We start from the raw sequence: 72089 nt of genomic DNA on the forward strand, positions 1-72089 counted from the left end.
AGGAAAGAACCCCCCAGAGAGAGGATTGGAGGCTACTTTCAATATTTATCAATGAGAATTTTTTTTATTGTTTTATAGTGTTTCTCATTGGTGATAGTATTAAAATCTCATTTTATATCCCCCAAATAGATTATGATATGTTTGTAAGTGTTTCCAATTGTTTTCTTAGCAAACTAACACAAAACTCACTAACAATAGAAAAAATAGAATTACTTTCTTGCTTTTATCTATTTGTAACCATTGATGGGTTAAATCTATAGATAAATCATCCTACTTCTCAACATCAAGATTCCCAAATTTGCAAGGAGATTCCTAAGTTTTGCTTCACTTCTCCACTTTAGTTTTATTTAATTTAATTTGTTAGGTTGTTAGGTTGTTTGTTGTGTTAATGAACCATCCCATTGTCGAGGCCTAATTTATCACACTATCCACAAATTGTTCACCAATACTTATGTTGATGATGTGGAATCACCTAGTGCCACACTTGCCTTGTTCAAATTGGTCTACCATCCCAAAAACATTAAGGAAATGGAAGGAGAAAGGTTGATAGGAGTGATTGACTAGATCAATGAGCTAGATTGGTTGAAGCAAAAATAATGGAAATAGATTAATAAGGCTTCAATATGGTTTTGATGCTTAATGGATGCTGGCATACTCAACCTATGCAAATATTTATACATATTTCAAGGAAATTCACTAGGAAACATGTGTGTAGGGTTGCATTTAGAGCTAATTGAAAACAACTACAATAAATAATGCACTATGATTATGGGGAAATAATGTATATATGTAAAACTCAATATTATATCTAGTGCATTAGTAGAATAGTATTTTGTGACGATTATACAAAGATAGAGCAATTTATTCTCCAATTGAGTGAGGGTGAGGGAACTAAACTACACACAATTAAAGAGAGAGCAAGGGTGATGAATTCAATCAAATTGCTCATGTGACCAAAGGGAGGGTGAGGGAACCAAATTGAGTCGCTTGCCTAACCAAAGAGAGAGGGGGATTAAGGAACCAAAATGAACTGCTCACTCAATCGGAGAAAGGACGAGGGTGATGGAACCAAATTGAAACACTTGCTCAACTAGAGAGAGGGTGAGGGATCTATTGTGAAAAAAGCTTGACCAAAAGAGAGCAAGGAAAAGGGAGGAAAAACCAAGTGATTGATTTCTTTCTAGACCAACAATTAAAACATGAAATAGATAACACTGGCACTATGGAAAGGTCCTTATTCCATTGCTTTCCTTGTAAAAATAGTGAATCAACCACCCTTGTAGTGAAGAGATATATGTAAAATGTAGTATGAAAAAAGAAAAATGAGATTTCTTTCATTAATATCTTCGATGATAGATCCTACCATGTAGTATTTTTACTCACAAGATTGAAGAGATAAAAAAGAATTTATTGCTTATTCGTTAAGGGAAAGGTATATTTATTACTCAACCAAAGGGATGGAAAGGAACTCTATAAAATCAACTTGTCTAATGATTAGAAGGGATGTCTAATGGTAGTGTGTTGGGGGAATGTCACATTTCCCTACCTATCCCTTCTTTTCAATGAAAAAGGAGAGAATAAAATTGTTTTTCATCGAGAAATCCAATTTCTTAAGTTCTCTTTCATGCAAAATTTGTTCATGGTGTCGATGGTTTAGAAGATCATCTATATGGCCAATACAAAATTTGTAGATAAAAAATAAGAAAATATAATTATGTAGACCTAAACCAATGTACGCCAATGACTCTAATGTTGCCACCACCAAATAAATATGGGTTGTAATGCACATTTGGCTTACTTTAAAATGCAAAGCTCTCAACCAAGACTACATGATTCTAAAATTTGTGGTTAAGTACATCAATATTACTCAAACGAGGAAAAAGAAAGAATGACATCCCTAAATCTTGGATGAAATAGTCGATTAAACGCCCGCGGGGTGTAGAGTAGACAGTGATAGAGTGTTATGTTAAGTCACTTCGTGGTGTAAAGGTCATCAGTTTGAAACTTTGTGAGAAAAATCCAACCATGCTAAGGGTTGGTGTGGCCCAAGCTAGGTGTGATCCCTAGGTGATTTTGACGGATTAGATGCCCTTGGATCACAACTACTCAAGCCACAGGTTAGGCATGCCAATCATCTCAAGACTCGTATTACCTAGAAAAGTAAAATAAAAATAAAAATAAATTAACTACTTAAAAATTAGATTGCCCCATGGCTAGTTGATAAAACCATTGTTCACGTAATAAAAATGATCAAAATTTAAATTTATGGAGTTCTTTCCATGATAAAATAGATTATTGTATTGTGTTAATATAATACTGAAGTTCTTAACTCTTTAGATAAAAAATGTGTGTATATATAAAAAGTGTGTGTAGAGAGAGAGATGGGTTAACTCAATAATTTTAAATAGAATGTTTCAAGGTAAACTTTGTCTAAGATTTCCATCTCTAATTAAGTTAATGTTAAACTCTCGCTGAGCCTTCCTGAATTACTAGTTATTATTATGATTAGCAGTTGAGAATCCCTCCATTCACATTCTCTAAAGAATATATATAATCAAATTATACATTATTAAAATACCCAATAAAAACACATACTAACTCAATGCATGTGGATTGCACTTGTTTTCATGCTCATGAAAATATATATATATATATGTAATACTTAGTCAAAGTTAGATATAGATAAAGTTCAATAGTAATTGGTCAATATTTTTACTAATATAGAATTTCTATATAGCTTTTATATATATATATTCTACACTTAATCAAAGTTAAATGTGCACAAAGTTAAATAGTAACTAGAAGATATTTTATTTTAATAGTAACTGAAATATATTTTTATTAATAAAAAATCCACAACAAATGCATGCAATGAAAGTATATTAAAGAGATTGTTTGTGGGATTCAATGAAAGTATATTAAAGAGATTGTTTTTGAGAAATCCTACATCCTAAAAAAACAAAGAGATTTGGGTTATATTTGGCCAGTTTAAACAATTTTATATATAAATTTTCAAAAAAATCCTTAATATTATATTGCTTATAGAAAATGCTTAGATTCCTACAATTCTTAAAAACCATTAGATTTAACAAGGTGCATATTTTGGGCTAATTTCTTTAGTTGTTTCATATTCAGTTGCAAGGTCCTTTAGATTTAAATATGGAATTTGTTGCATTAATTGATCCATGTTCTATATAGAGGTAGAATTTGTTGAGGGAACCTAATTCCAAAGTCCAATCTAATACCCATGAGAAGACCTGTCTAATAAATTTCAAAGAGACACAGGATCACCTTCTACCACCTTTAGTAACTGCCTCTATTGAACTAGAATCCCAATTACTACCTCCAACTAAGCTAAAAAGTTGGCTTCCTTCACTTGAATTCATTGAGACTGCTTTGACAATTTTCTTCTATTAACCTTCCATGCCACTTTAACACCATGTGTATCTCCTAGAAATATGAAAATCCATAAAGGGGATGTTGAAAAGCAAATAGATAGGGACTTAGATGAGCCAAGGGTGAGGAAAACCCAGCGAAGAAAGGAAGAATACAAGACAATGAACAAAATCTATATAATGAAATTCACAACTTGGAGTAACATAAAACTCCCCATATGCATTCGAACTTGTAAAGAGGAGAGAATGAAGGATGGTTGCATACACAAGAGAACCTCCTAGAAATAAACAACTCCCCATTATCTCAAACACTTATTTGTAACCCACAATCTAGTTCCACCAATGGAATTTATTAAACAAGTGCACTAATGAATCCATCACATGGAGAATAAACCCACTTAGAGGTTGCAAGATTCGAAGCATTGTTTCATAATTGGAAATGAAATGTCACTGAGACATGAAGCATAGAAGCAGTTATGTCACATAATTGAGACCGAGGAGCCCATCACCCTCAATGCGAGCCAAGATTTCATTCATTAAATGCATGAATTTTATAATGAACATTAAGGGATGGATTGGTAACAAACTTTGGTGTTAATGATTACAACACATACTTTTTCTAGGATTTCCATGTTTGCATATGCATCAACCTTAGCATTGTTCTCTTTGAGCACATGATAAAAATGACAGTGGGAAAAGAATGAATGACTTATCTAATTATGTTGAAGATCGAAGCAATATTGCAATCCAATGGTTTGGTGCTCGGGATCATATGCCTTAGTGTTCTTAGAGTCCCCCTAGTACAATTAACTTTTGAATATGAAGATTGTGTGCTACATTCAATCATTACAAGAGGGCGTAGGCTTCACCCTAATTATTGGAAGAGATACTCCATGTATATGAATAAACTAGTGTTCCTCTAGGACTAGTGATAACCCCTCCCTCACCTACCATCCGAAAACATGTATCAAATTTGAATTGAATGTTTTAAATTTAATGGATAAGCATATTCAACATACTATGGATATATAGTATTATAAATATGTGTTAATTTTAGGTATGTTCTATGCTTAGAGAAAATTTACTTCAATTTTCCATATTAGCTCAATATCAATTCCAAATTAGCAATCACATTTAGCATGATAGTAAAATTGCGGATAGAACAGAAACATAAACATTAGAAAACAAGCCAAGACAAGAGGACACAAGATGTGGCGCCAGCCAGGGACAAACCCCAATGTGGGGAAACCCTTGACCAATTCTTCTTATGTTCTTCAATAGTTCAACAGAGAGAGAGATAGTACATATACATCAGAAGTCAACATTTTGACTTGACAAAATGTTGAGCAGAGATCTTCACTATGATGATAACACATGAGGTAGTTGATCTAAACTGCGATGAAGACATACTGCTTCAACTGATCCTACAAGGTGATTCCATCACCATGCTGCACCCATCACTGTGTTTCACCTCATCATCATGCTGCACCCATCACTGTGTTGCACCCAATCATTGTGTTGCTCCCATCACAGAGCTGCACCCAATCATTACTATGTTGCATCTATCATTATGTTGCATCCTTCATGTTGCACTATGTATACTGCAATACATCATGCTACTACTATACATCCATGCTCATCATCACTGTGTTGCACCATGTTGCACCCATCCTTACTATCACTGTGCACTATGTTGCACCATTCATCTTGCTACACTATGCATCACTATGTTGCACCATACTGCACCATGTTTCCCACATCATGTTGTCACCTATCACACCATGTCCATCATCATTGTGTTGTACACTGCAATACTGTCATGGGAAAACCTTAGTTGCTTGTTATGGCTTGCAGCCTAGAAAAGCAGCTAGTTGTAGCAAGTTAGCAACCCTACAAATCAAGCTCATCACCAATATGACCAGACAGTCCTTAATTAGGCCACAATTTCATCTACAGCAATGTGACATCATGACAACAATACAAGACTACTAATTGGCCTCTCTTAATAGCAGGCAAGGGTTGTGTAATAAGTCTTCCTTCATGACAGCTTCTAAACAATGATAGTCCTTTTCTTCCACGCTAGAAGTTCCACTACCAAGGGCTCCTTCTGCTTGTTGCGTATAAGAGTTTTTTGTGCCAGCATATAGGAGACTTTGACTGTGTATAAGGGTCAACAATTTGGGCTCTTTAGAACAACGGATTAGGGCACATAAAACCCTCTTTAAACTACGACTTAGAACAGTTTGTAGGTCAGCGTCAAGGCTTTATTGGGGTAGCATTAGAATCCTATCTTTATGACTGTGATAGGCTTCGTCCATAATTGTGTTAGAGTCTAAGGCATACTCTAGGGCAGTGTATTATATTCTTCCATGACTGCGTTTAGGAGGCTTCAACATTAGGGTTTTATTTCCATGCCAGCGTAGGTGTTTCTCCATGATAACAATAAGGTTTCTTCCATGGCTGCATTAGACTTCTCCATTAGGGCAACGTAGAGCCTTGTCCATGACATCGTAGAGCCTTCTCGATCACAACTTCTAGGGCATCTCCTATTAGAGCAGCGTATCACCTAGGGCACTCTCTCTAGATCTCATCTTCATCAAACCCAAAACAGAATGAAGAGAGATCACAAGAGTGTGTGTGACAAATGACTTAAAGTCCTCTTCTATTTATACTAAAACGTGGAGGATAAGTGGGGGCAATTTGGTTGTTGGCCGACCTTGACAAATTGTCCCATAACACAAATAAATTCATATCTTTGTGAATACATGTCAGAATCGGATGATCTTTAGATCAATCCTACACCTCTCGACAAGAGGAATCAAAGAAAAATATAAACTGCCATGAATAAGAATATCCACATGGAGTTTGGCCCTAGTTTCCAATTTTAACACTCCCTCTAAACTAAGGAGAACTCTATCTGCTAGTCTGTACTATTAGTGCCATGCACTGCTCTGCTATGTTCTTCTCTGTTGAACTAATAAGAAGAGGAAGTGATCGAGAATGTATCATACCCTCCTTTACTGGCCTGAAGTCAGTCCCATCTCAAAGAGAGTGTCTCATACCACTCTTACTGATCCAAAATCAGTTCCAAATAAAGAGAGTGTGTCGTACCACTCTTACTGATATGAAATCAGTTCCAAAAGAGTGTGATTTATATCACTCTTACTGACCCGAAGTCAGTTCCAATTGATCCCAGATCAATATCATCCTAGCATAGGGAGTACGGTAGTAGCACAATGCGTCCATCGGTACTACTATGGTCCCTATCCTCATTTCCCTACTCATTGGCCAGATGAGAGGTACTTCCCATGAGTCCCAGACTGCGTGGGTAGGATGTCTCAGCAAGAGAAGGATGAACCACTCATCATGCCTACATGTCACCAGGGGTATCCCAAGGGAAGGCAGAACCACTCACCCTATGACTGTGTCTCAGCAAGAGAAGGATGAACCACTCATCCTGCGTACATAGCAGACCACTAGGGCAAGGCTGAAACACTCAGCCTATGGTTGCTCATTGCTCCAAGATGTACCCCCAAGCCCCCAAGCTCCCAGAGCTCAATGTCCATATCATACAGGACCCTTAGGAGAGAGTCTCTCCATGACTCCTAGTCGTTCTCGGAAAGTCAAGAATTTGACCTTTCTTAGGGGCTTCGACAGAATATCGGTGACCTGCACATCAATCCCAAAGTGATTGAGCCTTCTTGCTCCCCGTTGTACCATATCCCAGATAATGTCGTACCTAATGTATATATGCTTGGAGCGATCATAAAACACAGAATTCCTCAACAATCGAATCCCCCTTTGGTTGTGACAGAAGATCACGATGGTATCCAGCACGTGTCCAAACAACTACTGAAGAGCTTCCTCAACCAGGCAGCTTCATATGAGGTCATATTCGTAACTATGAATTCAGCCTCAGCGATGCTGAAAGCAACCAACTTTTGCTTCGTGCTCATCTAGGATATCAAAGCAAAACCTAAAGAGAACCAACACCTAGAAGTGCTTTTGAGATCCTCCACACTGCCTGCCTAATCAGCATCAGCATAATCATGCAGTGTCACATTTTGGGCAGTGTATCTCAATCCATGAGAGATTGTGCCCTAAAGATATCTCAAATGATTCTTGGCACCAATCTAGTGAGGCTCAACCAGATATGAGCTCAACATGCTAACTACAAAACGTATATCCAGACGGGAGTTCACCAAGAACATCAATGCGAGTATGAGTTTATGAAACTCAGAGGCATTTCCCAATTCAGGTCTGACATCACTACTACATAACTTCTTAAAGTTAGGCTTCATTGAGGTAGTCATGAGCTTCCAGTTCATCATACCAAATCCGGAATCCAACTCCCTCTTACTTTTGCAAATGAGAGGGTTTGTACCTGCCAGAAAGAGATCGTCCACATAAGGTACCAGTATGAGAGGTCTATCATCCACAACCTTAAAGTAATGGTTTGGATCGACTTCACTCCTAGTGAATCTCAACTTCATCAAATAGTTGTCAATCCTCTCATACCAAGCTCGGGGTGCTTGCTTTAAATCATAGAGAGCTTTCCTTCACCTGCATACATGAGATTCCCGATCATGAATCTCAAACCCCTCGGGTTGTTCCACATCTGAGGTCTTGCTATTACATGAGGGGAATGGTCCCCTTGTAATGTTTCCTTCGGTACATCTTGGACATGTACCTTCATGCTCTTCCTTGATTTCAGGCATCCCTGTCACCATCTGTCTCACATCGGGTAGGGCCCCATAATGAAGATGGGCAGACCTCTGATGCCATAGAAGAGATGTGTCACATGACATGGTCCCCAATGGACTTCCTGCAAATTGATATAAATTGCCAACCCTGAACTCCAAAGCATATTTTAATAATTCCTTATCCACACACGTACCTTTCCATTGATGAATGCCACTTTGAAACCTTTGACTTCCATTGCCGAAATGGACACCAAATTCTTCTTAAGATCATGTACATAAAGAACTTATGGTAAATGAATTGTGTTACCCACATTCAACTGAGGGGTAACATTCCCTACACCCTTTCTGGGATAGGTGGCATTGACTCCAAGTATAATCTCCATGATTGTTTCCTTCTCTATCAAATTAGAGAGAGCTTCCTTCTATCCGATGAAATGCCTTGAAGCACTACTATCAATAAGCTAGATTCGCAAAGAGTTCAGATAAGTAGTGGAGAGGGCCAATATAAGATAATATTCCTTTTGCTTATCAGAAACAACATTTGATACTTCATACCTGGAGTTCCTTGCTTTCTTGAAGAGTCAGCCATTTTCATAATGACCTGCATTCCTTTTTGCCATTGTACCTATCATTCCTTCAATCATTGAAGATGCCCCTAGAATGATTGTTATCATCATCAAGTGATGTGTCCCTTCTATTCAGGCACTCCTTAGCATAATGGCCAAACTTATTGCAAGCAAGGCATTTGCCTTTCCTTCCATCCTTAGATATGGACTTCCCATTGAAGTGACCTTTAGGTAGGCCACCAGATGCTTCTACTGCGCCACTCTGATAATCTTCTTTGCTTCTACTTCACCCTTGGTGAATTTGAAGAGTGATGAGGAACCTATTGAGTCTTTTGACCTTGTCCAATTGTCTTAGGTGATTGCTCTTTCACTCTTGCTTGGGCTTTGTCTTCACCTCAACTCTGATACCATGTTAATTTTAGGTATGCTCTATGCTTAGAGCAAATTTACTTCAATTTTCCATATTAGCTCAATATCAATTCCAGATTAGCAATCACATTTAGCATGATAGTAAAATTGTAGATAGAACATAAACATAAACATTAGAAAACAAGTCAAGACAAGATGACACAAGATGTGGCGTCAGCTAGGGACAAACCCCAATGTGGGGAAACCCTTGATCAATTCTTCTTATGTTCTTCAATAGTTCAACAGAGAGAGAGATAGTACATATACATCAGAAATCAACATTTTGACTTAACAAAATGTTGAGGAGAGATCTTCACTATGAAAATAACACGAGGTAGTTGATCTGAACTCCAGTGAAGACATATTGGTTCAACTGATGCTACAAGGTTACTCCATCACCATGATGCACCCATCACTGTGATGCGCCTCATCATCATGCTGCACCTCATCGTCATGCTACACCCTTCACTGTGTTGCACAGGGATCACAGAGCTGCACCCAATCATTACTATGTTGCATCTATCATTATGTTGCGTCCTTCATGTTGCATTATGTATATTGCAATACATCATCATCATGTTGTTGCAATACATCATGCTGCTGCTATACATCCATGCCCATCATCACTGTGTTGCACCATGTTGCACCCATCCTCACTATCATCGTGCACTATGCTGCACCATTCATCATGTTGCACTATGCATCACTATGCTGCACCATTGTCACTGTGCACTATGTTGCACCATACTGCACCATGTTGCCCACATCATGTTGTCACCTATCACACCATGTCCATCATCACTGTGTTGTACACTGCAATATTGTCATGGGACAGCCTTAGCTGCTTGCTATGGCTTGCAGCCTAGCAAAGCAGCTAGCTATAGCAACCCTTCAAATCAAGCTCATCACCAATATGCCCAGACAGTCCTTAATTAGGCCACGTTGTCATCTACAGCAATGTGACATCATGACAACAATACAAGACTACTAATGGGCCTCTCTTAACAACAGGTAAGGGCTGCGTAATAAGTCTTCCTCCATGACAGCTTCTAAACAATGATAGTCCTTTTCTTCCACACTGGAAGTTCCACTACCAAGGGCTCCTTCTGCTTGCTGCGTATAAGAGCTTTTTTTGCCAGCGTATAGGAGACTTTGACTATGTATAAGGGTCAGCAATTTGGGCTCTTTAGAACAGCGGATTAGGGCACATAAAACCCTCTTTAAACTACGGCTTAGAACAGTTTGATAGGGCAGCATTAAGGCTTTATTGGGGTAGCGTTAGAAGCCTATCTTTATGACTGTGTTAGGCTTCTTCCATAACTGCGTTAGAGTCTAGGGCATCCTCTAGGGCAACGTATTATATTCTTCCATGACTGTGTTTAGGAGGCTTCAACGTTAGGGCTTTATTTCCATGCCAGCGTAGGTGTTTCTCCATGATAACAATTTCTTCCATGGTTGCATTAAACTTCTCCATTAGGGCAGTGTAGAGCCTTCTCCATGACAACGTAGAGCCTTCTCCATCACAATTTCTAGGGCATCTCCTATTAGGGCAATGTATCACCTAGGGCACTCTCTCTAGATCTTATCTTCATCAAACCCAAAACAGAATGAAGAGAGATCACAAGAGTGTGTGTGACAAATGACTTAAAGTCCTCTTCTATTTATACTAAAACATGGAGGATAAGTGGGGCCAATTTAGTTGTTGGCCGACGTTGACGAATTGTCCCATAACACAAATAAATTCATATCTCCATGAATGCATGTCGGAATCGGATGATCTTTAAATCAATCCTACACCTCTCAACGAGAGGAATCCAAAAAAAATATCAACTGCCATGAATAAGAAGACCCGCATGGAGTTTGGCCCTAGTTGCCCATTTTAACAATATGTCACAAATGTCATTGAACATTTGGTTACTTATGTGCCAATGGGTACCCAATTTGCCAAGGACATCATCAACGAATATAGGGAAGCATCCCCTATATTTTCCTTCAAGATTTTCTTTGGAAATATAGTATTAAAAAAAATAATGATATGAATTTATTGTTTAACAACATAGTAGTTAAATCTTTTTACACATATTTTGTTGTCTATGTTTATCAACTTTACTAATGATAACTAGTATTTGGGTTAATTATTGTTTGGGTGCTACACTCAAAATTACATTTTAAATTTTATGCAAAGGTTCTCTAATATACATCAAATAACAATACTTAATGGTGTCTTTCATTAATATATTAACATGTTGCAAATACATTAAATTGAACCTAAACATTAATAGAAACTTCAACAGAACTCAAGATCTCACATTTTAAGTTTATATGTTAGCACCAACTTAAGATGGTGCCAACATTGCATACAAAACCTGAACACAAACCTCCAACAACAGGTGAACCTCAAAACCCCACCAACTAAAATAAATAAACAAACACATAAAATTGATAATCTCAGTTATAACTAACTAATCTTTAAAAAACTTTATAATTAAATCTTACATATAATATATATATATATATATATATATATATATATAAACTTCATTATATCTTTCTTAACTCCATTTACTATATAAACATGGTAATCTTTGTACTAACTATTTTAATTTTCTCTCCTATTTTAATTTTCTCTCAATAATAATAATAATAATAATAATAATAATAATAATAATAAATAAATAAATGTCTTAATCAAATGTTTTAATATATCTTATCAATAACAAAATGATTTAAACTTAAGTTAAAATTTCTTTACTAACAAGTAATTGCATGTTAATTAACCACATATTTAAACGCAATCACTAAATTCCTTTTGAAATTCTAAGCTTTCTCATGACGATTAACTTTTTCAAACTTTCTTGAATTACATGCTTCCTCTTATCTAACCACCATTAACTAACAAAAGTTATTTATATAAAGTAAAAGTCTTATTTTTTAATTAATATTTATATAAAATCAATTTAATTAATTTTAATTTATAATCCACGTAAAAGGCATGAGAGGAGTATTATAATAACCGCACTTCAAGGAGATATTTAGAAGGTGACCTAACATCAAATATTTAGTTGAGTCGGTTAATACTCATAAATATCCCCATCACAAAATCTATTGAAAAGAAAATGGGCAATGGCAGACTGGTTTTATGTGGTTTACATGCACAAGCAAAGCAGCAGTAGCAGTTGTGTGCCAGACGCGCTTTTTTTCACCCTGTCAATACGCTCATCCGAATTCCTGTTTGGTCATCTTGCACTTCCAGTTCAGTAACCATGTCGATTGACAAATGACGCTTCTTCTTAAATTTATGGAGGAAGCTTTCATAGATAGTTTGTGCAGAGCATTATCTGGTAAACAAAACCATACCGCCATTTCTACTAATTCTTGCCTGAAAATCTGAGTGCAATACCCTACACTGACTTTGTTGGGCAGAATGTCTTTCACAAGTTGATAAAGATATATGAAAGGCAATGGTCGTCCTGTTAAGTGTTCCTGTATGGGGAGTTCACTAATTTTGATTTTATTTGCTGCAATTTTCCTCTTCAATGTAAAATATATCATTAATTAGCATGGTGTTTTCCATATTTTATCAGATGATGGTATCCAGGGAGAATTTTTATGATTCCATGCAAACGATGGTATCCGGGTGATTTTTTCTGATTCAAGCTTTTGATTCATCTAGCACTTTTAACTTGCAATTGTGGCCTTCCCCTCCCGGAAAACACCCATTACTACCATGTCTTGGGTTTTCTTTCTTCTCTTAAGCAAGTGGAGAACCTTTAATCCTAAGGGACGCATGTACCCACAGAGAGATCATTTTTGTTTGTGTCCTGACGATATAAATAAAGATCATTGTCCTCTGAATGTTTTTTCAAGTTACCAGTGTTAGTTGTGTACATGCATGGTACATCAATTTTATGTTAGTAATCATATGCACTCTGCTGTGAGAGAAAGAAAAGCAATGTTCCCCATAGAAAAATGGCACCCATAAATTTGGCTGAATGGTTTCATTGAAGAATGATTGCATTGATACGAATGAATTGAATCTTTGAATGAAATTTCTCAGCAATTGCTTTTCAACAGGAACCTAAATTGCCACAAATATCAATTTCGACGAATGTACCATTAGGACCATTTTTCCCACTTTTACCGACGCCAGATAAGAACAATAAGGACAGCAGAGTGAAAGGCTCATGTAATGCTGAGCCTTCGTTGTATCGGTGCTTATTGGGCAAAAATGCAGGCAAAATTACTGGTTATTTCACCCTTGCCCTCAAGCCACTCACTTACAGCGTGAGATAAAAGAATAGATTGAATGAAAAGAAACTGTTAAAATTGAAAACTACGGCTCCAAAATATGACAATTCTTAATAAACTCGTTGGAGTAATTTATATATTTTGTCCAGAAAGGTCTTAGCTCGGGGAAGGCAATATCCAGCCATGGCTTTGCCTGGCCATTGTAGTGGATAACAGCAGCTTTTCGAACATTATTGAGATTTGTTTCAGGCTGGTATCCCAATCCCAACATATGCCAAGAAGGATCAATAGGATGAACATGACCATTAAATGCAATCAATGCTGGTGGTAGAGTCCCTAAACGCCAGAGAGTCAGATTGGAATTTAGATTCTGCAAAAATACCATATGCATGCTTAGCGAATTGTTAACTTGTAGATCTAGATATAAAATACCAATGGAAATCCAAAATTTATAAGTTAAGCTTGATCAAAGATTTGAACAAACCAGGATAGCATTCGACTTACTTCTTTAAGCCAATAATGATAAGTTTCCCAGATGTTTGTCTTTCTCCAAGCTTGCAAATCAAAGATGTTCATTCCATATGCCCATGCACATTGCTCTGGATTAAAACTCTTTGATATAAGGGGATGAGAGAAATTCAGATAAGTTCTAAATCGTTTTGACATAACCCACTGATCATCACCTTTACATGTTTCAACTGCTCCATTCACCTTGCCATGAAGGTCAATATCCCAAAGGGGAGATAAATCATGCTGAACAACTATGTCATCATCCAGAAAAATCACCTTATGGAGGTTTGGGAAGAGTTGTTCACAAAGATGAGTTAAACTTCAGTAAACTTTTAAACATATACATAGACACCCACGTTATTCTCTAAAGGAAATGCATGAAACAGGAAATCTCCCAATTAGACAGTGCTCTATTACTATTTTTATAATGCTCCTAGTCAAAATAAACTTAAGTCATTTCTCTAGGAAAAAAAGAAAAGTTAAAACATTGCTATAAGGCTTTTAGATTTTCTAAATTTTAATTACCTCTGGAAGATAGATGCGTAAGTGATTCATTATTGATATGTACTTTGGGCTTCGAGCTTGCAGTTTGGAAGCTACAATCCTTGGAGAGTCATTTAAATTTGTCCCAACAACATGGTCTCCATGGTAGTACCTTTGGATTTCAATATGAGTCTCCATTGCTTCCAAGACAGGCACATTATCTTTTGTCAACCAGTCAAATTGATGTACTCCTTTTACCTCTATAACAGAAGGTGGAAGATGATTCAAAGCAAACCATGAATGCATTGCTGCATATGTCTTTTTGTCTGTGATGACATGAAAGACTATCTTTTCTGGCTTCGAGGAAGCTCTTACAGCTGATGCAACTACCACCGATGCTGCAAATACATTGTCAGTTGCCAGAACAAAGTGATGGTATGAATTGTTTGTGAGGCGAGGAACCAATTCAGGGGCTGGTAGTTGTCTCCGGGCTTGAGCATTGGAGGAGTACTCATCCGCTAACCGAAGAGTGAGACAATGCATGCCTTTTGGAATGCCACTGGATGCAAAATGTCTATACAAATATTCTTGTAGCTTTGATGACCGGGTTTGTTGCTCCAATTGCTCTACCTGGAAAGCACAAACTACGTCAGCAGCATGGTCAACCTTAAACATAGACTTATTGAGGAATATAATACTGTGGCATATAGCTCAAGTGTCTTTTTGAATGAACAGAAGCAGCAGCATAAATGCTAGCTTTTGGTTCGTGTGATAATCTTCCCACAATGGCTGCATGTAAAACTTTCAAAGAGCACTATGAATGCAAAATAACTACATTTTTTTTGGAATTTCTCAAATAACTACAGATTGTTTGTTGTCTTTCCAAACTGCAATCTTGAAAACGCTGATAATCTTATACAAGGACATCTAGATTCTATACTAGAAGTCATTCTACTTTGTTTAAAGCTTTCTTCAAATTTCAAAAATGGAAATCCAACCAATAGGACAAAGTAAATAGGTGGAAGTGCTTGTATGTCCAGTGGTGTTGAGTACTAATTGTAAGTAAGATGAGGATTAAATTATTGATAAATGTACCAACTCAAGTTTAACCTCAGAGCATAGTGCTAAGGTTTAACTTTTACAGTCATGGATATAGACTTTGAAGCAGTTGGGTTCACTACGTGTGGGTGCAGCACTATAGTTGAGTAATAAGTGCAAGTAAGATGAGGATTAAATTACTAATAAATGGACCATCTCAAGCTTAACTTCAGGGCATAGAACTAAGGTTTACAATCGTGGATATAGTATTCTGAGAAGTCGGGTTCACTAGGTATGGTTGGAGCATTATAGCCATTATCTGGAAAAAAGCAAAAGGAAAGTCAGGATTTGGATCCAGAACCAGATGCCGATACACCAAACTTTTGAAAAGCTGAGATATAGATACAGTGAAACCAGTACAAATAATATAAATATATTTTTATTTTTTTTAGTTATAATTTGTATCATGTATTAGACTTTAATGACAACATTTTATAAATAATTATAAGCATATCATTTATAACTTTCATCTTTAATATACAAGTTCATAACCTCTAATAACAAGTTTACAAATGAATTCACTATATAAGTTTAACATACTTTTAATATAACATTATAACTATGAAATATAATATAGCGTTATAACAATATCACTTTATATCTTTATATAATTTATAACTTAATAATCTAATTATCGAATTCATATACCGAAGAAAGACGGAAACAGACTTTACCTGCAGGTGCTTTCCATTTATAAATTAATTATCATATTATTATCGACCTCATATGGTTGAGTTTAACAATTCATTTCATTTCATATCGTTGAGGGGGGGGATTTGGTGAATAATGGTTTGACATTTTCCTTTTATCATTTTTTTTATTTAAGTTTCTAACATTGTTATTAGTTGTTTTAACTTTTAAGATGTATGAGAGTGATTTTAATCTTATTGGAAAAGAATAATATCATATCCATTTACAATTCAGCAGATCTCATAGTTTTCAGGATTTTGGGGTTGAAAGGATATAGTGTTTCCACTAGATTGTACAATGATAAATTTGTATGTGGGATAAACTATTATTGGTGGGACTTTATCATTATTTATTTTAATTTATAATTTTAGAGACATGACTTATACTAAAGACCTTTACGTCTACCGTGTCCATGAATTTGGGAGTGCTTCCACACATCCCATGTGTGTTTCCTTGCTCCTGCACTCCCCATCCTGGGAACTCGGTGGGACATAAGTCTTGAGTTCTACAAGATGTTATATGAATTCGTTTTTCATCACAGCATTCACTAGATTCAAAATGTTAAAGTGTGGCTATGAGCTCGACCAGCCATTATTCAACCCTACTTGTGTAGCTGTGTTACCTGAAAACAAACTTGGTTTAAGAGATGGGGTTGTGCAAAGATCAGTATGAATTGGTTTTCTGGCTCCCCTCCAACTTAGCATTTTTTAGATTCTAAAACTGAATGCCGGTCCATCTCTTCATTTTCTTCAGTAAAGAGTTGCTTTCCTGATATGTTTTCTTTGATCTAATTTACATGGCTCCTCTCCAGCTCAGTGTTTCTTGGATTCTCAATTTGAAAGTGCGGGTCTAATTTCTGCTTTCTACAGTAACTTTGCAGTTGAGGGTTAGGTACCATTAGTGGAACAGTTCACCCTACCTTTGTTTGGCCTCTTTGTTTGCCACCTTTAGATCATGTTGGCAGTTTGTCAGAATTGGTGGAGAATTACACAAAAACTACCTTTCTACAAGGTTTCAGAAGAAGTTTGTTAATAGAGAGAAACTGAAAATTTTCAAAAGTGAAACACATAACAGAAGATTGGTTAAAGAAGAAATCCCAGCCATGTGTCAAGGCTAATAGGATATGGAGGCCTATTTCGCTTGACAAATTTGCTGTTTTTCTCCTAGCAACACAATTTTAGCCTGGAACACCCATCTCCTTTAGATAGTCATGGACAGTTTGCCCTTTGCCTGAGCTGTCAAACGGGTATCGGATCACCTTATACTCCCTACACTTATAGATGACTAACAGGACCAAATGACACAGACAACTGGTTTATCATGTGATTACTATGGTACTGTTTTTATAAATCTAATCAGTACCTATCAGGAATAGGAAAATGGCTTCCAAGAGCTACTACAAGATAGAAAAAAGGGATCAAGAGCTCGCTTTTTATAATCAGTGGCAACTCTTGTTGACGAATAAATAGAAGGAATTGGGATGCTTTCTTGCATAATTGTCTTCAGTAGGAAAGGTATATGCCAATGATTAGAGAGTTTGGTAAAAACTGATATCAGAGAATTTAATTTTTCCAACAGGCTCAATAGTCTGAATTATTGGTATGAGAATTCCCATCTGCGTGACCAAAATGGCTAGATACAAAGGTAACGATCTTCGATGTTAGAGCAAAGATTGAATCAAAGATTATTTTTTTTTACTTTTTTTGGGTGTAATAAATCATGGTGACCAAAATGGCTAGATACAAAGGTAACGATCTTCGATGTTAGAGCAAAGATTGAATCAAAGATTTTTTTTTTTACTCTTTTTGGGTGTAATAAATCATGGTTGGACCTGCCAAAAGTGCCTGGATGTTTAATAATTTATGAAGGAAGAAAAGAGTCTTTTAAAAGAATGTGTGTGTATATATATATTATTTTAAAAGTAGATTTCCCTCTTCTTGCTTAATTCAAAGAAGAGGTGCATTGTACAACATATTTCAGGATAGCCATACATAGTCATGTGAATGAGACTTGAACATGGGTGGGGAGGTTATCATTAAAATGTTGAAAAGGGTATGCAGAATGTAATTTTCTTATTTATAATAAAATTATGTTTATTTTTTCTTCGGAGAATTAAAATTTCTTCTGCGTGCATGTTTCAGCATTCATAATGCTTCTACAAGCAATATCTTCTGTAAAAGGTCATCAAATAATATTCCAAAATCTGCTAAGACACTTTAGCATATCCTTAAAGAGAGACAGTCATAAAACTGAGTCTATCAGATTCATTTACATGTCTCAACAGATCATCATATCTTCTTGAAGTCTCAAAATTGCATCTTATATTCATTACAGCCATCGAAAAAGTAAACTAAAAACAGGGGCTTTAAATCAAGTAAAAGATCCTGGATCATATTTGTTCGGTTCTCATTCCAGTGGAGCCTAGATCACCGTGGAGTTGGAGCCATCTGCACACCCAATTTGGATAACGAATCAACAAGTTCATTTCTCTCTCAATAGACATGTAAAAAAGTGACCTTATTTATAGCATTTTTTAGAATGTTGACTTCATAAAAAATGTGCCTTAAATGAAAGTTTCTCATCGTGAAGGACACTTTAATTCAATCATTAATAACTTTTGAATCACCCATCAACTGTAATTTTTTGAATCCCTTTTTCCACTGCTAGCATTAAAACCAATTTTAGGGCTAGCAATTCACCCCTATTGTCTTTACTTCTACCCAGGCCTGCTTGAAATTTCCAAAAGGTTTTCTCAAAATACATAGGATGCCTCCAGCTCCTCCCATAGATATGACGCCTTGAGCTGTCGAGCTGCACCATTATAGTAAGCCCAGGCTTCATATTGATTACTACTCTTTTTACTCTATGAGGGGTTTTGAATTTGGAACCTTCTTGAAACTCTTTTGAGTGTAAATAAACTTTGTATGGCACAAACCTGGGGGTGCATGCATTTATCATCAAATAAACTTGTACAAGGCTCTCAGAGACGAGAAAGGGATCCAACTTGCAGGGATGGAGTTTGACAGGTAAATTGCCCGTCACGGGGTTATTTGCCTAAAACCATCAAGATTCTTCTTTGAAACAAGATGGGTGAGGAGATGCAAAAACCATCAAATTTGACAGGTGAGTCTGTTTTGAAATTCCAACTCTGGATCCAAGGCACAGCTTGGTGATTTAAGGAAGTTGAAAAATTCAATTGTCCCCTTAAGGTAAGGGTATTCATGTGACTTGTACTAAGGATAGGTTGGAATGGGCCAGATAGATGCCTGAGGAAAAGATTCCACACATGCTGCATATGCCTTGAGAATGTGTAACCAGGAATCGAGTTTCTCAGCATTGAAGTTGCCAACAAACTTAGAGATATGTACTGTTATTTCTAGCTTAAAAGAAATCAATGGTAGTAGGCTTGGTACTAGGTTTGCCTAAGGACGATTTTGTAAAAGAATCTCTCTTGGAAGGGTCTCATCTTTCCTATATCATCCTGTTCTGTTTTTCAGCCTAACTAGCAATATTTGTTCAGGGGAACTATTACTGGAAGGGTCATATGTTGATTCCTCTCACGTGCCACTGCTTCAAGACATTCTAAATTGGGTAGAAGATAAACCAACACTATAAGGCTAGAAATTTCAATCTGAAGCCAATCATCTCAGTTTTCATCATTATGCAACAGAACACAGATTTGGCAATTTCGGGTCAAAACCTGAAATTTGTAATTTCTATGCCTTTGTGTGGTGTTTGGACCTCAAAACTTAGCATCTAGGATTTGATACCCCTTCACATTGTAGAGACACTTCAAACTTCCAAAAGGACTAGATCTAGGGCCTTGATCATACAAAGCCTAATGATGTGAAATCTAGAAAGGGTAAGAGATGAACACCCCTAAGGTGACTGTTGATACTATCTCTACCATCAAATGCACTGCCCTGCACTGCTCGGCTCTGCTCTGCTTTGCTGAACTATGAAGAAGAAGAAATGATCAAGGATGTATTATACCATCCTCTACTGACCCGAAGTCAGTCCCAAAGAGTGTGTCATACCACTCTCACTGATCCCAGATCAATGGAGGTCATCCTAGCATAGGGAGTACGATAGATACAACGATGCGTCCATTGATAGTACTACTATGGTCCCTAATCCCATTTCCCTACTCATTGATCAGATGAGAGGTACTTCCCATGAGTCCGAGACTACATGGGTAGGATGCCTCGAGAGGAGAACTAATCATCCTATCCATAAGTCGCCACGGGGTATCACAGGGGAAAGTTGAACCTTTCACCCTGTACATAGAGCACCACTAGGGGAGGGTGAGTCACCTTGTGGTTGCATGTTGCTCCAAGTACCCCAAGCCCCCGAGCTCCCAGAGCTCAATGTATGCATCATACACGACCCTCATAAGAGGGTCTCTCAACGACACCAAGTCGTTCTCGAAAAGTCAATAATTTGACCTTTCCTAAGGGCTTCGTCAAAATGTCGGTGACCTGCTCATCTGTACCAATATGTTGGAGCCTTATTGCTCCCCGCTACACCATATCCCGGATATAGTGGTACCTGATATCGATATGCTTGGAGCGATCATGAAATACGGGATTCTCTAATAAAGGAATGCCACTCTGGTTGTCACACTGGATCACGGTAGTATCCAATGTAAATCCAAACAGCGCACTAAAGAGCTTCCGCAACCAGACAATTTCACAAGAGGCCATAATCGCAGCAATGTACTCTGCCTCAGCGGTGCTCAAAGCCACCGACTTCTACTTCCTGCTCATCCAAGATATCGAGGCAGATCTCAAAGAGAAACAACACCCGAAAGTGCTCTTTCGGTCCACCCCACTGCCTGCCCAATCAGCATCGATATATCCATGTAGTCTTACATCTCCGGCAATGTATCTCAACTTATGGTGATTGTGCCACGAAGGTATCTCAACAGATTCTTGGCACCAATCCAATGTGTGTGGTGAGGCTCAACCATACGCTGACTCAACGTGTTGATTGCAAAACAATGAAACATATATCTGGACGGTAGTTCACCAAGAACATCAATGCTCCGATGAGTTGACGATACTCGGTATCATTTTGCAAAATAGGTCCGGCAGCACTACCGCTTAACTTCTTGAAGTCAAGCTCCATCGGGGTAGTCACGGGCTTGCAGTCCACCATATCGAATCTCTCCAATATCTTCACCATATATTTTCCTTCAGATAGGAAAATCTCCCCTGGCTTCTGCCAAACTTCTAGTCCTAGGAAATAGTGCATTAGTCCCAGGTCCTTCGTCTCAAACTCAAAAGCCAACTCCCTCTTACATTTGTGAATGAGAGGGTCTGCACCTGTCAGAAAGAAGTCGTCAACGTACAGCACCAGTATGAGAGGTTTGTCATCTTCAACCTTAAAAGTAAAGGTTAGGGTCGGCTTTACTCCTAGGGAATCCCAGCTTCATCAAGTAGCTATCGATCCTCTCATACCATGCTCGGGGTGCTTGCTTCAGCCCATAGAGGGCTTTCTGCACACGTGAGATTCTCGATCATGAATCTCAAATCCTTCGGGTTGCTCCACATAGACTTCCTCTTTTGATTGAACCATGCAAGAATGCGGTCTTGACATCCATCTGATGTAGGTTCCATCCTTGCAAAGCAGCAAGGGCTATGATCGAGCAGATGGTGGTGTATCGGGCAACAGGTGCAAATATCTCGTCATAGTCTATATCTTCCTTTTGAGAGAAGCCACAAGCAACAAAACGAGCCTTATACTTTTCAGCACTTCCATCAGCTCCATGCTTTATCTTGTAAAGCCATATCGAAGTGACAATTATTTTGTCTTAGGGTCTGGGGACCACATCCCACACATCGTTCTTCATGATGGACTCATATTCCTCAGTCATAGTATCCTTCCATACTTGATGCTTGACAGCTTCAGCGAACGATGAAGGCTCATTTTGAATGATCATGCTCATGAGGGTCAAGTATCCCTAATACCTGGCCAGCTTCTTACTTTCTTGGAAAGTCCCTCTGGGTGCAATGTGTCCTTCAGCGTCATCAAGTGTCCCCCTAAGCCATGAAGGCCTCTTCCTAGAAGAGGAAGGCTCTTGCGGAGGGGGATCAATAGGATCCATAGGTTCTTCTACATCGGGCATCGTCTCATCTTCCTTTTCCTCTGGTTTCCTGGTGTCAACTTCTCTCAATTTCCTTAGTACAAGAAGATTGTCAACTTTGCTAAGAGCCATATCTTCGTCAAAGGTGACATCATGGCTAATCTCGACTTCCCTTTGACCAGCCACATGGATTCTATAGCCCTTAGTATTTTCGCTATAGCCCACGAAGATTCTTTTCTTTCCAAATGTACCCAATTTATTCCTTTTCTCTTTCGGCACATGAAAATATACAGGACTTCCAAAAATTCTAAAATGAGATACGTTGGGTTTCTTACCATTGAACATTTCTTCGGGAGTCTTGGAACCTAATGCTTGATGAGGGCATCGGTTTTGCACATATACGGCGGTATTCATAGCTTCGACCCATAGAAACTTCGGAAGCCTTTGATCATGGAGCATAGCACGGACAACTTCCACAATCGTACGATTCTTCCTTTCCGCCACAGCGTTTTGCTCAGGAGTATATGGTGTTGTAGTCTCCCTCTTAATGCCAGCCTCTTTGCAAAAGTCATGGAACTCATTGGATTCATACTCAGTCCCATTATCAGTCCTTAAGATCTTGATCTTCTTTTCAGTTTGATTCTCGATCAAGGCTTTGAAGTGACGAAACCAGGAGAACACTTCATCCTTCTTTTTCAAGAAGTATATCCAAGTCTTGCGAGAATAATCATCTGTAAAAGTGAGGTAATATAAATATCCTCCCAAAAAATTCACAGGCATCATACCAGATATGTTGGAGTGAACCAACTGCAATATATCGAAGGTCTTGCTATGGCTCGACGGGAATGGTACCCTTTTGAGCTTTCCTTCGGCACATCCTAGACATACACCTTCTTGCTCTAATTTGAACTTGGGCATCCCAGTCACCATTTGTCTCACATCGGGTAGAGCTTTATAATGAAGGTGGGCAAACCTCTGGTGCCATAGTTCGGACTGAAGAGATGTGTCACAAGTCATGACACCCAACGGACTTCCTCCGACATGATATAAAGAGTCAACCCGAAACCCAAGAGTGAAAGCATCTTTGAAATTCTTTTTCCATACACGTACCTTGCCATTGATGAAGGCCACCTTGTAGCCTTTGTCTTCCATTGCCGAAATGGACACCAGGTTCTTTTTGAGATCAGGTACATATAGGACTTCTTGCAAATGAATTGTATTACCCTAATTCAATTGAAGAGAGACATTCCCTACGCCTTTCACGAGATATTTGGAGTTGTCCCCAAGAACAATTTCCAGGTTGGTCTCCTTCTCTATCAGATTAGAGAGAGCTTCTTTGTAACCAGTGAAGTGCCTTGAGGCACCACTATCAATAAGCCAATTTCCCAGCAAGTCCGGGGGAGAAGTAGTAGAGAGGGCCGCTGGTAGATAATATTCATCTTGTTTATTGTTAACAATGTTAGATTCGTACCTGGATTTTCTTGCCTTCTTGGAGGGTTGACGACTTCCTTGATTTCCGGCATTCCTCTTTCCTTTGCCATTGAACTTGCCCTTCCTTTGATTGTTGTTGGAATTGCCTCGGGAGTGATTTTGATCATCGTCATGAGATGTGTCCTTTCTATCAAGGCACTCCCTCACATAGTGGCCAATTTTGTTGCAAATGTAACATCTACCTTTCCTTCCACCTTTCGGTCTGGCCTTTCCCTTAGATTTAGCCCCGGAATTATTTCTACTTTTAGCATGAGAGGAGAATGCAGCGGGATTGCCTCTAAGTGCAGGGATTTCCTACTCTTCCATCCTTGTTTCTTCTTGAATGCATCTCGCCATCAATTTCTCAAATCCTGGGATTACATTATTGTTGAGAAGAGTGGTTCTGAACTTCTGAATATATACCATTTAGATGGGAGCCCTCCGAGAGTAGTGATGGTTAGTTCCCTGTTAGGAATGACTTCCCCAATTGATAGGAGATCATTCTTGATCTCAGTGATCTTTAAGAAGTAGGCTTGCATACTCTCATCTTTTCCCTTCTTAATTTCCTTCAGCTTATTCTTAAGGAACAAAACTTGATTTGCATCATTAACTTTAAATAAGCTTACCAGTCTATCGTAGATTTCCTTGGAGGTGGTCAGCGCGAAAACATAGGCTACTAGGCACTTGTCGATAGAGTCTCGGATGATCTTCTTTGCTTTGACTTCTCCCCTGGTCCACTTGTTCCTTGCAACAACAAATGCATTTGATAGAGGCTCACTGGTTCTGCCTCTTACATGATCGAACACTTCCTGCTCTTCCAATGTCAGATCGAGAGACATCTTCCATCTGTGATAGTCGGACTTCTCACGAAGCTTGTCTTCGGGGGGGAAGTGTGATGAGGACACCATGAAGTCTTTAGGATTGCTTCAATAGCCTTGGGTGATTGCTCGTGCTCTTGCTCTTGCTTGGGCTTTGTCTTCACCTCAGCTTTCATACCATGTTAATTTATGGTATGTTCTATGCTTAGTGCAGTTTACTTCAAATTCTTCTTATTAGTTACTGTTTACTAATCACATAAACATAAGGTAAAATGCTAATAGAACATTAATAGATCGATAAAAAACAAGCCAAGACAAGAGACCAGATGTGGCGGCTAGCCAAGGACAAACCCCAATGCGGGGAAACCCTTTGATCAATTCTTCTTTAATCTTCAATAGTTCAGCAGAACGAAATAGTACAAATACATAAATCTGTAATTTTATGACAGCAGCTGGAAACCCTAACCAGCAAAGTCAAATATGGTCAAACAAAATGAAATTGACCTTCAATATGCTTGGTCAATTTCCCAGTCATCTAGTCCTCCAACAACAAGAAGAAGCATCCCATAAACAGTCCCAAAAGCACAATCAAACTGCATTCAACTGAAGTCAACCTGCTGCCACAAACTAGGGCCTACCTAGGAGAGGCGACCACACCAAAACTGCACTCCTGAAAAGTCAACGCTTGGTCAACGATGGTCAAAACATCTTGCTGCAGCTTCTGCGTCCTGCTTCCTTGCCCTTTTGCATCCTCCTTCCCACGTGTGAGCTTCTCTTCCTTGTGTGTAAACCCAATCAGCTAAGGAGAGAAGAATGTGTGAAAGATGAGATGAGTGAATAATGCCTCAACCTCACTTGTATTTATATGATATGTTGGGCATGAGTGCCACACATTTAGCTATTGGCCGACCTTGACAATTTCTCAAGTAAATACAAATAAATTCATATCTCCATAAATACTTGTCGGAATCGGATGATCGTTAGATTAATCCTACACCTCTCAACGAGAGGAATCAAGGAAAAATATCAGCTGCCATAAATAAGATGACCCACATGGAGTTTGGCCCTAGTTGACAATTTTAACAGCCAGTGATTGTCAGCATGAGCCAGTGACTCACAAAAGGAGCCAATGACTCACAAAAGGAACCTAATAAATGCAGGGAAAGGACAGTAGAAAAACAGAGGTGCATGCACCATACACCTCACAGCGATTCAAAAAACCTTGAATTCCATGCAAACAACAAATTTAATTGTAGGGAAAGGACAGAAGCAAAAGCGGATGCATGCACCATTCTCTTCAGAATTATACACAAAACTTTGAATCCCACGTAGATGACAAATTTAATTAATTTCATATTACCAAAAAAATTGCATTGTATATTGGCAATCACCCTTCTCTTTTATGGAAATTTTTAGAGTCACATAAAGTTGGATTAAACTTAACAATTTTTTTTATTTTTGTACATATATCTTGGTGATAATTGAAAGTTCTTTAAAACACTTAACGCTTAAATAGAACTTAATACGTAAGAAATGAGACAATTATGAGTCATGAACATGGGCTTTTATCTTAGGCTGTGTAGAAAAAGGCTTCCCTTAGTATTTACTTTGTTCTAAAGTTGAAATTTCATAAACATTTTTTCCTCGTTGATCTGCATCATTTTCTTTTTGTTCATTGTTACCACAAAATCTAGCAGCCTAATGCAAAGCCTCACTAGGCAATCTAGGTCTTAGGGCAACAATGGGATCCACCACCACTATCACCTTAGTGGTTTCTCCCTTGATATTTTGTGCTTGGATGTTATCCCCACAAGGGAGGCTTCCCTAACAAGATTTAGAGGTTAGATGACTTGGGAATCTAATCCAAAGAGCTTTCTAAGGGACTTGCAACTATAAACCCTAAACGACCTCCCATAAAGACAAGCTCAGGGTGGACAAAGAGCTAGTGAGATAGAGGGAGGTAATGACAAAGCCTTGGAGGCCCAGATAAGTTATGTAGATGTTCAAGTACAATTTCCCACTAGTCGTTATTAACTCAAAAATGTTGTTATAAGTTAAAGTTTCATAGGTATGGAGGTTTATAGCATGCAAAAAAATTTAACAATAATAAAAATAACCTATAAAGGATAAGGTCAACAAAGGAGGCTATTCAACAGTGTTGCAAACACCCCGATTTTATTGCGAAAAAATCGCCAAATCGCGATTTTTTCGTCGAGCCGATTTTTACCAATATTTTGGTGTTATCTTAATTTTACCGACATTTTTTCAATAGTTGTGATTTTTTGGTTTTCTGGGCCCTTGCCAATTTTATCCCGATGTCGATTTGCAACATTTCTATTCAATGAGGTAAACAAGGGATAGATCAAACAATGGTTGAAAATGCACAAATAACAAAAATACCTAGATGATTCAAAACGAGGTGACGAGGAAACGGTGGCGCAAACAAGAACTAGGGCTACTCATGGCGGAATTTTTTTCCTGGGGGCGACCCACTGGGCTTCTCATGGCGGAAATTTCTTCCTGGGGGCGACCCACTGGGCTTCTCATGGCGGAAATTTCTTCTTGCCTCGTATGGCTTTGCCCCCATGGGACCAGAGACTCGTGGTTGTTCCGGATGCAGGGGTCAAAATGGGCTCCAGGGAGCTCATTTCAATGGACGAATGAGGCAAATCTTCGGTGGGAAGTGGAAGCTCGACTGCTCATGCATCGCCCTTATGATTATTGCAACGACGAGCCAGGGCCTCGAGAGGAGGCAGCTATGCGGAGTATGAAACAGGCAATGGAGTCTCAGTGCGTCTCCAAGATGGTCATGGTTCATGCAGACAATGTGGCCATAAAGCGCGATGGGGTTGCCAGTGTGCACAGGCGGAGGGATTACAGTTTTGAGGGAGCTGCGATGGTTTCAATATTTCGGGGTTTCATCACAACACTGGGAACTTGGACTTCCTCAACTGAAGGGCGGGTTTCAACTTATATTGCCACTATTGGTTCCCTGAGATGGCCAAAGTCCCCACGCACTAGCTCGAGCATCAGCCCTCCCGTGCTCCGGCCGGTTCAGGGTTTGGTTCTGGGTCTGACGGTGGTGGCCCGAACTCTGCACCCTCTACCCTCAATGTCATCTGAACTAGCTACTCTCGAGGGGGTTGGTGACCATGTTGAACAGTTGGGATCCGGGAACCTGGTAAGCTCCTCTTGTTTCCAAATTTTTTTTAAAACCCCTTGCTGGGTCTTCAGGTTTACTCTGGGTTAAAAATACAGACAAAGTGATAGATCTGAAGCAAAGCATCACGGAAAAATACAGATACCCTGGTCATTCACAGAACTTGATGTTTGAAGGCAAAGTATTACAAGACCACCAGTCCTTGAAGGAGTATCATATCCTTGTTGCTTCCACCATTACACTCAACCTGAGATTACGTGGTGGGGCTGCAACCAAGTGCAAAACAGGTTTGGGAGGCAGCACACAAATAGGCTCAGGATCAAAACAGAAGCACGCAAATGGGGGACCATCATTCAAGAACATTCTTCAGGGGAAAAAGACAACCTCTGAACCATCCAAATAGGCAGGAAACACTCCAAGCCCATATATAGTGGAGCAGCTGAACTACACCCCAGAATTAAACATAGACATGCCAGAAACTGATGAGCACTGCGCCTCTTATGAATCCCTTGCAATTATTTGTCGTTTTAACTGCTTCTGGCCTAAACCAGTAGAGCTCTTCCACTGGATTTTAACAAACTGGTCATTAGAATGCGATATACACCTCTGCTCAAAAGGTTTCTTTATTGTAAAGTTCCCAACTCCTGAAGCTAGAGACAAAATCTTTCAGGAAGGACCATGGTTTTGGGGTTCAACTGGCCTGTTCACCACTCCCTGGTTCCCTGAATTTGACGCAAACACCATGGTTGTCTCCAGAATGCCAGTCTGGGTTCGAATGCACAATCTCCCCCTTCATTTCTGGGAGGACAGGGTTCTAGCTGGCATTGGCAACAGTTTAGGGCAGTTCATAAAGACGGATTCCCAAAGAATAGAGGAAAGGGTTTTCACTTATGCACGTATATGTGTTGAAGTAGACCTCAGCAAAGGCCTTCCGGACAGCATCTGACTAATCCACAACAAGCGGATTTGGACACAGATTTTGGATTATGAGAACACAGCTTTCAGATGTAGGAATTGTAGGCAAACAGGGCATTTACACAACTTGTGTCCAGAAGCTAAAAAAGATACTCGAAGGAAAAAGAGTCTTGGGAAAAAACCCAAAGGATGGCAATATCCCCCACCGGAACCTGAAGAGGAGGAGGATGAAGCTGGGGATGAACCATCTCCACAGGGGAAAAGTCAGAATCCAATGGAACCTGAAACACAGGGGGGAACCCCACAAGACCCAATAGAAGCTCGGATTCACCGGGTGCAAGCTGACTTGATTCCTGACGATGGGGACATCAGTGGGAATAAGCGTATTCACTCATCCGATAATTCAAACTCAGACAAGGACAATGCCAAAGTGGATGTAGGGAATCATCTTGCTCTTGTCTCTTCGGTGCCATCCCAAGGGGAATGGCGAAGGGTTGAGAAAAAGAAGGGGTGAAAAGCTTAGCTTTTTCCCATCATGTATATTATCTTGAAAATTTTCTGCTTGTTTCTGTTTATCATTTGGTCTCTGACTTGATGATGCGGCTTTTTAGCCAGTTCAACATGTAATTTTGTTTTCATTAATAAAATTACGCCCTTTTCCTCAGAAAAAAACAAAAAAACCTAGATGTCAGCCCTAAAATTTGAGGCAAAATGTGCATAAAATGATAATTTTTTCTTTGAGCAAGATGCAATTACTGCCTAAAGGACTATAACATGTCGCTGCAAAATTGCTAGAAAATGCAATTTTAACCAAACTCTAGCCCTAGTTAGTAGTTAGCATAAATAAATTTAAAAAAAAAAAGGAAAATTCTTAAGGTTGATCGACACGTCAAATGCTAGTGCCTCCAATCAATTAGGTAATAGAGTCAAATAGGGTGAGGTCAAGATAGAAGGACCTTGGATAGAAAGGGTGGAAGACAAATCACTTCACTTGGGAAACCCTGGCAACTTTCTTTTGTAGGAGATTTGTTAAAATTGGCAACTAGGGCCAAATTTCACCATTGGGCAGCTCATCTGTTGGAGATGATTATTGCATTGAACTCCTATTTTTGAGAGGACCAAAATTAACCTAAAGAACATCAAATTCGGACAAGCAGAATTGTATTTTTGAATTTATGCCCACACATGTGCTAATTTTCAAGGTTGGCCTCATCATCATAAAGCCCAATGGTCATGTCACTAGACCCCCAACGATTTGTATATATAGAGGTGTTTTCAACCTCATTTCATACATCAAAGGGCTCCAATTTATGTCTGAGGTAGTCGAGCTCTTGAGGAGGACGAAGGTTTGTCTGTTTTGGGTTTTTCTTCAGCAACTAGGGCCGAGATTCTTCAGATAGATAGCCGCAGGACTTGAGGAAATCTTTGGGCAGCTTGTATGGGTAACCCTGTCATTACAGGTCTAAATTCAACCACAGAAAGTCAGGCTGAGTTTGGGTATTGTCTCCAGGCTGATCTATGGTCAATTTGAGGAAGAATTTCTCCCTTTGTGTGACCACACTTCAAAGTTATTACTCTAGGTAGGTCCGCAGATCTACACCAGCATAGACAGAGGGGTCGAGAAGCCTATCTTTGGTTCAGATCAGTTCTAAGGGCTAGCGATGGGCAGCGTCTTACTTGCCAAGGAAAGCCGCAAATGAAAGGAGGGTTTCTGGATCAATTGAATGAAACAATAGTGGACTGTAAGAAACCCTAACCAGATCTTAGCTGACTATTGTTGACAGAATGATGATATTACAGTTTTGGGCTATTCACTTGTCTAAGGGCATGGATCTTCAAATTGGCAAGTCATTTTGACTTTATATTATTGTACTTTCTCTCTCTGTTGAACATTCCATATTAATAATAAGATGAATTGATCAAGTGTTTTCCCCGTCTTGGGGTTTTCCCCTGGCTTGTGCCATATCCTTGTATTCTCTTGTCTTTGCTTGTCTTTTGCATCTTTCGTTTATGTCCTTTCTTCAGTTACTGTCAATATGATAATGTCTAATGTGATTGCTAATGGAAATGGAATAAATTGAAAATCAGGTTATTATGGATCTCTGAAGTAACCGTTCTAAGCAAAGAACATGTTTATCTAAAATTAACAAGATTTAAGGTCAAAGGTTGCAAGAAAACTAGTTCCTTTGATGGATATTTGATGACAAATTTGGCAAAAATATATAGAAACAAGAGTTCAAAAAAATATTGAACTTTTTAATATGGCATATGGAAAACCCTAATTTCAAAATTTCATGCAAAATGGAAGAAAATAGCATTAAACTTACATTATTCAAGCAAGCATCATTTCAATCCAAAGAAGCCTCTCCATGCAAAACATATCTTCTCCAAGACAATGTGCACTCTACTTAGCCATTGCGTCCAAGAGAAAAGAAGAAACCACTAATGCACACTCTTTCAAGAGAGAAATGATGAGCGTCTATGACAATGATCCAAAGAGATTTGGCTCCTCTCTATTTATATTAGGGTAACCAAGTCAAGTTCCCTTAATTTACAATTAAAAGTCGTAAAAGTTTGCTTAAAGCATCCAACAAGGCTAATAGGTCACAAGTCAACACAAACATAATTTTACAAAATGATAATTCACAACGAAATGACATGTTTTCTCCACAAATATGGGAGAAAAAGGCTCTCTGACATGACATCATCCTCAATAAATAAGTATCTCCATCAAGTAATGTGACAAATGGATCCCAAAAGTGCCTCTCACTCCAAGATACATCATCAAAGTGAATGGGTGCATCTCCAAGCCACATCTCCTCATCCAACATGTCATCATCAATAAGCTTTGCATCACTTTCCTAGGGCTTTCATAGGTGACATGGCAACTCTTGGGCATGTCATCAGCATTAAAAGGAGGTATGTTAGCCCTCCCAAAGTGTCTCAAGTTATCACCATCCTCTTTTGGGCTCCAAAACAAGGAAACACCCAATAAGTAGGTTTAAGGCCAACCTGGGGACATCCTGGGTCATCTGGGGCACATCATTAATCTTGTCAACGACTTGACTTCTTGGCTCAACATTTCAACATGTAGTGGTGTGGAAGGGGCCATACATCCATGTGGAGGCTCCTCAAGGCCCAACACTCATCTCTGGAGGGGCAACGTCAAGGTTGCAATGTTCATAAATGCTCTCATGCTAGGCTAGACATCTTCTTCATGGTGTTGCGGACGGGCCAAGCCATCCCTCAAGGGATATCTAATGCATCTGTGAGAAAACACCTGAAACATGCCCTCAAGATCCAAGTTAGATCAACATCATTAGGTAAAGGAGCCATTAAATTATCATAGTTGACCATATTCAATGTTAGGGGCACAAGCCTTGCTTTCAAATGTCTTTCTAGCTAATGATTTGTAAGCAAGTTACCACACTTGTGATAAGGATGATTGTACAATTAGCCCTACTATATCCTTCTAACCCCAACGGTAACGAAAATTTCTAGGTAGGCCCATAAATCCAAAGGTGTATGTGATAAATGTGTTCATGGAATGGGAAAGACTTCAAGGAATATGCCATTGTCTTGGTGCCAGCTAATAGAGGTCCAACATTCTGAGTATAATGATGATAAGAGGGAGCAATTGTGGAGGTTTGAATTACCCCTTTCCTCAACCTATTTTTACCATCCCTTTGGTGCATCTTTTACTTCAATGATATTTTTTTTTGTTTCTTGCATAGCTTGGGTAACTAGCTTGCTTAATGCTTGTGCAATACCCCTTAAACATGTAGCAATTTATTGCTCATCGGGGTTGGACATTTATGAGTTCCTTTGATTTAGAGAAAGTATGATATGCTTAGGAATTGAGTGATGATTAATTAGGGGGGTAGAGCTTAGGCTAGGCTTTTTCTCACATGCTTATTATTAGTCCGGGCCATCTTTTTCATTTTTCATTTGTGGCTATATTTGCTTTTATCTTTCTTTCAATTGTGGCAACCTCTTAGTGCAGAATTTTTGAGCCCTGACTCAGAGATGTGGATACTGGGTGCCAATACCGATGTCAAATGACAGTCAACCCAAAGAATACAGGTGGAAATCAAGGACAAATGGAAAGTGACAAACATGGATTACCTTGGGCATGCTACATCAATCAATGCCTCATATCCGTGCCCCTCCTGAACAGTGAAAAGAAATAGGCCTTAAAAGTCACATTGGACTAGGGGCAAAAAATAACCTCTCAGATGAAGTGTGGGAACAAGGGTACAATCAAAATGGGTCAATCATCCAACTCAACCAGTGATCCACATTAGACTGCCCTTAGCATTAAATGAAAGCACATGATTACTAAAATGGTTAGTGTACCTTTTGATAAACGGACCCACCTTCCTTCAAGAACCATGCTAGATGGGAGTGTAAACAGCCTGGAGCATGGGTGGGGAGCTTTGAAGTGAGGCTATCTGTAGATCATCATTTGGCTGCTGGCTGGCTGGCTAATCAGAAAGGAGAAAAAATTTCTCATAGGGGTTACCCATTTGGTGGGTAACATCAACAATGACCCACTTGAACTCCATAGGAAAAAATTAAACCTAAAAACTTAACCAGGTTGGAGGGAATAATCATTTAAGCAAGAGAAAAGGAACCAATCATACTTGGTGAGAATGGAACAACTGGGAGAATTTCAATAAATACAAAGGTTTGATCATTTTTGTTTCTTCATTTATTCTATATATTCACAAAGAATCGTATATGAGTGAGAAGAACCCAAAGAAACGTTCCAGATTAACATGAATTGAAATATAACATGTAGAAGCAGAAATGAAAGTGTGACTGATATATAAGAAGAACAAATAAAAATGTTGCAGATTAACATGAATCATAACAGAATACAAAGAAATAGAAACAAAATTGTGAGAACAAAGTGGTTTGAAGTGGGAGAAAAAGCTAGGAAGGAAGAGTAAACGAAAAATTGAAGAACAGCAAAGATATAGAGGACATGGATGTAGATACAAACATGGAATTAGGAGTGGTGATTGGACAAGAAATGAACATGTACAAGGATGATAGAAAGACAGTGGCAGATGAGATTAGATGGGACAAGAATAAAACAGGCCAAAACTGAGGTAAATAATGGTCAGGATGTACAGTAACAGGAACTAACAGCAAAATGGTGAAGACACAAAAGAGTGACAAGAACAATCCAAGCCTTCACGTGTGCAACATTGATTGCTCTCGTACCACACTTGAGGCAAAGTGAACCTTGTTGGAAAACTGTAAAACATGTTCTAATATAGATGATGAATGAGATGTTCCTGAGAACAGAAAAAGCACACGTCCAAACAGGTATGTCATTTTCCTGGTGTTGCTTCTACGTATAATTACTAATTAGTAATTATTCATTGATTATTACCAATGATGCAAACATCCTGATTTTATCGCGAAATCGCAATTTTTTGGCCTGGCCAATGTTTGCCTATTTTCACTGATATTTTGGTAGCCTCTTAATTTGCCAATTTTTGCTGATTTTTACTGATATTTTCTCAATTCTTATGATTTTTTGGTTTTCCGGACCATTGCTGATCTTATCCCAATGCCGATGTCATTGATTATTACATCATGGGGCTGATAACAAGTTACCATCTTGGAGGTTGTCTCAAAATTTCTTCTTAAGAGACATTAACTATGGTTAATGTTATTCAATACAGTCTCATCTTCAATTTCAGAAATGACATTAAGTTCCAAATCTCATGTTTTTGGCATTTACCTTTCTTAGTTGGTCAGAATTTGACATGCAGCATAAGCTAGTAGGATTATGTGCAATATATATAATTTGCATTATTACTAATTGTCATTCTACTGGCACTTTCACTTATGAGTATTTCTCTTTAAATCCTACAAAGTCCCAAGCTTTCTTCTGTTTGCTAAGCAAATAAACTCAAAATCAGAAGGAAAGCTATACACTCAAGATGTTGAAACAATCTTGAAACTATGATATACTATTGTATGGTATATTTTGAATGGTTTCTTCAAATGACTTTTACGAGTTAGTGGGTCCATGTATGTCTTTGCACACATACAAATTCATCTCAGTAATCATAAGAATCTGGCACACACACACGATCAAAACTTGTCCATAGGAAGACAGGAACCAAACTTGTTTAAATCTGTTTGTTGAACCGTGATTATATTGTTAAAGATGAATAAGAACTTGACTGGACTTGCATAGTAGTTGACTTTCAACAAGATCCTATCTTGCAATGAATACCAATTCAAATGAATGCACCACTTAGGATCATTGTCCCACTTCCACTGATGATATACTTAGGACAATCAGTCAGCTGAATGAGAAGCTATTGTAATACTAAGCCTAAAAAGTATAGTTTCTATCAGCGCTATATGTAGGTTTAAGTACCTTCATAGTGGAGGATGAAATATGGAATAAAGAAAAACACTATCACAGAGACGGTTTTTAAGCAGGATATGAGAAAACAGAGATCAAGTTATCTGTCCGTCTAGCTATAAGTAATGTTACTACTTATCAACGCTCAATATATAGGTTGTCTGTGGTTCATGTTGTAATATTTCCTGCAATAGGAATGTCACGTTGTCCAAAACAAAATAATCAGATCTGTAAAATTATTTCATAACTTTAATGATAACAAAAGCTGGGCTCATTTGCAGATGATAGCATATCCCCCATGAAATGCAAGGTATTGTAAATTGGATCTGTAACAGGAAATAAGTGGGATATAACATTAGATTTTTGGACTCTTCCACAAATCCACATATTTGTCATTTAAATTCATAGAGGAGATTTCATGGATATTCAAATTCACTTGCTAGCATTTCAAGCAGGACCATTCAGCCAAACTGATATCATCATAGTATACATTGAATAAACTGCCCTGAACAGGTGGAGAATTAGATAGGTGGATGTGTATGATCATTGATGTAACTAAAGCAACATTTGTAATCAATAATATGAGTCACCTGGCATTGTAAGTTTGACATTTTCATGCAGTTCTAATCACCTCACTCCTTGCTGTCTGGAAAACCATAGGTACTATGAAACATATTTCAAACTGATGCAATATGCTATTGTACTAGAAGTTCAGGAAGAAGCCAATTTGGGGGATGAAAAACATATTGAAAACTCACATCTTATCATATATATTTTACTTCATCCTCTTATGTGACATTTTAGTTTACCAACGTGTATGAGAGTTGTACTGCATTGTATCTTGCTATGCACATATTAATAATCATTAAATCACGCTGTTACATTTTCATCATCCTTTGTTCCATCCATTGAAACAAGAGTTGAATCAATGAGCTGAGTTAGTTCATTTGGACAAAAATTCAGTCAAATCTGGTCAAACTCACCAAGACGTAATGAGTTTGATGGTTTGACCAAGACACTGCAACTTCTGATGAGTTTTACTGAATCTGACTTACTTTGACCATTTGATAGGTATTTGCCTATTTTAAGAATTTCTTGAGTTTTACTTATTTGCCAAGTTTTTCCAAGATTTTCGGTCCCGTTCATATTCTTGCTTTTTGGCTTTTCCTGGGGCTCCTAAGTCTGAGTCACGTGATTATGCCCCATCTCAATATAATGGAAGCCCATGCCCTTTATCATTTTAAATTTATGTAATTTAAAAAGGCATTAGGTCTTGTAACCATTCACAAACAAATTCCAGGCTCTTGTTTATGAACAAACCATCAGTTGATTTCTTGTGCAGTGCAGATGTTAACAATAAAACTGGAGACATTGTTTCGATTTTTAATATCATGAATCTTTGATCTCGGTAAGGTGCATTCTATATGTTCTTGTATACTTTCTCATTTTGCTTTGATCTTACCTGTCATCCTTAATTAGCACATTCAACAAAGCCTGTCTACTATAAAGAGAAATCAAATAGTCGTAATTGTCTCAAAGAAAAAAGGTTAAAACGAGAAAGGTTTTAGCAGAAAGCAAATGCCCAAAGACATACCAACGCCTTCATCTTGAAGGCAAACGTCTTGGCATCATACTGGTTCATCTTCATATCGGCAACAAGGTCATTGAAAGATTCAGGGACCGTAAATCCTTCTGGAAGTTCTTCATTGCTTACTTGTGAAAGGACTTCATACATATCTTTTGCTAGTCTCTGCACAATCCACCATGCTCTAGAGTCTTCAGGCTTGAGTATAAAAGAACATTTCCCTACTGTAAAATAAAAGTAGCCATGTAACAATCAAGATAGCCATATCTGCTAACAAGCATCAGATTTAGCAAGACTTTGGGAATCATGGTAACTTCAATTTTCAACATCATTAGAATGTCATGGAGATGGCACATTCTGTTCAGACTTACTGATGAAGGATCTGCTCTTCCTAGAAGCCTCGGCCCTAATCTCCTGCTGAGACAATCTGGACAGTAACAAATTAAAGTTAATGTTTCTCCACATGAATTTACAATATGAATTTACAATAGGAAACATTAACAAATTAAAGTTAATGTTTCCAGTCCAACTCTAAACTACAAAACTCTGACGAGCTTTGTTTCTCCTGGATTTGGAATAAAGTGGGCTCGATAATAGATATCCCTGATCCATAGTTGCCTATTCTAGATTTGAGACAAAGGGAGTTGAGTGAGGTTTGTGGTGCCAATCGCAGACAAAATAGTCACAGCTTTAGATCTCACTGCCATCTACAATATATGCCCTAATTCCACAATTCATTGCATTGTAGCGAACTGGGTTTCTATAACATCATGTAAGCTCTTGTGGGGAGCTCAGTGCGAATCCATTAACGGTAAATTTAGGGGAAAAACTGAAAAGTGGAAACAGATACTCTAAATCGGATAAAAACATTCACGGTGAACTTTACAATGTCTGAATTCCGCGATTACCTTTATTATTTCGCGGAAATTTGATATGGGTTCACCTAAATCCACGCGTTTTTCATGTGGTCGTATCCAAATTCACTAAACAAGATCTTAGTACAGAAAAATTTTCGTGTGGCCATTTTGAAATTCACCAAGCAGGATCTTAATACAAAGAAATTTTCGTCTGGGTATGTTCAAAATCACTAAACAAGATCTCAGTGGAAAGAGATTTTCAGGGCGGCAAAATCAGATCAACTAAATGAAATCTGAATAGATAGAAATTTCCATGTGAGCCTGATGAAATCAAGGTATTTCTCGTGTGGGCGTATCTAAAACCGCTAAACGAGATCTCAAAACAGAGAAATCTTCATGTGGGTATAATGAAATCAAAGTTGCTTTCCTCATTGGCATCAATCTTACCTAGTGATGAACATTTGTCCACACCTTCCAGCTTAACAAGCGCCATTAGAATGAAGATAAAGGGCAGCAGAACAGCGAGCATCAACATTGTATAGAAGATAGTCCTATATGAAAGATGGCGAGCAGCAACCTTGACCTTCATAAAGTCCAGGAACCCATTGCTGGTAGATATAGTAATAGTTCTCATGCTAGGTGATATGTGGACCTGCATTGTTGAATCCCCTCCTATTTCACAAACAAAACCCAATACGTTGCAGCTCAATGCAGTCCAATACAACCCCACAAACAGAGCATTCTTCATCCTGCTGCATCAGATCTGACATTTTCATCGGCCTATATTGCAGCCTGCAATAGAAAGAAAGCCAAAAATTCTTCAACAACTAGCAATGGTGGTGCTGCAATCTTTCAGTTAAAAACATAGCTTCATGCTCATTGAAACGGCCTCTGCATCAATTCATTCCAAACTTTTGAGCTGAATGAAAGAATTCTGTTGATCTTCCAATGGCCCCATGATATTTTTCTCTGAAGATCTAGGAAGCAAAGCAAAGAAACCAACAAGGCCAGTGTGATCTGGCTTTTGTTCTTGCTCTGCCCCGTTGGTTCCAGACCCTCCCCTTGCAAATAAAGGATATCATGAAAGCAATGTTGTGCTTCTTGTGCTCATAATCATATTTGCTTTGCTTTCTAAGGTTAATTTATAGTTAAGCAAACAATTTAATAAATAACCTTTGCTCTCTAAATTTAATTCTCCATTATTATTTTTGCTTTATCTGGTTATAACTTAGATTCTGGTTAATTTTTTTGAATTCCCTCGAGCTAGAGAACGACAGCCCAGGAACGTTGCATGTGCTACCAATTAAATCCAATAAAAAAGATTACGTAAATTAATTTATTATTGGGATTCTACTTTACTTTTTTCTAATTTATGTGACTATTAATATCTTAGTAGAGTTAATGCAAGGGTAGCATAGGATGCTGCACTTAATACATCGATTCATTTCATGTGTCTCCAAATTTCAGAGATGTGCCTCAGATTTCAAACCAAATCTCCTTATGAAGTGTTTTTGACTTACAATTTAAGCAAGAAGATTATGACTTCCTCAATTTTTAATGTAAGTAAGAGGTCTGCACCGAATTCAAAACTATACCAACTGCTTTAACTTATCACTTTTGGTGGAAGAGATCATTCTTTATCAATATCACTTTTTCAAATTTCCATATTGTAAAGGCAAAAGGCGTTGCATCTCCTTATGACAAGCATGTTCAACTTTTCTGTTAAATGTATATATAATATAAATAAATTATTAATTATATTGTTTTAATTTTTTATATTTTTGTAAATGAAAAGAAGTATGTAAGATGTGAAATTAGATCTATTGATTATTCTGTCAATTTTCAAAATTTAAATTTACACAGAAAAGATGTATATTACTATAGATTCATTTTAACCATAGTTTTAATATAAGTTAAGAGGATCAAATTTTTTAACATATAATTTTTTTAGAATTTAAAATGTAATGTGTAACTTTCCATTGTTTAAATTGTATTTTTTTAATGCTATATAAAGTATATAACTTAAACTTGTAAGTCCAAAAAATCTTCGTTTGATTTCAACAAAAAAAATATATACCTAAAAAAAACAAACTACAAAATACTATGACTACTTCAAATGTTTTAACTATAAAGGCATATTAAAATGGTTTTTTTGTTATTAATATATGTTTAAGTATACATCGATATTAATTTGCTGATCTTTCAAACAGAAGAAACGTTGTTTACATATTTGTAACATTCAAAAATACTAAATATAGGCAAATGAGATGATAGTTACCGCATCACAATATATATATTATCCTAACAATCTAAAGACAATAAGAAGACTCGCATGAAAACATATTGTGGTCCAACTAGATGTGTCACTGATGGTTAATCAATAGGATCAATATTAACCAGCAAGTACAAAAATATTACAAAACTTTGTCAATGACAAAAAAAGAGACCTTGATGCCAAGTTGTCAATCTAATGGTGTTATAGTATTCACATCCAAAACCTAATAGAAAAGAGAAAGAGGCAAAAATCAACTGATAGTTGAAATGTAAACATAAATATGCAGCGACAATAAAAAAACGAACTACAAAATACTATGACTACTTCAAATGTTTTAACTATAAAGGCATATTAAATGTTTTTTAATATATGTTTAAGTATACATCAATATTAATTCTTTGATTCTTCAAATAGAAGAAACGTTGTTTGCATATTTCATGTGACATATGTAACATTCAAAAATACTAAATATAGGCAAATGAGATGATAGTTACCGCATCACAATATATATATTATCGTAACAATCTAAAGACAATAAGAAGACTCGCATGAAAACATATTGTGGTCCAACTAGATGTGTCACTGAGGGTTAATCAATAGGATCAATATTAACCAGCGAGTACAAAAATATTAAAAAACTTTGTCAATGACAAAAAAAAAGACCTTGATACCAAGTTGTCAATCTAATGGTGTTATAATATTCACATCCAAAACCTAATAGAAAAGAGAAAGAGGCAAAAATCAATTGATAGTTGAAATGTAAACATAAATATGCAGCGACAATCCAACCATAGTATACCAGCAACTTATACACCAGAAAGGGAAAGATAATAACAAATGTGCATCCACAATAAAACTAGATCAACAAACAACAATAATGTATGTCATGCAACACAGATTTTCCCAGAACTCTTGAGATTGAAATTTACAAATTTGGAGTAGTGTATCTCACCAAATATATGATTTAGCCCCACTTTGGACAGAGAATCTGCCATTCCATTCAGTTCCTTATGGATATGAGTGAAAGTCACTGTCATATTCTCTTAAGCCAATTGATCGACAATGGAGGGTTGAATGTTATCCTCTTTATAGTCTAGTCGACCACCACCTTCGAATCTCCAAAAACATATAATGTGTTAATAGAAATCCAATTAGCAAAGAATAAAGTACCCCAAAGTGCTAGAACATTGGCACGTGTATTAGAACCAGAACCCCCGTTCCACCTGAAACAGTGATGAAGTATAGGAAAATGATAAGGTAGGCACCACACCCATAGACATTGTCTTTAGCAACACCATCAAAAAAGCCAAAGGGAATCTATCTTCAATGTCTAATGGAAGAAATGTCCTCAAGGATCCCTTTGAAATCATTGGACCAAATTCATTGTAATATGCAGCAACGCTAATGCAAATGTGCAAATGTTATTAATGTTTGGTAGAGAGTTTTCAAAAATAAATAAGTTACTATTCCTCTAAATGCCCCACATGATATATACAGGAAGAGCACAATATATCTTGTAATTGGATATCCAATCCATCAAACATGCTTTCAAGGAAGTAGTGTTCTAGGTAGCATTGATATTTAGTATATTCATTACACTCAACCAAATGGAATGCACAAATGAACATTGTAGAAAGAGGTGGACAATCAACTAAACATGCATGGCATATTCATTTTTGTTTTTTATTATAGCCGACATTGCTTTTCTATTTAGATAATATTTTATTTTTATTTTAAGACGAACATGTGTTAACTCCATGTTGAGCATGGACAAAATTATACATCACCCTCATACTTACTGGGTTGTATAATGTGCCTCTCAACTCAATGAAGTTGATATCGACATAATTTTTTAGGAAATATCCAGGTAGATCCACTTGAAGGACAAAATCTAACTCAACCAATTGAGCTAACCCTTGAGGCTATAGATTTTCAAATATTTTCTTTAAAACCCGTGCTAAATATTTTTTAAAAGTATAACGTCACATGAAATTATATTATATATGTACAACTAACTAAACATGCATGGAATATTTATTTTTGTTTTTTATTATAGCTGACATTGATTTTCTATTTAAAGAATATATATATTTTTTTAAAGAACACGTGTCAACACCACGTTGAGCACGAACAAAATTACACGTCACCCTCAAGCTGTAAAAAAAATCTTTCAACTCAATAAAATTTAAAATCAATACTTTTTTACAAAATATAAAAATAAATATTTCCATATTAATAAATATTTTAATATTAATTGATATTTTAATTTTCAAGAAAAAAAAAAAAAAATATATATATATATATATATATTTCAATTCTCAAAATAAAAAAATTATATAAAATTCAAAATCAAACTCCTTGATAAGTACCTTCAACTTTTCACTAAACCAAAATATATATGATTCAAGTATCACTTCTTTAATTCTTAAATATCTTATTTACAAATTACAAATAAGAGAAGTACATAAAATTCAAAATCAAATCTCCTTATTATAAACATCCCCAGCTCTTCACTCAAACAACTATGACTTTTTAAAATGGCAAGTAAGAAGCGTACACAAGTGGACAACCTCATAGCAACACTTTGAAGTAGATGGCTAAATATGGGGTATCATTTATTCAATTTTTAATTTCTAAATCACAAGGAAGAGGCATATAAAGACTTAAAATCATATTTTTTTATAATGTATTCTCCATTTAACACTTAATTAAATAAATAGTATAATATTAATTGTTAATATTTTGATTTTCATATTTGATTTATAAAAAAATATATAAATTTTAAATTTAAATTTTCTTCATATGTGATGTAATTAGTTTATAAAACGTAGAGTATTAGATGACAAAATGTTCTAAGGTATTATTTAATGAAAAAATCTAGTTCAAAATCCTATGAATACAAATTCAACCATAAGTACAAGGCAGTGTTCCCAATTTAGATGATTTAGATGCTAATAGATTATGAATTTTCAAACCCATATAATTTAATAACAAAAAATTATATAATTCAAATAAATAAATCATCATTTAATATAAATGTTATTTTTCTTTATGTTTAAATTAATAAATAAAAAATATTAAAAATATATAATCAACTTTTTATAATATATAAATCAATTTATTATTTAATTAATTAATATAAATTTAAATTTAATTTAATATTTTATCTTAACGTATTTTATTTTATTATTTAATTAATTAATATAAATTTAAATTTAATTTAATATTTTATCTTAACGTATTTTATTTTACTTTGTATACTAATCTAGAAACTAAAATTAAAATCTAAAATAATATTATAATTTTTTTTTGTGTATTAATTTAAGCATAGTTTAATGAGGTTTCAAATTTCAGCAAGGTTTTGAAAAGATAGGCAATTTTTTTATAAATCCAAGTCATAGCTATTAATGAGGTTTCAAATTTCAGCAAGGTTCAATTTTTTTATAAATCCAAGTCATAGTTATAAAACTTTAAGATTTTGGGTGCTCTACCAGTTTTTGATAGTGTTGAATCCATTTCCACTATTAAAACACAATTTAACTATTTTAGTAAGGTTTTGAAAAAATGGGCAATTTTTTTTTATAAATCCAAGTTATAGCTATAAAGCTTTAAGAATTTGGGTGCCCTAGGGGTTTTTGATAGTGTTGAATCTATTTCCACCTTCAAAACACAATTTAAACATTCCTCTTAAATTACGACTATTTTTAACCGTCCAAGTAAATTTGCAAATACCCTAATTTAATTTTATTATTATTTTCATGTAGAGAAAAAGCATTCACATCCACCACCCACCATATAGAACATTTATTTTGCAATACATATAGGGGAAAGGCCTTACAACCTTGAGTGTAAGTGTATCAAAAGCCATTGCTAAATTTAATAGTATGAGATAAATGAGAAAATGAAGGAGGATGGGTCCCGCAATGTATATTCTTGTAAATGCACAAATAACAATGTAACTTTGACTAATTTAAAATCAATCAAAGTTTGACTAAGCATGTTAGAAGTACGGAAAGGCCATGATAATGTCACTTATTAAGTGTATCAAAACCCATGACTAAATTTAGTGGGTCTTCACGATGGAGATTCTTGCAAATGGTGGCCATGTAACTTTGAGATGCACCATATAAACCATCACAAGGTGAGCAAATGAAAGATCCAAAATAACTTCATAGTGGGTCCCATATGAACAAAGAGGATAATGAAAGGAAGACAACCACTCCATGGTGGGTCCCACATAAGCACAGAGGATAATGAAGGGACTTTAATAACTCCATAGCTGGCTCCACTCCATGTATGAAACAAGAGTTACATATTCTTGCATGTGACCCACTTATTCTACAACTTGCCCTTTTGTGTTTATGAAGATGGCTTGTGGCTTATACTCTAAAGGTTATTTTATTGTTTCACATAATATTGTATTGTTGTAACAATATTGTTGTATGTATTAGGTGGAGAGGCACATCTATTGGTGCCCTTGCTTTATATGTTATATTGGATATTACATGTAATTGTCTACTTACAATTCATTTCATCTTACTTGATATTCAAACATCATTATCTTATTAACATATGTACTACAAAATTGTCCTTTCCTTGACCATTTCCCAAATTGATTTCTATACTCCGTAGCACTAGTACATTTATAGGATATTTGCTAGTAGATGCTAATTAGTGTGAATGGCTTTCCACTAGTTTGAATATTATAATATAGGGTCCATTTAAAATATTCATGGAATATAAATTCATTCTTCTTACTTCTCACATTTAAAATATTTATAGAATATAAGTTCATTCTTCTAACTTTTACAATGGTCTAGTTTAATAACAAATTCATATAAAATAATTAAAAAAAAAAAAATTACTCTTACCCGAGGGAACTCGAACTTGGAATTGGGTATAAATGGATTATAATTTAAAGAATTGAAAATCTGTATTAAATATACACATATATATATTTTTATTTTTTTATTTTTTTTCCTTATATGATTAAAAATATTTCTTAAAGTTTTTAGTAATCTATTGATGTAAAAATTAGTAGTAAATTTGAATTTTTTTTCCACATTTAGAAATAATTACAATTGAGTATGTAATATACAATGAAAATAAAAAACTAAAGTATCTTAAAAGTATAAAATGCAAGTTAAAAATGTATGCAATATAAAAGTGAAATGTAAATTAAGAAGCTAAATGTGGAGGGAAATACATCACAATCTTGAAATATACAGATTATATTAACATGAAGCACAATCATGAAACATGTACATTATATTAACATGAAGCACATTGATGGTCTAGATCAATGAGATAGTAATATTCTTACATGATTGACCCCATGTAAATCCCATGTATTATATGTGGATATGGAGTAAGGGAGGGGTTTGGGGCTTATTTGGGTCATTTTTTTTGCTGATTTTTTACTTTTTTCAACTAGTGGATTACCCTTTGTAATGTAATTTCAGTAAGGGAATCTAACCCGAGTCAATGGATTAGGCTTTTGGATGATGTGAAATACTATATATTATATTGTAAAAAGATGAACTTATATGATGATGAAAGCTTTTGGATGATGTGAAATACTATATATTATATTGTAAAAAGATGAACTTATATGATGATGAAAGTGATAGGTGGAACTCTAAATGTTTTGTTGGTTTTCCTGATTAAAAGTTTATAGTGTAAATCTCTAATTATTATGTGATTGTCATTGTTTACTTTGTTATTCACTAAAAATATGTGTGTGTGTTTAAAACTTACAAGCAAGACAATCAAATAGAGAATAATGTTACAAAGGTAAATAAAAACATAAATGGAAGGTTGCAATAAAGAGAGGCATTAAAACAAATAACAAGAGGAGGGTTTGAACAATTAGATGAAGAATTAGAGAGTTAAAAAAGGAATCTGTTTTTTTCAAGATACTTCTTCTCAACTTAAGTTTTGATCATCTATTGACTATTAAAAAGTGAGATATCAATTTTTATTCTAGATATGATCTCTAGTCATATTTAACAACAATAATAATATTTACTAATCCACAACCCCTTAGCAAAAACACATCAACACACAAGTCAAATCATTATAGAAACCGAAATCATAATAAAAACACTAACAACTCCCCCAACAACTCCCCACTTTCTCTAAGACAAACAAAAATAATACTATCTCACTTTCATTCCTAAACACTAAAAACTTAACCACAAAATAATAAATAATATAACAAACATCAAAATAATCAAACAAATAATAATATTATTTAATAATGACTTATGTATCCTTGCCTTCTAACATCGTGCATTTGAGTTTGTGTAGTGCACACTTTATTGCACCGAGTTAATGTGGGATAGAAGCAAAAATTGGAACACCATGACCCAATGCATCAACCTTTCCTATTATGAGTTTAAAATAATCTTTGCCTTACACATTAATGAATTTATTTGATTGGCTCAACAATGATGCGTGTTTGTTGATGTAATTACACACTATCTACCACATTGGTAATAATTGGAGCAACCATAATGATATATAATAAAATAAATTTGTGTAGGTGATAGTGATGTCTGTGAGTGTAATAAATTAAAAATTAAATAACTTGATAATTAATTTTATTGGTGATGTATGAAATAATATATTTAAATTATTAAAAGGTAATATATTTAAAATATTAGTTATTATAAGAGTGGAAATTATTATTTATTTGAGTTTATTTTGAATGTAGGGAAGGAATGATTATTGTCTTTTTAATTTAATTTTTCACAAATGGCATGTTGAGTTCATATTGAGTATATTGTTATAATAGATTTAAGCATGTTGTTAAATGGCCTTGAGTCATGAAAAATACCATACATTTACTTATGGGCTAGAGGGTAGGGTGCTTAGTTATATGGAAAAAAATAGTAGAATTATTGTCAATAAAAATGAAATTTAAAGAGTTGTAGGTGCGGGGAACTGTAATAGTTTCTGCCAAATTTCTATGGAGATTAGGAGAAGCAACAGATAATCATTTTGAGGTGCTTACTCTTTACCAAGAACTTGAGATCCTACATTCAAGGTGGAATAGGAACTCACTAGTCATTAGAGATGTTGCAATCATCATGGGGCATACGTGCAACTTCTCCACTCTATCAAAGTTAGCAAGGCTAATTTCTATAATTTAATCAAAGGTAAGGCACTTTAACTAGGCTAAGTTTTTCAATGTTTTAAGAGCTAGAGATCATCGATTTTATAAGTTAGTTGATGAAGCCTCTTGCATGGAGGATGAAATTAAGGATAAAAGGAAAGATTCCATATTTATCCCTTAAATACAAACATGGTATATAACCCAAGGTTTGTTATGCATACAACACCCATTGCCAAGTGGCATCTTGAATTCATTGTGGAAGGATAAGACCTAACGAAAAATAACTCTTTAGATCATTCCCACACTTTGAACATGACTATGGAAGATGCCCATATTATATTATGTATACTAATAGTTGATGTTTGTGGGATAATTCCAAAAGCAAGATTGGTTGCTTCATCCCCTAGTTCACATTATGTCCTGAAGTGTGTAATGTACCCCCCCATGGGAATTATGGTGCAAGCTCAGGGATTAGGGAAGACTTGGCATTTGCATTATTCTAGGGGTAAGTTAGCCATAACTAGTAGAAAAATTAGAGGCACCCATTTGTGTGTATAAGGACTCAAAGGTCTATGTTTATGTTCAAAAAAATTTAGAGGTATCAACTTGGGTTTTTGGGAAAGCACTCAAGAATATGCTCAAGGATTTTGTGGTTAGCAAGGTAGGAAAATCTATGGAAACCTAAACATAGCTAGAATTCCTTCAATTAGCAATCATATAACTGAAATTACGGAGAATGGAAAACCATAGTCATCCTAAGCATTGCCCTATTTGTGAAATCATGGGCATTTATTGTGTCTTGAGGAGGGATGAGAGTCTTTTGTATAATAATGAACATCCATCTCCAATCCAACCATGGGATTGTTTTATCTTTAGGAAGCTCATAACTATGAGCATGCATAAATTGTTGAATCATTAACACAACAAAAATGCCAAATAGAGAAGCGAAAGACAAGGTGCAATATGCTTAAGAAAATGATAACAACTTTGGCTAAAAGCTCTCAATTAACATTTTCATTTCAAAAATGTCAACAAGTTCAATTCTAAATGAAGGACAAGATGAAAAAGCAATGTATCAAGATCATGGGAAATGGACAAGGAAGGGATAGAACATGTAGAAATTTTGAATAATATAACACTTATTCATAGAGATTATCCTGATTATACACTATTTGTGGAATGCATGCATAATACATAACCTCCTCTACGTTGATCATCAATTTTGCGGAATTAGAAACAATCACATGTGCACATTGAAGCATCAATCACACATATCAACACAGTATATCACGGGGAAAGCATACAGCTGAAAACCCCCAACTATCTGTATATTATATTGATTGAGAACATGTAACAATACATAGTACAATACTCCTCGCAAGTACTCAGTACTATCTCCACATGTTACGCACAAACTAGCTCAGATCTGAATCAATCACAGGTTCAAATCTCCTCCGCTGCTTGCCTGCCTCCACTGCGCAATCCTGCATGAGAATAGATGAGAATGGTTGATCCAAACTCGTATTTCACTTGGTTGAACCACGCAATCCTCATTGGCAATACTCAATCCATTGATTGTGCAAATCTCATGCACAACTATAGTCACAACTGGCAGCTGTCTTGCCCTTTCACTCACCTCTAACACCTGTCTCCACTGAACTGTCCATGCACTGAGTTAACTGATGTATTCTTTAGTTGATTTATGAGTTAATAATTAGTGAATTAATTAATAATTAATTCACATTACTCATCACTAGTGTATTTGACAGTTAGACTAAATACAACTAGTTCAACTAAGTCAAACTGAACACAACTCCATCAACTCCTCAATCAACTCCACCAAACTCAATCACTTGAGTTCTAACTGAAGTCCATCATGCAATAGCTCAACTGACCCATAAGAAAAGCGTATTTCCTTCTGACAGTTGCATGTGCCACATCTGTAGCTCGAACTGAAGTGCTCCAAGAGGATAAGATAATGTTTATAGTCCAAATATTATTAAGAGCTAATAATATTCGACTGTTCTATTTTTAGACTAGCAGTCTAAAAATAGACTCCACCCATATGTCTAAAAATAGAAGTCCGTCTATTTTTACCAACATGACCAATCATCCACAAATAGCATCCTGCAACTCATAGACCATGATCCATATGTCTAAAAATAGACTTTGCGCCAAAAATAGCCTGCGGGCCCACTTAGTGAAGGCGACTTATTTTCACTAAGCTCCATCATCTTGTTGCATTTTCAACACTCCCTTTCAACAAGATATGGATTATCTGCAACCCCTATCCTGCAACTCTGGAATGTTCTGCATGCAACACATTTGCCCGGTCCACTTGCTCCAACAACACTTGGAACAAAAACTCTCCCAACTGACCACTCTGTTGGGCTAGGAATAGACTCTGATGCTGAAGCTCTACCTGCTGCTGACAAGTGCTCCCTCTCTGAAATCTGCGCTACTGCAACATCTCCATGCATCTTGCACCATTGCACATTTCTCTGTGCCACCTAGCACTGTGCAAAACACTTGTGCCTCTCGCATTGCTACAGCCTGCTAGCTATGCGCTGTCCTGGGATTCCCTACACTGTCGCTCTCTCTGCCGCTCCATCCGCATCTGTCTCTACCCAATCAATCAGTTCCTGCTACTCCACATCGGGGCTCCCGTAGCAAGGTCGCATCCAAGAGGTTGGGTACCTCAAGGATCCTGCCCCTTCTCCTTGGGACAATCAATCCACATCACCCCACCTCCTACCTGAAGGTATGGCTGCATGCGATCCCTCAGCCCACCTGGCTCGAAGTTTCCCCCTACTGGAGGTCCCTGCATGAGTAAATGTCTCTACTCGATCTCCTCTCAGCTTCCCTTGTTGTGGCTGCTCCACAACCTCCTAAAGCTGCTGCACCAATCGTGGCTCCTCCACAATTGTCTGAGACTTCTTTTGGCTCTGCATGTTGAGAGGTAATATACGCTCCCTCTCAACCACCAAGTCTCCATTAGTTGCCTCGCTACTCAAGGCTTTGTATGCATCTTGAACCTCAAGAGCATACAATTTCTTGACCCGTGAACCAATCTGCTTCACCTGTCTAGTGATGATGTGTCCAAGGAAAACCTTTCCCTTACTGAAGACTACATCATAGCCTTTGTCTTCCAGCATCGCGATCGACACCAAGTTTCTCTTCAGTCCTGGTACATACTTGACATCAGTCAAGGTAAGGCGAGCTCCATGCTCCCTCTGAAAAATAACCGTGCCTACACCTGAGACACTATACTTCTCATCATTACCCATCGCTATGAGTATCTGGAGATCTTTCTCCTCCAAAGTACTGAACAAACTCTTGTCACCGGTCATGTGGAAAGAAGCTCCACTGTCAAGAAACCAACCACTTCCCACCATGGATGAAACCATGCATGCGAAGAGTGTGAAATCCAACTCAAACTGTGAAGTAAGTGCCTCACCTTCAGATCCTTCCCGGATCCCTTCTTGGATTTCCTCCGTGGACAATTTGCAGCATAATGGCCCACCTCATGACAACGAAAGCATCGCACTTTTGATTTGTCAACCTTCTTCCCATCATTGGAAGAACTGGATTCGGAAAGAGAACCCTTCTCCTTCCCCTTCTTTGCTTTGGCAGCCAAAGCGCAATTTTCTTCATTAGATGCCTTTGATGAAGATCCGTCCCTGGTATTCCGCCTGATCTCCTCTTGCACAAGATCCGACCAAAGTCTCTCCCATCCTAGCAATTTCTCCCGACCATTAACAGAGTCTTGATAGGAATGCCAACTCTTCGGAAGACCAAGGAGAGCCAAGCTCACCAAGTCCTCATCATCGACAATCACCCCCACACTTCCCAGCTCATCCCGGCATTGGGTGAACTTAGTGAGATACTTGGGCATATTGTCTCCATTCTCACACTTAATGTTTCTGAGTTTATCCTTGAGCGCCAACTTTCTCTGGTCGCTCTTGCTTTGGAATAAATCTGTCAACCCTTTCCACATCAAGTATGGAGAAGCCTTTCCATGCAGGCTGGATACAATGTGATCCTTCACGCCCTCCAACAGAATCCTTCGACACTTTGCTGTCTCCTTTTGCCAAACCTCAATGTGAGCAGCATTAGTAGGCTTTGGGACCTCAACCTCTATGAACTCCTTCAGCCCATTGTCATCTAACACCGCCTCCATCCTGTCTTTCCATGCAATATAATTTGAGCTGCCTTCAAGGGCATACCCCAATCGCAATTCGTTGAAAGACATTTCAACTTTGACACCAAGAAAACACTGCTGCAAATTCGAATTCCACCAGCTCAAAACTCAACCGCTTCTGATCTAAAATTCGTGAGAACAAAGTATTTCTCGTACAGAGATTGACTGTATGGGCTTTTACTGGATATCTCACCTTCCAAAGGAAGGATGAATCCAGAGGCTACCTGGCCCGATTACAGACTCTGCCTAAAGAAATAAAATGTAAACACTTTCTGAATAATAGATCTAATGATCAACTTTGCTCCGATACCATGTAGAAATTTTGAATAATATAACACTTATTCACAGAGATTATCCTGATTATACACTATTTGTGGAATGCATGCATAATACATAACCTCCTCTACGTTGATCATCAATTTTGTGGAATTAGAAACAATCGCATGCGCACATTGAAGCACCAATCGCACATATCAACACAGTATATCACAGGGAAATCATACAACTGAAAACCCCCAACTATCTGTATATTATATTGATTGAGAACATGTAGCAATACATAGTACAATACTCCTCGCAAGTACTCAGTACTATCTCCACCTGTTACACACAAACTAGCTCAGATTTGAATCAATCACAGGTTCAAATCTCCTCCGCTGCTTGCCTGCCTCCACTGCGCAATCCTGCATGAGAATAGATGAGAATGGCTGATCCAAACTCGTATTTCACTTGGCTGAACCACGCAATCCTCATTGGCAATACTCAATCCATTGATTGTGCAAATCTCATGCACAATTATAGTCACAACTGACAGCTGTCTTGCCCTTTCACTCACCTCTAACACCTGTCTCCACTGAACTGTCCATGCACTGAGTTAACTGATGTATTTTTTAGTTGATTTACGAGTTAATAATTAGTGAATTAATTAATAATTAATCCACATCACTCATCGCTAGTGTATTTGACAGTTATACTAAATACAACTAGTTCAACTAAGTCAAACTGAACACAACTCCATCAACTCCACCAAACTCAATCACTTGAGTTCTAACTGAAGTCCATCATGCAATAGCTCAACTGACCCATAAGAAAAGCGTATTTCCTTCTGACAGTTGCATGTGCCACATCTGTAGCTCGAACTGAAGTGCTCCAAGAGGATAAGATAATGTTTATAGTCCAAATATTATTAAGAGCTAATAATATTCGACTGTTCTATTTTTAGACTAGCAGTCTAAAAATAGACTCCGCCCATATGTCTAAAAATAGAAGTCCGTCTATTTTTACCAACATGACCAATCATCCACAAATAACATCCTGCAACTCATAGACCATGATCCATATGTCTAAAAATAGACATAGTCTAAAAATAGACTTTGCGCCAAAAATAGCCTGCGGGCCCACTTAGTGAAGGCGACTTCTTTTCACCAAGCTCCATCATCTTGTTGCATTTTCAACAGAACAAGAATTCAAGCCACCATCAAAGAACTCAAATGAAGCACGCAATGGTCATCTCTTTCCTTGGTTTTAAGTTTTATTATGTATTGTAAAATACTTTTGATATTAGGACCATTTTATAGGGTTTATACCATAATTTGTTTTTGGCATTCCTCTATGAAGGAAAATATATATATATGCAACATTGTGCTCAATTATGTTTGGATTATTTTTTGAACATTTGGCCTATGAGAAGCCTTTCTTTTTGTATTATCTTGTTGACCAGTGAGGATAGATCACTTATTTTGTAGAAAAAGTTTACCATTTTAGTAAATAAATAAACAAATAAACTTAGACATTGCATTATAAGTTAATATTATGGTTTAGGAGTAAGACCTTAAATTGCTCCTACTTAGTTGAAAACTCATATTCTTCAAACATAGGGAAACAACTTAATGACTCAAGACTCAGAGGCATGTGGTAGGAGTGGAAGTTTTCCCCATTATGGACCACCGATGAATTATTATAGGTGGCTAGGTTTATTTCTACACAATGATGCATATGCATGTCAAGGTAGATTTAAGGATGCTTATAGGCCAATAGTTCTGAGTATTATAGGCACACACACACACACAATCAATTTTTATTATTGTTGAGTGTGTCGTGCAGGTATGTAGTGTCATTGATGCACTAGGAAGCTCAAGTGGAACCAAAACTAAGATCAAGCAGCAAGGGGAGCAGAGGGAAGCAAGATCATGCAGCAAAGGCAACATAAGAATTTAGTGAAAGCCATGACTAAAATTTAGTGTTTTCATGGTACAAGGATACCCTCAAACTGAAATATTCTCATAAGAAGAGTCAGATTGATAAGCCATCTTTTAGCATCAACATCATAACCATAATTGTCAACATAGTAAGGCCTTAACTGGAAATCTCTACTTATATCAGAGCATAATGCTGGGAGGCTTTATGTGAGACACCACACTACCGCTTAAGACACATACCCCATTTGGATGTTCGTTAGGTATGTCCTTTTAGGACTATTCTTTTCTTGGATTTCCAATCCTCAAAGAATATAAGTCCTCTTCAACCACTCTTGTCTTAGATACTTGTCCAATCCTCAAAGAGTGTTGGTCTACTTCATATCTTGGATTCTCTGTCTTCAAGGAAATCTCATATGCTTATCCAATCCTCCATTCTCCTTCCTAGTGCCTTCACTAGACTTACGGTTGTTAGTCCTGGTCTAGTGCATGACACATGGAGAATATGATGTCTTAACGTCACTCCCTCTCAACCAGAGAGGAGATCCTCATTCCCTCTTAATCAGGGAATAGAGCCTTCCTCCTTCTTAAACATTTTAAGGAGACTTTTTACTCCCTCTCAAACATAGAGGATATTCCTTACTTCCTTTCAATTGGTAAGTCATAACCATCTGCCTTTATCAATACATCAACTACTAGTTCTTCATGGATATCTTCAAGTAGTAGTTGCATGTCTCCTCTTCATCACATAGACTTTTTGTCTTTCTGGATATAATGGAGTCAACTTTATCTTCAATCTGTGACAGGTTCAAGCCATCAACCTTTTAGATCACTTTCCTCTGATCATCATCAACAAAGGCATTTTATTGAACCAATCAAAGTAGAGCTAGACATAGCTCCTTCTAATCATGACAGTTATCTTCATAATCATTGAAACATAAACATTAGGTTATCCATTCGTACTACTACCTTTAAATCCCAATATGATGTATACATCTTGACCACATAACCCTCCAAATATTACCAAATTCATTCACTCAATCCATTTATTCAATGAATTGAGGTTAAAACAAATGATTGTAGATACACTTGCCTCAACTGCCATTATATAATTATGTAAAATTCTTCCAGGTAGAAAAACCATATACTAACTAGATACCAATACCAAAACATTACTATAATTACCTCATCATGATGGCCTTTTATCAAGATGTCAGATTCTTCTTACTTGTTTCCTTTGAGATTAACATCCTTTTTGCATGGTTTATTTACAACAAAGTTTTGTTACAACTTTCAATGTGTTCCTGGAATGAACTCATCAATTGGAAGCTTCAATATCATCAAGGTCCTTAAAACTCCCTCTTTCCATCATGCTCATCATTATTAAGGAGTCATCATCAGGCACAAGTCTTGCCTTATCCATCCTTCTCATCTTTCTTTCATAATTTTGACTGCCTTCATTATGTGCCTACAATTTTCACCAACAAGTACAACTAAGCAAGATATACAAAGACAAGAGCATGATGTCAATCTAGTCAATATAGGGTTTCTATGATTTCTCAAAAGTGTATTTCTAGGGTTTTAGATGTAGACCCTAGAAACTTCTTGACCTAACCCTTATTAGGGTTTTTACTTTTAACGAAAACACCCATTCCTAGGGTTTTGTCTTCAAGCCCTAGGATTTATCTTAATCCACTTTTGCTAGGGTTTAATACATACCCTAGATCATTTAGCCTTGCAAACCCTAGATACCATTTCCCAAGAGCTAGGGATTCCTAAAGAGGGAACAATTAGTTAGGGTTTCCTTTACTAGGGTTTTCCAATTCAAGTCTCATATAGGGTCTACAAACCCTAGATACCAAAAGCTATGAAAACTTACAAACCCTAGATTCTTGTGAGGGTCTACCATGCAAAAATTCTACAAATATGCCACAAAACCTTAATGCATTTCATTTCTTGAACCATTTTTTAGCATACATGGTCTTCACATCATCATGACGTAGTACCTGCCATGCTTAAGAACTAGGTCTTTTTTTTTTTATAGAGGAAACAATAAACTAGGGTTTCCATCTATAGGGTTTCTCCTTTCATTTCATACTTTGCTAGGGTTTAAAAACCATAAATTCCAAGACCTTCCACTTACAAATTGTAAAGTTCTACAACCACACACAATAAGGTTAGTTGCAAAACCCTAAATTTTAAGGTCTTCGGGATTTGTTACACAAATCCTCTACAAGCCCTAGTAACCTGTCATTAATGCATTTTTATCATGCTGCAAAACCCTAAAAAAATCATTAAATTACAAGACCTATCATATCATCAATATATTTTCTGTCAATGTTACTAATATTTAAGCAAACCCTCTTTCATGATTATTGCCATGACCTAGACACATAACATGAAATGCACATAAAAATTGTACATACCTCTACAATTCTACCATACCTTCTTATTTGCAAAGATTCGGTCATTTTTCACCCGTCAACACTTCTTTAACAAGTGTTTTATCTTCAATACAGTTGCCTCAACGTTTCCTATGTTGCACTGCTAGCTTTGTCTACCAATCTAAGATTGATTCAAGGATAAATCAATCCATTCATAGAGATTCTAAAAGCTCCTTTTGTCCATCGATTATTGTCAAGCCAAGTAGTGCATTGTTTACAAGTCTCGGTCAAGGCAATATACTCCAGAATTCATATCCAAATTTCAGTTCAACTTCCTTGTTGGAGTATGTCCTTCTATGTATATGATTTTTTCTTATATAGGTGCCTCATATACATTGTTATTGTTCTTTAAACATAGTAAAATCCGTTGAGATTTTATGGTTGCTATATTTCATAAACCATTATGTGCAAAACGATATGATAATCAATCATGCTAAGAAATGTCATACTGCTTCCACATTTATTTATGATCCCATAGACCTTTAGAATTTAGAGTAATATTTATATTCCACAAACAAGCCATTATATAGGACCATGTGTGCAGATGTGTATACAAACCATGGTTCAGATCTAATGCGGGCCATAATAAAGTGATCTTAGTAAACAAACCACTACGTGAAGTGACATCACTATAGAGCGAGATAGAGTCATTGATTAATAGCGAGAGCGAGCCCAGAACTAGGGGTCACCATAGGTGTGAAAGAACCACCAAAATACTGTTAACAAACCATAAAGGCATAGCACTATCCTAAAATGTGAACTGCAAGCCTTCGTGTATAATGTAGTGACCCATATAATGTATTTTATCCACTTCCAAGTCACTGTGATATGCTGACAAAGAATTTTACCAATCATTGCCACTACATAGAGTGGTGCTCTTAGAACATAGGCAAGCCATAGATAATGTATGAACTATGTGAAACTACAACAAACCACTATTACGTGTTATTGTAACAAGCCACATTGAAAATGTATTCACAAAATGCATGTTACTGTGAGCCATAATTAGGGTATAGAGAGATCCATATTTCACATATCATACAATGAGATCATTAGAGATCTTTACACATCAAGAGCAATGTCACTGTGGAGCAATGCAACAGAAAGTATGTGTGTGTGAGACTTCGAGCGTTCCACTGTTCAAATATGTGAGCTACAAAACCTCAAAGTCATATGCGAGTTCTGAGAAGACGAACCACCATAGAATATGCACGAGCCTTAAACTATGTCTTTATCAGAAATTTTTCAAATACTTCAAGACTAGAACTTTGACCTTGTTAGAATACTTTCACACGATGGATTCTTTTCCAACAAATTCAGATATCTATGATCTTGGTCGTCAAAGAAGATTAAATCACAAGATAAAATTCTAGGGTTACCACAAGGAATTTTTATAGATCTTCGTTCCTTTTAATGTTGCAGACTTCAGATGATGATATTCTTCAAGGATGCAAACAATAATGCAATCTTCAGGCCTCCATCTTCAGAACTTTGCTCTGATACCATGTTGGAAAATCGGGAGGCTTTATGATTAGATTAGATTTTCCTTTCCTCGATAACTACTTGTGAAATTTGTTGGCTTCTTATTAATTATGTTATTCTTCATCAAACAATTATCAAAATGTAAACATGAAGATCACAAGAAAACAAAGAACACAAGATATAGGCTCCAAGGCAAGGAAAAACCCCTCCAAGGGGAAGACCCAAAAAATTATTTTCTTATAGAATTAAATCAAATGATATATCCAAGGCCCATAGCCATAGAAAAATTCAACCTCTATATGCCAAGTCAAGCCTTCCTTCTTTCCAGCAGATCTGTAACAACCCCTGGTTAAAAGTTAATGTAATAAAAGTTAATAAAGGAAAAATAAGACCACAATTAAGGGACACTTATTCCAAGATGAATGTTGGGCAAAGATATCCTAGTGGGCATCACTGGATGTGTTTATGGCTAAGGGAAATTGGCAAAGGCAATGGCTAAGGCATTAAAAAGGAAAAAATATATTTTGGAACATTTATTTATGAAAATAAAGGAAAATAGGAGAAAAGGAAGGTGAAAGGTCACAAGTTGCATGTGAGGAGGAAATTGAAGGAAAATAATGGAAAATGAATAAAATAGAGGCCTCATTGATAAAAAGGCTTCTGAGGATTAGTTCATGGCTTTTTGTCAGTTCAGTTTTGGAGCTCGCTCATTACTCTCTCTCTCACTCTTGGACACTTGGAGTTTTCTTGGAGCATTCTAGCTTTGAAGCAAGGAAGAGAAAATAAAGCAAAGGAAGGACAAGGAAAAGAAAGAAAAGAAAAGAGAAAGCAAGGAAGAGCAGGGTCAAGAAGCTTCAGCAGGAATACTTGTAGATAACTTATTGCATGTGTGATTTCCTAGCTGGTTTTGACATGCATGGCTTTGGATTTTGGTATTTGGTTCTCTAGCTATCGGTGGCATGGTCTTGTCGGGTTATGACAATGGTTTCAGCCTTGCCTTTCCTTTTCTGGACAACCATAGTGTGATGGGATTGTTTCTCAATTTTGAGCTTTGGAATTGTCGGATGGTTTCAAAATCCAGGGCAGAGGTGGTCTCAGGAAAATTCCCAAAGGCCTAGGAATCCCTTGACCGGTTTTGGCAGGATACATGGTAAAGCCTGAGGGTGGAGTCTTGGTTTAGGGCCTAGTGATTTGGTTTGGAATGTGGTAAATCCTGAGAGACAAGGAGACAGAAAATCCCTCAAGGATAGTGATAGAATTTGGAGGCATTCAAAGCTCGGTTTGGTTTTGTGATCTCGATGTTGATTTTGGTGATATCGCGATTTGGTGAGGGTGGAGGTGGTTTAACCTATGGATTCCCTTGGTTGTTTTTGGATTAGTTTATCCATGATATCCCACATTCATCCTTGGAATATGACACGAGGGTGAATAGGTGAAAGAAATATTTGGTTCAGCCATGTCTATGGTTGGGTGGTACGTGGAAGTCCTAAACCTGGGTGGCTCTTGCTTATGTTTAATAAAAGCTAAGTTATCTTGCTTTTGTACTTGTTATTATGTGGCCTTAATGGTTATTATCTCATTGTTATTTACATGGTTTAATGTTGGTTATAAGCATGGTTATATGATTGGTTATAATCATGGGTATTTCATGTATTTACTTGTAACTAAAAGGATAGTGGATGCAAGACCTGATTGATGTCAAAACAGTTAAGGAAGAGGGTGGTGATCCTTCTTGTAAAGTCCCATATGATTTATCAGTCATTTATGCTCTATCTTGTATTGATGTCCTATAGATTGCATTGATGTCAAGTATTTGATAGAATGTCAGTCTCGGTTGGGGATGGTTAGGTCTAGTCCTGGAGCCAGTTTTTGGCTTGCAAGTCTTGTTGTCATGTAAATTATGGATTCTGAAAGCTATAGGGGTTTATGGGTAGTGACTTGGATTCTAGGTTTGAAAAGTGGCATAAATCCTGGAGTCGTAGGCATAGGTCTGAGGAGAAAAATTCCCAGACACACCCATGCATTGTTGTGGGAGAGACTAGAGAATCCCAGACGTACCCTTGTCCATATCAAGGGAGTGTCCAAGGGTTTAATGGTCTAAAACTCAGTGGGACCTAGGGAATGGCCATGGGGATGATTGAGAAGGATTATGGGAGTCCTGTAGCAGGTATAGAAGGTTTGTGTTGTGGATTTCCATCAATTCCACTTCCTTAAGGTCACCTAGGAGGTCGAGTCTTCTCATAGTATCCCTTCATCTCATGTTTACCCCAGGTAAGCTGGTGAAAGTGGGAAGATATGAGGGGAGGAGTCATTACAAGATACATCAGTAAGAGACCAACAACAAGAGATGTACTAAGGTAAAACTTCCACAAATAATGGCTCAAGAAGAAATCCTCTCTTTCAAACTTTGACCCTCCACTTCTTCTTTGCCCTTTCTATGATATTTCATACTACAATCCATCAAGTGTGTGTGTACAAATGAGCTCCATCTTCCCTCTATTTACATTTCAAAGGAGTGTGAATAGAAATGTCCATTGGGGTAGGGCCGACTTAACAGATAGGTCGACTTGGCACCTAGAGGGGGTTTTGACCCAAAATTAAATATTTAAAAAATTCATTTTTCTTTTTTCTTTTACAATAGGTCCAAATAGGACTTTGACTCTTTGACTCAAAAACCTAGAAGCATTAATAACTTGCTTGTCTAGAAAAATAATTCCCCAAGGAAAAATCGTAACTTTCATTAATATTTCTGAAAATTACATGTTGTAGATGCTTTATAAAAAGCATATATCAAAAATTGGTGGCAAGCCACATACTATAAATAAAGTTTGTTACATCACTGTAACCTATCCCATAAATATACAAAATGATAATCTAAATACATATGTCTGTAATAAGAAAATAAGTGTTATCATAATCCATATCCATCACATAATTAGGACTGATCATCCTGTTGTGTGTGCTGATCATCGAAAGGTCTATGAAAATACTGATAGAAATCATGTCCATTCTATTCTTGTATCATCCATTAGTTGTATGGCTGGTGCGCTACCTCCTTGGAAAGTAGATTGAAAAGGTGGTTCCTCTCCCTGTAAATATGATGACATGAAATGATGTCAAATTGAGATTTTAATAATAAAACTTCATCCAATAGGTTCCGCAGTGTGTGCATGTGACATAACGATTGTTGATTGAACCAATTGATGATAAGCTTAGAGTCTCCAAATATCTGAAGGTGCCTGCATCCTTTTTCAAGTGAGAAAGTGAGAAGGTGTTTTAGGCTGGATAGTTCAGCAAAGTTATTAGTGCCTCGTCCAAGTCCAATTTTTAATTTGAAGTAGTGATCCTCTTGTAGATATAAAATGGCACCACCTCCACATCCATCATTTTGTGCAGATCCATCAAAAAATTCCCAAGGATAAGATTTGTCGATGGTCTCTGCTATGATAGTTATGTGTGGTCGCTTGAGTGCATCCTCAGGTATCATGTGATATAAGGTGGATATATGTGCAGAGATAATGTTCCAGTTGGGATTCTTCTCATGGAATATTAACATATTCCTACAAATCCAAATACCCCAGCATATTAAAGGAGGGAGATTCTGAAGCTTGGTGGGGGTAGCTTGATTCCACCATGCTTCCCAAGCTGATGTGACAGTTTGTCCAGTCTAGGTTAAATTTTTATTCAAGAGATTAAACATATTATGCCAGAATGTGATAGTAGAGAGATAATGTAAAAAAAGATGATCAATGCTTTCTTCCGCATTTTTGCAAAGGACACACCAGGAGGGGCCATGTAGAGATCGCTTCTGTAGATTATCACATGTGGGTGCCTTGTTGCACAATATACACCACATAAATAGCTTGGCCTTTGGAGGGAATTTTAATTTCTAGAGAGGGTGCCACCACCATACCACATCAGGGGGCTGATGTTCTTCATAAATGATAGGGTATCCATCCTTCGGGGAATATTTACTGTGTTGTGAGCAAGCCCAAATAAGTTCATCATCTCTATCCAGAATTCTTACATGTGATTCTACTAGCACTCCTATGTAGTTTGACCATTCCTGATGCCATTGTACAGGAATGTGGAGGTCATGTGTTGATTTCCAAGCTTGAGAGAAGATAGAGGTATTTGTAAGGTCAGCAATATGATTAATAGTAGTGATTCCATCTTGTTCCAAGAACTGAATGAGATCTAGAGATAATATGTGTGCATTTCCGCTTCCAGACTAGGGATCCATCCCTATACGAACCTGACTACCTGATCTGATCCTCCAGGCCAGACCATTTCTAATGTGCTATATAGAGTTGATAATGGCATGCCACATCATAGAGATATTTAACCTGTTCTGAGTCAGTCTCCTAATCCATTCAATGGGGCGAAGGGGACTGATGTATTTTTTGATAACCACCTTGGTCCATAGATTGTCTGCAGTAAGAATTTGCCAACCTAATTTAGCAGCAAGTGCTTTGGAAAAGCTTGGGAGGTCTTTTAAACCCCAACCACCCCATTTCTTGGGCAGTGCTATAAGATCCCATCAAGTCCAGGCAAAGGTGTGTCCATCTTTTGATCCTTTCCAAAGAAATTTGCAGCAGATTTGTTGTATTCTGGAGAGTATGCCCTTGGGTATCCAAGAAAGTGACATCCAGTATACCGGGATCACTTCTAAGACAGATTTGATGAGAACTAGGCGACCAACCCTAGAAAGCCATTTGTGTTGCCAAGTGTTCAGTCTATTTTCAATTTTGGCCACCAACCAGGACCAATCAACGATTTTGTATTTATTGGGCTTGAGTTGAAAACCAAGATACTTGAGGTCATATTCAAAGGCTAGGGTAGTAAAAGGAAATCTCTGAAGGGCATATTGTAGTTCATGCTGAGAGCATCCCAACATTGACAAGGTGGATTTTGAATGATTGCAGCACATCCCAGTGGCTTTGCAAAATAATTTGAGCAATGAATTGAAGACCAAAGAGTCGCTGATAGCCCCGTTCAAGAAAATGAGAACATCATCGATGAATAGGAGATGAGATAGTACACAATTTTCTACAATTTTGATGCCCTTTAATCTGCCTTTGTTTTTTTCATCAGTTAGTAGCCTACTCAGTCCTTCCATTACCAATAAGAAGAGTAGGGGTGATAAGGGGTGGCCTTGCCTGAGCCCACACTCAGCATGGAAGAATTTGATGTAGAACCATTGATGAGAACATTGTATGACACAGTAGATATACAACACATGATCTAGTTGATGACAGTGATAGGGAATCCCAAGTGAGTTAGGAGCATCTGAATGTATAACCAGTTGGTTCTGTCAAAGGCCTTTGCTAAGTCGATTTTGAGAATCATGCCCTTAATATGTTTGATATGCATGGAGTGGAGCCCTTCTTGTGCAATGCCAATTGCATCATGGATATGTCGATTGTCCAGAAAAGCAAACTGTTTCGGTGATATGTGATGGGAGAGTATAGGCTTAAGGCGATTGGCAATGATTTTGGCAATAATCTTATAGATGCAGTTGCAAAGAGATATGGGTCTGTAGTCGTTGAAGGATTGGGGCAGATCAGATTTGGGAATGAGGGCAATGAAGGTAGAGTTAAAGGCATCATACATGTGGCCATACATCCTAGATTCTTCCACTACATGAAGAAGATCTTGTCCAAGTAATTCAAAGAAAGTTAAATAAAATTCAACTGGCCAACCATCCGAGCCCGGGCTCTTATCCTTTTTGAACCATTTGAGCACAAATTCTAATTCCCCCATCGATACAGGTTTGTTCAGATCCTCAGCTGCTTCTTCATCGACAAAACGAGGGAATAAGCCAACAATTTTGATGATTTTAGCCAGGGTGGCTTCCTGTGGTGCTCTGAAAAGTCGACTGAAGTGGGATATGCCTAAATATGCTAGTTGATGGAAAGAAGTAACAGGTAGACCATCCTCATTTTCAAGAGACCAAATGGTATTGATGGCCTTGCGCCCCTTGGCATATTGCTGGAAAATTTTGGTGTTGTCATCACCGGCTTGTAACCATGTGGCTCTACTCTTGAGCCTCCAAGTCTCTTCTCGTTCCTTAAGGATCCTAAGTCTGTCTGCTTCCAGCTTGATGACCTGATCTTTAGAGTCAATAGATGAGAAACCTCCACTCCTGGGATCACCAAGCCTGATTATTTCTCTTCAATGGTTCTGAGGGCATTATCATCCTGTGTTCATTTGACTTTGGCCCATTCAATAATTTTATTTTTTAGGCATAGAAGTTTATTAGCAATGGAGGTTGAAGCAGATTTATCAGGTGAAGGATCTTCAGTAAGGCAGGTATCCTTGATGAGCTTGATATAAGTTTCATCCTGAAGCCAGATCGAATTGAATTTGAAAGGGGCTCTGGGCTTAGGCAGAGGGCCAAAGATTTCTAAGTATATCGGGGAGTGATCAGAGATACCACCAGAGCCAACCCATTTCCTGTAATGGGTTAATTTTTCTAGAAGAGATTCTTTAAGAAGGAATCTATCCAACCTCCTAGCTAGCATGGCTTCCCTAGTTCTCCTGTTTCGCCAAGTAGGTTGGAGGTGAGGCATCGGGATATCGATGAAGTGGTGCTGCTCTAGTAAGGGGCCAATCGAGTCAGTGATGGAGTCAGACTGTGCATGTGAACCCCAGGATTCCGCTAGATCAATGGAAAAGTTTAGATCACCTCCCAGAATGATGTTATCAACTTGCATAAACGATGATTTCAACACAGTCTCCCAAAATTCCAATCGATTATGATAGGGGCCATAGATATTCACCAATCAGAGTTCTAGCCCAAGTTGTTCAGAAAAAATGATCTGCTACCAGTACACCCTCCCTACCCCAAACGTTTAGTAGCCTTAATGCCATGGGATTAATGCCAATCGCAATGCCCCCAGATCGACCTTGGGCATCAAGTGCATGGAGTGTCCAACCAAGAAGGATAGCAGACAGTGTAGGGGTAATATGTTCATAATCACCAAGTGTCTCCTATAGTAAGATCACATCTACCTTCTCAATTTCCAGGAGTCTCTTGAGGGCTAGTCGTTTGGCGGGACTAGCCAACCCACGACAATTGAAGGAGAGCCACTTCATGAGGGTGCCGACGAGGGGGAATTTCTTGCTCTAAGAACCCCTACAATAGATAGTTGTCTACCTTCAACACTTGTGGATGGCCTTGGACATATTGGAGTGTCTTCCACGGGTAGGTCTGGGGGTAATCGGATGAGAGGTTGTGCCCAGTCCATACTCGGGAGGTGCAGATGTTTTGTTCCGGGATCGCAGATTGTATTGGTGACCAGAAAGAGAATCAGAGGAAATATCCATAGCATAGGAGGAACAAGGCGGGAATGTCGGGATGGAAGGAGGGGGTAGGGAGAATACATCAGGGGAAGAGGGGAAAATAATCGGAGAGAGATGACAACCAGATACATTTACCTCCATCATGCAAGGTTGATATGATGCAAATGTCTCAATTGATACAAAAGGAAAAGAGAGAGGGGTGGTGGAAATAGTACCTGAGGTAGTTGAGCATGCTCTAGTGACCCTTGGTGAAGGCGGCTGAGTCGACTGTGTGGTTGCAGCCAATTTCCAGAGATTGGCCGCAGATGGTTTTGTATTACTTGGCCCTGCCTTCTTCGCTTGCTGATTCTTTCGAGGAGGTAACCCAGCCTTCTCAGTGATATCTTTCGAGGTCATCAAAGGAGGATTTAATTTGGAGAGTAGTGGGAAATCTTTCCAGAGATGACCAACTGTGTGGCATCGCCTATAGTGGAAGGGTACTCCTTTGTAATCCAACAATTGCACTCTTATAGTATTTATCCACAGGATCTTCATGTAGGAATTTACAGGGTAAGTTCTTCAGATAGAACACCAAAGGACACCGCTCACAAATAGATCACAGATCAATACACCAGTATTCTTGACGTGGTTAAAACCCTCAAAGAGGGAAATAGTCCATGGCCTGAGCCAACGCGGCCACTTCAGGCAATTTATTAATAAAAAAAAGAAAATTTACATAAGCTTCTCTCATGAACGGTCACCTTACAAATGACCCTCCATGCTCTTTAAATAGAGATCATGGACCAATTGGGTGTTAAGCCACGGATCAAGTGTCGGTAATACCGAGGAGAGAATGAACCGTCGGATCACTTCATGTCTAGAACATATCGTGACCGTCAGATTGTAAGTTACAAAAGTACATAGTAAAGAAACAAACTTTACCTAACTCTATACTAGACCAAGTTATACTTAACTATTTCCTATGTTTTGGAATATCCTAACATCCCCCCTTAAGAACAAATTGGGATAGGATTGAAGGATGTACAAATATGACACAATAGGAGAAGGAAGGAGGCATTAGAGCCTATCCCCCCTTAGTTACAACTTCCTGAACTCCAACCATAAATCGAAGTTTAGTAAACTTCGCCTCTATGAGAGCCTTTATAAAGATGTCTACAACTTGATCATCGGTTGAACAATATTGCACTTCAAGAACATGTTCATGAATGAGCTTTCTCATGAAGTGCATGCGTAGTTCAATGTGTTTGCTGCACTGATGTTGGACTGGATCTTTGCATAGTTGAATGGCACTTTGATTATCATGCCAAAGTGTAGTCGGATGCTGCTGTTGAAAGCCAAACTCTGACAGGATTTGACGAAGCCAGGGGGTTTCTTTACTAGCTTCTATGGCACCACGATACTATGCTTCTGTTGAAGAAAGAGAAATGGCACTTTGTTTCTTACAAGTCCATGTAATAGGTCCAGAACCAAGAGTGAACACATAACCTGCAGTAGACTTCCGATCATCAGGGTCACCAGCCCAATCGAAATCAGTGAAACCAACCAATAGAGGAGATTCTTTTGCACTGTAATGAATCCCAAACTGAATTGTACCTCGAACATAACAAAGTATTCTTTTAGCTGCTTTCCAATGACTTTCATGTGGGTTTTTCATAAATTGAGCAATAAGGCCAACAACAAAGCAAATACAAAAGTTTTCCTACAAGCTGATGGTATAAGGTAGAATCAACTTCAGGGGAAGTACAAGTGACTAAAAGTTTGGCTCTAGACTGAAAGGGAGAAGGGGCTAGCTTACAGTCTTCCATGTGAAAATGGCGTAGAAGATCATAGGCATACTTGGATTGGGAAATGGAAATACTTTCCTTGGTTTGCAAGACTTGAAGACCAAGAAAATAATGCAAGTGTCCTAAGTTTGTCATTTCAAACTTCTTTTTAAGGCTGGAATTCATATGGTTTATAAGGTTGGGATCACTACCAGTAAGGATAAGATCATCAACATAAAGAACAAGAATGATAAGAGACTTACCCACTTTCTTGGTGTAGATAATATTGTCAGAATGACACCTAGAAAAGCTAGTATATAAAAGAAAGCTATCCATTTTGGCATACCAAGCCCGAGGGGCTTGCTTGAGACCATAAAGGGATTTCTTAAGCCGACATACAAGGACGGAGTCTGCTTTTATAAAGCCAAGAGGTTGTTCCATATAGATTTCTTCATGCAATTCCCCATGCAAGAAGGTAAATTTAACATCTATCCGATGGACTTCCCACTTGAAAGAGGCAACAAGGGAAAGAACAAGGCAGATAGAGTTCATTTTGGGGGGAGAAGGTTTCAGTATAGTCAATTCCTTCAACTTGTGAAAAACCCTTAGCAACAAGATGAGCTTTATGTTTATCAACTCTTCCATCTAGTCCATACTTGGTTCTATAAACCCATTTGCATCTAACAAGTTTTCGTCCCTTTGGAAGAGGAACAAGATCCCATGTATCATTTTCCAATAATGAACGATATTATGCATTCATAGTTGCGTCCCAATCTAAATGGCTTGAAGCTTCTGCAAAGGTGTCAGGATCATAATTCGTTGGAGCTTGATCCAGTAAAGAAGAGGCTCTATCGAACTGAGAACATGTACGTCGTTGATCTGTAGGATCACCTGCAAGAGCACCTGCTGCATCCCGAGTAGCACAAACCCATTTTGGAAGCTGAGGAGCTGAAGGAGGATCCTGAGAAGGTGGGGGAGGATTGTCATCCTCGTTGTCATCATCTAAAGAAGAAATATTTTCAGAAGTAGAAGGGATAGAGAGAGGTGGCACATCCGCCGAACTAGGCTCGTAGGCTAATATATTTTCAACAAACTTTACATCTCTTCTAATGATAACATTTTTGGACTTAAGTGGAATAAGTCTATATCCTTTGACATCTTCAAAATATCCAACAAAAATACATTTTTCACTCTTAGGTTCTAAAGCTTTATGTTTCTCATCTGGAATATGGGCCCATGCTTCACTTCCAAAAACACGAAAGTGACTTACATATGGTTTAATTGAGCTCCATGCTTCTTCTGGAGTGATATTCTTTAAAACCTTAGTAGGAGTGCGATTTACTAGGTAATTTGCACAGTTAATTACTTCTACCCAAAAATTAAGACTAAGTCCTTTAAATTGAAGCATACAATTAGCCATTTCCTTTAAGGTACGATTCTTCCTTTCAGCTACAACATTTTGTTGTGGAGTATATGGAACAATATGTTGCATTTGAATTCCATTCAGTGCAAAAGTTGATGAATTTGTTGTTAACATATTCTCCGCCATCATCAGATCTTAGCTTAAGAATTTGATGTCCAGATTGTTTTTAAACAAAGGCCTTAAAGGCCAAGAACATGTTAAATACTTCACTCTTGAGTTTTAAGAAGTATACCCAAGTGTGTCTGGAGAAATCATCAATGAAAGTTAAGAAATACTTGTAGCCAGAGAATGAAACAACTGGAAGTGGACCACATAAATCACTATGCATAAGCTGTAAAGGGGATGAGGAGTGCCAAGAGGCACGTTTTTCAAAACTGTCTTGATGATGTTTGCTAAGTACACATTCGGAAAAAACATCATCTTTGCAAGATACCATAGGAAGACCTGTCACCATATTTTATTTACATAGATTTTGAAGGGAGCGATAGTTTAAGTGACCAAATCGCTCATGCGAAAGTTTGCTCACTCCATCATTATGAGAAACAAATACCGAGGGAAGAGTTGATGACCCAAAGTTGTTAAACTTATACAACCTTGTAGAATCATCAGCAATGCCAGTAGCTAAAATATGTTTAGGATCTGTTAGGTCCTTAATTACAACATCGTGAGGTGAAAATCCAACGGTTTTACCTTCACCTGAATGAGTTATCTGATATACAGATAGAAGGTTTCAGGATAAGGTTGGAACACATAATACATCATTAAATTGACCATTGTCTAGATGAACAGTTCCAGTCCCTACAACACTAAGAGATCTATCATCACCGACATATATATTTTTGGTGTAACAATCATTTAAAGAAGAAAACATGGCTTTGTTTTTGGCCATGTGATAAGAAGCTCCAGAATCAATGAGCCACTCAGGAGAATAAGAAGAAGAAGATACATTTAGTGCATAACCAGACCGAGATGCTTGACAACCACATGTAGAAAGTGTTATTCCTGAAGATGAAGAAGTTGAAAAGTGCTCCAAATGGATGTTATGCTTCTTCATTGTTGCTTCCTAGGCTTCGATCTTCTTAAACATTTGGATTCTAAGTGGCCATCTCGATTACAAAAGTGGCAATGTCTATCAGTCTTCTTCCCTTTGTTTTTATTTGCCTTATCATTTTGTTGAAATGATTTTTCATTTTGAGACTGAAATCGCTTGGGACCCTTGTTTGGTTTAGGACCATTCTTTTTAGGATATTGCTTCTTAAGATTCTTTGAATTTGGTTATTGCTGGGCGGCTCAGGATTTCTTAGAAGAGTTTCCAAGGTTAAGAAGACCAAGATGTAAGAGTTTTTCTTGTTCTCTTATTAAAGAATCACAAAAGGCATCAAAAGAGGGGAACTTGTAGTATTTTCCTTGAGAAATAAAGGTTTCTCTAGTAGAATAGAAGGTGGAAACAAACACAGAGTAGGTTGGTCCCAACTTAGTAAGAATGGAATAGATAAGGCTACCATCTTCTTTTTTAACCTTAACACCTTCCAAGAGAAGTCTAAGGGTCTTGAACTTGGACAAAAAATCTTCAATGGAAGGAAAATTATTGGGGTTTAATGTAAGCAACTCATTTTCGAGTTGATGGGCTATAATTTCATTTTTAATTCCAAAAACTTTAGTGAGTTGTTTCATTGCTTCATTAGGGGTATCAAGTTTTGCGATATGGAATCTAAGGTATGGAGAAATAGACATCCCTATCAACCCACGTGCTTGATCTTGCCTATTTTCCCATTTGGATGCCTGATCTTCATCTTTAGGCTTAGTTTCTTGGCTTGAGGCTATTCTGTAAAGACCTTTACTTCTAAGTAAATCCACAATGTAGGACCACCATTGGAAGTAGTTGGTGCTGTCAAGAATAACTTGGCATGGAATTTCCATTTTAACAGACACTGAAGCTGTATATGCTGAAACTAAGTGTTCCAATGGAAAGATCTAAAAAAATTAGGCTGATTAAAAAAAATGGCTCTAAAAGCGGCTTCCGGATGAAGAAGTTATGACTTTTTGAAGAAAAGTTGTTGAAGATGCCGACGAAGTGCGTGAATGTGCAGAAGTGAATGATAATGTTATATTTAAAAAAAAATCCCCCCCTTTCCAAACTTAATTTAATTAGCTCACTTAAAAAAAAGAAGATTTTATGTGACTCACTTTTATAAATAAGTGAAAGTCACTTTTGCAATGGTACTTTATGAGCTACCCACTAAATTGTAACTTGAATAAAAGATGAAGAGACTTTAGAATTATAAGTGATTCACTTTTTATAATGGGTGAGAGCACTTTTACATAAAGTAACTTTAAAACATAAGTTACATGTGCTTTTTGAAAAAGTAACTCAACAAAAAGAAAGACTTGAACTCAAGACCTCTATTTTCATAAAGTAACTTTGGACGAAGTGAGCTAGTTTAAAAGGTTAGTAATTTTTAGAAAAGAGGAAGGGTGTTTTTTTTTTTTTTTAGTCAGTGAAGGTTTGGGGTGCGTGCTTACTTGAAAAAGCTCTTTTTTCCTCCAGATCTTAAAAATGACGTAGCTAGGGCTACCGAAAACCTTTTCGCGTGAAACAAAAGGGGTTCCTCACTGGAACAGATGCTTCTAACACAATAGAGCAGTCCTCTCGGCCCGAAAGCAGTCAGAAACAATAGATCTAAGACATGACAGTCGGATGCACTTCTACCGACTTCGGATTTGGATCACTAATGGATGCAGCCCTTAAATAGCTCTGATACCATGTAGGAATTTACAGGGTAAGTTCCTCATATAGAACACCAAAGGACACCGCTCACAAACAGATCACAAATCAATACACCAGTGTTCTTGACGTGGTTAAAACCCTCAAAGAGAGAAACAGTCCATGACTTGAGCCAACGCAGCCACTTCAGGCAATTTATTAATAAAAGAAAGAAAATTTACATAAGCTTCTCTCATGAACGATCACCTTACAAATGACCCTCCATGCTCTTTAAATAGAGACAATGGATCAATCGGGTGTTAAGCCATGGATCAAGTGTCGGTAATACCGCGGAGAGAATGAATCGTCGGATCACTTCATGTCTAGAATATATTGTGATCGTCGGATTGTAAGTTACAAAAGTACATAGTAAAGAAACACACTTTACCTAACTCTATAGTAGACCAAGTTATACCTATCTATTTCTTATGTGTCAGAATATCCTAACACTTCATATCTTCCTCCAACCCTACACATGTGTCAAGATGGATGAGTATACAGGCGAAATCCATCTTCCTCCTGTGCAGGAAGGATTTGTCGTGGTCGAGGTATTTCCCTAGAGTGTTGCCAATTCGTTTGAAGATATCATCTGACCAGAGATGAAGGGGAAATCCGGGAAGTCTGACCCAAATTAGTCTAGCACCCAACTGTTCCTGATCGAGATCAAAAAGAGGCTCCATCTCTTGAGCAGTACCAGTGCCAATTCGATATGCCAAAACTTTGAAAGGACCCAATCTGCTTGTTCTGGCCTATGGAATTGTATGGTGAACCAACCCTTCGATATCATAACAATGGATGGGAGATCCTCCAAGATCTGGCCCCAAATCTCCATGATCCACTTTCGCAAACGAGGGGCAGAGTAATTCCTACCACACACCCTTCCAACCAAAACCTTGTTTGTGATGTTGATGACATCTGCCATTTGAAGGCCTTCTCCGAGAATCAGTTGGCTCCCCTTGTTACTAGGCTTGATACATTTGGATTTTCTCGCACCCCTCTTGTGGATCCCTACTTCCGTATTGGCTGCTTCGGCGGATGGGGCATCAGATGAAGTACTATGCCTGGGAACATCAGTGGGACTATCAGGTTGAGGGATCAGACCTCCTTCAAAGTAGATGGAGGGGAGAGATGTTGTGACTAGTGGGGAGCAGGGGAGGTTACTAGATGGCAATGAGGGTTCAATATTCGACAAGGAAAAAACCCTAGAGGGGCCTAGGTCAGTCGGTGTCGCTGGAATAACAATTGAGGGAATGTGCAGACAAGAGAGGGATGGGTTATGTGGAGAGGAGTGCGACAGAGGGGGAGCAACAAGGAAGGTTTCCAGAAAATGAAATGAGGAGGGAGAGGGTGTAGGGTAGTCCAGGTGGGAGAAGAAAGTAGGGTGAGCAGTGGCGCAAAAGGCAAGGTATCCAACAGAAATGTGTCTGAATGATAGGAAGGAATCGAAATATGGAGGATTGGGAGAATAAGGAGCATATTCCGGGGAAACCCTAGACATGCCTACCTGAAGAGTCGGTATTCCTTCTATCGCAGATAAATCCATAGTTCTCGTCTGATGTGGAGGCACTGTCCAGATGAATGCAGAGTCATACAAGTCCTTCGGGAAGTCAATGAGTTCTTCATCCATTTCAGTAGCCAAAGAAGTTGACCCGTTCTGAAGGCTGAGTTCGAAAGATGTCGATCCGTGTGGAAGATATGCCTAACACCCAAGACGGTGATGGCACAGTCACGGTCGAGA

General features: G+C 37.5%; 1 protein-coding gene across 1 annotated transcript; it reads right to left on the reverse strand.

Moving 5' to 3' along the window:
- Positions 1 to 13099: 13099 nt before the first annotated feature.
- On the reverse strand, positions 13100 to 38486 carry LOC149184767 (putative galacturonosyltransferase 14). The gene is made up of 6 exons (XM_089417697.1): positions 37830 to 38486; positions 36897 to 36952; positions 36535 to 36690; positions 14358 to 14943; positions 13825 to 14129; positions 13100 to 13690 (listed from the first exon to the last, which is right to left on the reverse strand). Exons 1-6 carry the CDS (start codon positions 38128 to 38130, stop codon positions 13406 to 13408), a joined length of 1689 nt encoding a protein of 562 aa, XP_089273823.1. The 5' UTR covers positions 38131 to 38486; the 3' UTR covers positions 13100 to 13405.
- Between the last annotated feature and the right edge of the window lie 33603 nt (positions 38487 to 72089).

This window comes from Pinus tabuliformis, chromosome 3_2 (assembly GCF_031772625.1).
Source record: "Pinus tabuliformis cultivar Carrire ecotype Pingquan chromosome 3_2, CPIR1, whole genome shotgun sequence".
In the NCBI taxonomy this organism is placed as follows: Eukaryota; Viridiplantae; Streptophyta; class Pinopsida; order Pinales; family Pinaceae; genus Pinus; species Pinus tabuliformis.

Bases quoted from the DNA above. Each gene is read 5' to 3' on its own strand.
- LOC149184767 (XM_089417697.1), bottom strand. From the start codon at position 38,130: ATGAAGAATGCTCTGTTTGTGGGGTTGTATTGGACTGCATTGAGCTGC. The intron at 14,130-14,357 runs AGGTAATTAAAA...ATCTTTGTGAAC, and splicing joins CTTACGCATCTATCTTCCAG to AACTCTTCCCAAACCTCCAT. The intron at 13,691-13,824 runs GTAAGTCGAATG...GTATTTTTGCAG, and splicing joins ATCATTATTGGCTTAAAGAA to AATCTAAATTCCAATCTGAC.